Here is a 72,089-nt window from a genome sequence, read left to right as displayed (position 1 = left end):
GAAAGGGTGGAGTGGAAGAGGGAATTCCCTATAACAGAGGAGGGCTTTCAGGAAGGAGTCTGGTTGCAGTCAGGCCTTTGAAAGTTTATAGCAGGTCTACCAGGAGGTACATTAGTTAAGGTTAGGCATTTTAAGAGGAAGCTGCCTGGAAGTGGGTTTCCAGTGGTTCCAGTCAAGTATTATGGGAAGGGGGAATAGGAAAGGGACAATACTTAGTAAAGAGTGAGGCTACAAAAAATAAACAGTTACCACTAATAAATACCATATAAGAACACCATTTTCTGTCAGTGTAGACTTATATAACTTTTATGTATGCGAGAGATACTGGATAAAGTAACCAAGTAATAATTCCTTCCTAGTGAAATTTTTCTTTATTCCAATTGAGTGAAAATAAAACCACAGGTCAAATCAGGCTCATAGGCACAAAGTAGACTAAGCAAATGAAGGACTAGAATTGATTCCCAAGCACCAACATTAAGGACCACAAATAAAAGTTTAAAATGTCTCACTTGGTCATAATTGACAACATTGTCTTAAAGTTATGAATGAATAGAACTTTTACTTTGACCACTTTTGAAATCCTAAAACTAAGTAAATAGTAATGTTTTAACTTTATACAATGTTGGAAAGTATACTAAAATAATTAGGAAAATATAAAATTGTACACAGAATGTTCGTTCTCCAGTATCAATTCTAATCTAAAAGAATTAAAAACCAGAAAATTGTCATATAGTGAGTTTGCAGCATGGTTTCCTTTCTGTCATCAAAATGGTGACTTAAGCAATGTGTCTTTAGCACTGGATGCATCGATGTTAAAACATATCTAAGAATGTGAAACACTATTATACAGACCCTGAAAATACTCAGAAGGATCTATGAAATGATGTTGGAATAAAATTAATGACTAATTATAGTAGGAATTGGTCTTCACTAGGTAGGCCTATAAATACTTTCCAGAAGAAAAGGCTACATTGAAAAATAAACAGTGAAAAGGAAGCAGGCAAGCAGACCATGAAGTAAATATTATCCAATGAACAACATCTATTGAAGCTTGATTGCAATCTTCTTTTACCTAAGTTAGTTACTCACCTATGTTCTTATCTAATGCCAAATAACAAAGTCATGAAAATGCAGTAATCATTTTCAAGACATTAGACTTTACAGAAAGAATTCAATGAATGTACTGCTAGAAAGTAAAGATAGATGTTTGAGCAAAAGAGTGAAAAAAATATCCCCAATCTCTAGCCCTCCGCTGTGAGAAGGGTACAAGATGAACCACAAGGAGAATGGACAGAAGTAAAGTAGTGCATAACAGTAGTTCCCAAGATGCAAAGATGAATGTAAAAGAGAGAAAATCAACAAGATCATCACAGGACTTAGCATGGGAGAGTAGAGACAACAACAGTGAAAATGCAAGGAGAATTACAAAGAATGCCCTTGCATATTTGGCAGAAGAGTGCATGGCATTGAGTTCTAAACTATGTGGAAGTATTGTAGGAAGCTACCTGTACTCATATGGTGCCACAAGAAGTGAAGAACTTGTATTTACAAGACATTGAATAATCATAAAGGTCTTGCTTCAGTAGTGCAGAGTTAAACCTTGATAAATTCTGTTTTGAAACACCTAACAAACTATAAAACCAAGACAAGAAGATTCAAATTGTATATAAGTGACTTGACTGTTTGCAACAATAGAGTTCAAAAAAATCAAATCACATAATGTGAATGCAAAAGCATAACATTATTAAGGTAATCTTTAAACAACACACATTTTATGGCAATAGTCCTGATTATAAATGATTTGTTTTCCTTACAGATTTTGGATGTACAAAATCAACAAAAAACAAAAACAAAACAAAGCAAAAAACAATAGAGGATACGAGTGCCTCATCCCTATTCCTAGTTAGTCACGAGCCTGAGATTGGAAGATCATGTTTCACAGATGGCTAGAGTAGCAATCAATGAAACATTTATGTTCAATTATTCAATCAAAGCAGAGTGAAACCTTGGTCCAAATAGTACAGACTCAGTCAGTCATGAGTGAAAAAAACAAGAAAGAGTTTGAGGCTCCGAGTCAAGTTTAATTACTGTGTGTGCATGCATGCATGCTCACACATGCACACACACACACACACACACACACACACACACAAATGGAATGAGAGAGGAAGAGGGAGAGAGAAAAAAGGAATATTAAGAGTTTAAGGACTATCCTAAGCATATATTAATTAATAACATGAGGGAAATCATGGAACCTATGCTTCTTGGAGTTTAGCTTCCTTCACATAATATGATAGTTTTCCAAATCTTTCCATTATTTTGTGAAAGGTGCTTTGTCATTCTTTCTGATAGAAGCATAAAATTCCATTGTGTATTTACACCATATTTACTTGATCTATTCATCTATGGAGGGGCATTTTGATGGTTCTAAAAATGCTGCCAGAAACTTAGTTGTAGATTTAGTGTATTTTAGCTTGAGAATCATATCGACAAATGCCCAGGAGTGGGATTGTTGGTTCCAGAGCTATGTACATTTGACCTTCCAAAATTATGCTAATTGAAATGAACTCCAAGACATAGAAAAAAATTCTTTTTTTTTTTTCAGATATCAACCTTGATGTCGGTAAAGTAGAGTATCTAGATCTTATTTTGTTTCATTTGTCTTTTGCCGTTGGTTTATCCCTGGCAATCTCTGTCTTGATTCTGGTACCTTCAACTTTGTATATACATTTATCTGATTTGGAGAAGGAAAGGGAAAAATTATAGTGATGAAAGAAGTACAAAGAGTGACCCATTGCAACAATGATATTCAAAAGACACTATATAGGAAGTGAACTTTACAACTTTGGGGTGGGTTGGAGGTGTGGGGGATGGGAAGTGATAAGAGAACAACAATGGAGTGGGTAACAATATTCAATAAGGAATGTACCTTACTCACTTAACTGTAACCACTCTGTACAGTATTTTTGAAATAAAATAAAATTTTAAAATTGAACCTATCCTAGAAAAAATATAGTTTTCAAAATAATACATCTGTCACAGTACTTGTGAGGGATTCTGAAGTCAAGCTGTTAGACTTGGCAAAGGGTAGATTGGGAAGCTATCACAAACAACAATCAAAAGCCTGAAAACTGTGCTCTGGAAAGGTCAGACAGTCAAGGGAAGACAGGGGTATGAGTTATCTCAAGAGTATTTAAGTTCGAGCTGTTGGACACTAAAATATTAAGATTTGGAGACAAGATGGATGTCTGTGTTATGGTTCTAATGACTATTACTCCCTTCTGATCTCTAACAATAAGGGATTCAATTATCACTATGTTTACAAACAATACCTCATGTTAATAGTTGTAACCACAAGCTAGATTGATGCCTTAGTTTGTGGACATACCTATAGCCACTGACCACCCCCCTTGCAAGTGCCTGCCTTTTTTCTTGAAATTCTTCAGCCACTGGTGGTCTCATTTCTCATCACCTGTTTGGGTGGGATTTGAGACTCCTTCCTCTCCTCACCCAGCCACTCTGAGGCCCCAGGGGCCAAACTCCGCACCTCACAGGCACTCCCCAGAACCCAGCTGCATTTGGGGCTGCTGCTTCCTGAGCCATTGACCTACTGCCTCCTTCCTCCCTTCACCAGCCTCTGCCAGGGCCTCCCGTACTCTCCCTACTACCCCCATCCTCAACCCTAGCTCGGCCTCCCCCGAGGCCTCCCCTCCTCTCCACACAGTTCCCAGTCCCAACCCCAGCGGGGCCACTGCTCTGGGGAAGACAACTGTGGACCTGGCCCAGCAGAATCAAAGGTTCCACAATGTGCAGCCGGCTTAGAAATGGAGGCAGCATAGGCCTCTGATCAGTGTCTTTCACTTCACTTACACAAGTATTAGTTGTATTAATTTTATATTTAATTTTGGATTTTGTAACTTCTTATTAAGCCTTTGAAGAATAGCTGGTAGAAATATAGTCCCAAAATTCAAATTGTCTCTTGTTTAATTCTTTCAAGATTCAGAGATGTTTAAGTAGTTATAACCATCATGAACTCTCATTTCCATAGCAGAGTCTATTCAGAAAATACTTGCTTATGCATCTGTTATCAATTATTTACAAGACTTGAAAGTTTTAAAGTTTCAAATATTACAGGAAGATCTTTGATTCATGTTGAATATATGTGAGTAGGTTGAGCTGTTGCATACATTCTTGTGTGTGTGTGTGTGTGTGTGTGTGTGTAGAGGGGTATATGTGTATGTGTATCATTGAAATCAAGGATAAGAGTGTCTGGTCTGAACTTGTCTCCTTTTTCTGAGATATAATTATGGTGTTTTTTGGTTCATTGTATGATCTGATTGCTTGCCTTTGCCTGATGTGCACATTCAAGCTCAATTTTTCAATTAAAACTTCTTATTTATTATTGAGCATAAGGGCTCTGATATTAGTTTGTCTTTAGTCTGCCATCTAGTATCTTTGTTTCCTCTTCAAAAATTAACATGAAATATAACTTTTAACTCCTGACTGATTTTCCCTTTAATTTGCAATTTGAAATAAGTATTATAAGACCTTTGATGTCTGTGTTCATGAAGAAAAATCATTTTGAATTCTCTGTTTAATGTAATAACACCTGGACAGATTTGTTTGCACCAAGATCTTAAAATTTATTTTGTAGTTTTAGTTTAAAATACCTCCTCCATGTTTATAGCGTGGGGAGACAAACAATTCCTAGTAACAATAATAACTGTTTAATTCATTAAAATATCTGATAATTCATAATTTTGAATATGTCTAGTTTCAAATGAATGCATTTGCTCAATAGCTTTGCTTGATAGACACATGCATAAAAATACCAGTCGTAGGGGCTGAGGAGGTGGATCAGTGGTAGACAGCTTATCTTGAACGCACAAGACCCTAGGATTGATTCCACAGCACCACCTAAGCAAAAAAAGCTAGATGTGGAACTGTGGCTCAAGTGGTAGAGCACTAGTCTTGAGCTCAAATGCTGAAGGACAGTGACCAGGCCCAGAGTTCAACAACAACAACAAATTAAATAAATAAATGAAAGTCATACTCAAGTACATTAATTTCAAAGGTTGATTACCATTTTGGGTAGGGGCAGGGTGCCAAGATACAGCACCTGAAAAATACTAAAAACAGAAAGTAAAACATCAGCTCTGCCAACAACATGTAGAATTGCCACTCAAAGAGAAACATTTACTAGGAATGAAATACTTTTTATAACATTTCTTAAGAAATTATGGCTTTATGATAATTATCAAATAAATTGACCTTCAAAAACTTCATTGGCGGGCCTGAGTCTTAAGGGAACCTACAAAAACTGGAGGAGAAAATCATCAACCTGTTTTTTAAAATTGTTATTGTTAAGAGAATGTACATACAGATAAACATATTTTAAGTCAGGTAATGAGTTCATTTCTTGTTTGACAATCCCATCCATCCTGTCCCTGTCCACAGTGGTATAGCTCATTGTGAATACAGTATCTACAGAGTACACGTGCTGCCTTTGTTTCCTTGTTCTCCTTGAATATCTCTGACTCCCTCAATGCCCATAAATGGATAAACTAGAACAGAAAAATTCCTCTTGTTTCCAATTCCTGGAATACATTTCAATATAAACATCAGTAGTTTTCTCTGTACACACATCCCAAACTCATATACTTCCTGCACCCAGTCATAATTCTCACCCAATTCTAAGGTCCACAAAGTAATTCTTTTCACTTTCCACACAGGAAGAAGCCGAGATTCAGAAAGATTAAGTAACCTATTGGAAATACAAGGCTGAGCACAGTGGATCGCTTTTATACCTTACCTACTCCAGAGAGTAAGATCTGAATATCATAGTTTGAAACCAACCCAGGTTGGTTTATCTCATGTGTATCTCCAGTTAAACAGAAGAAAGCGAGAATTGTGTGTTTCATGTGGTAGAGCTACAATGCCACCAGACTTGAATGGGAAACGTAAAAGATAGTGTCAATATGATGATTTTCAAGAACCAATGCTGTTCCATACATAATCTCAGACACCACACACACACACACACACACACACACACACACACACACACACCACCACCACCACCACAATCACATCCCTTAAAGCAGATGTTAGTACTGAAATCCAAATAGTTATTTTTAATTATATAAGTTTTATTTTTTAGCTTTAGTGAGGTTTGACTTGATAGTTTCAACTGATGAGCCACAACTTAGAACTTTGTTATAAATATACCCCTGTCTGTATTAAGAAAAACATTCTCCTAGTTAAGTCTTCCTCCTTTTCCAGCAATGATAAGTTTTCTCTTCTTGGTCTAGTTTCTTCTTTTGGGACTCAATCTCTTAGACTTTTCTGTCTTGCATTGTTTGTAAGTTCATTGATCCAGTAGATCTCAGTCATCCTAATAACCTGGACAGAACCTGCCTTGGGAAAAGTGTACTAAGCTCACCATTCAGTGGAGATTGTTAGTACTCACCCATAATCACATTCTCTTCAGAATTGGGAACTTGTTAGGTCCAAGAATTTAGGGAAAGCACTCACTGTGTGCTATTTCATACTTTTTGATTTAATGACAACTTCCATCTATTGTCTACTTTAAGCATTGTGTGAAGAGAAGGATTGCCCTTAAGAGACAGAAGTATTGTACTAACTGTTGCTGTCAAAACATAGGAGGGAAAGAAGCTCTGAAGGAACCGTAGAGCCTAGAAACTGATTTCGTAAAACCCAAACTGCCTTTTATCTTACCGTCAAAATAGAAAGTCAGAGACTGCAGTTACTTGTAAGCTCCATTTATATTCTTGAGCATGGGGCTCCCTTCCTCTTTGTCCTTCTGACCATTTACATCAGGGGCAGGTGGGAAGATGTAACAAGAACATTTAGAGTTTGGGCCTGGGATTAAAAGCTCCTTTTTGTGATCATAAACATTCCACCACTTCCTGAATTGTACCTGAGGTGCAGAAGGAAGTAAGGTTAGTAATTCAGAAACTTATAATTACTTCTAACTTTGCTACTAAGTTTGCTATCTAAACTCATCCATATCCACCCCCAGAATACTATTTCCCAACTGTGTAGACACCCTTACACTCTGTTCTCCCGGAGCATTTGAGTATAGGGCATCTTCTGCTTCTTATGTGTACTGCTTTATAAATGGAGATTTTCTCCAAGGCTCAAAATTATTTCATTGATTGGGACATTGTGCAATATGCTAAAGAGAGAGTTACCTGGAAGGAAGGTCCTAGAAGGCAAAGCATCTGCTAGGACAATGGAAACCCATGGTTTCGCATGCTTAATGTTTTAACTTGTGCACTGAGCTAACAGGAGAAAATGACACACTAGGAAATCTGCCAATTATGCCAAATAAAGAGATATGGTGAAGGTCAGAGAAAGGAAATTGATTTCATCATAGTTATGACAAGACAAAACCTTAGCACACCATCAGAATACTAATCCATACTCACTTACTTTCTTATTCACCCATATCATTAGGTCTGAGTTGTACATAAGAGTCCTCAGGAACAGGAAGATCTCGGGGACAGCCTAACATTGTTCTGCCATTTTGGACATAAAATAACTAGTTTGATGAAAGCCCTTAGAAATATCCACAAATATGTGCATTTATCCTATTACACTTGATAAGTATACCCTCAGTATATTATCTTTGGTTTGGTCACTTGCTGACATCCAGCTGTCTGGTAGCTCCATTTTGACTTCACTTTATTCACCAGAAATGGAGAAGGAAAGAATGACTACAACACATTTGCATTTTTCTCAATGAGCAGTGAGTGAGTGGCAGGGGAGTATTCATGAAGCTCCCCATGTTCTCAGTTAGCTAGTACCACCTAGATTCCAGCTCAAATCTTGATAAACAGATACAGAACATACATGTAACTTATTGTGCCAGATTCACAGCTAGAGAGGTAGACGAGAAAGTGGAAGGGCTTGGTGCGAAAGCCACAGGTTGATATAAAGCAGAATTCAAAGGATGTGAAGATGAAGCGAGCTACCTGGAAGGGAAAGGAGAGGCAGCTAAAGCAAAAGAACACCTAGACAGAGAAGATAAAGCACATTTGAGGCCACCTGGACATCAAGGTAACCCATCTGAGGTACAACAGTCTGGTTGTGCAAAGCCACAGAGAGAAGTTGGAAGAACATCAGCAAGTGCTCTTGCCCATTTCTAGGGAGCTCTCAGAATGACAGGGTAAGAATTGGTAGCTACAAAGAGCACTGCTGCTGAGCACATCTCAGATCCCTTGCTACCATGATAATTGACATTGGAGAGGAGCAGCAAGAGTTGTATGAGGTGATTGCAACTCACTATGTGGAGGCTGTTCTGCAGCATTGTGGAGTTGGTCTCAGGATGCTTAGAGCAATGATCTTATAGCTGGTGTCAAAGAATGCAGTCTACTTGGAGTAGACATTTATAGATGGCACGTGTCTGAACACAACAAGCTGATAATGAGCTGCTAGAGGTAGTTTCCCTAAAGATCTAACAGCCAAAACTGGAGAAGCAAATCCAGAGCTCTGCACCACATCAGGCCACCATGACAATTGCTTCTACCATAGTACTAGCTACCCAGTTTGCACACCCATGACCTTTTACCCTGATTGTGCCCCACAATCCCTCACAACTTTTACTCTTTCACTTTGTCTATGTTTCCTTTTCCCTGCTAAACACTTCTGGATGCCTGTATTAGCTACCACAACCCTTGCAAAACTGTTGCTTCTAATCAATTTCCTGACTCTGTAATTCAAATTACAGTCACAGTTACCATTTACCTGGTATCCTAGTCTCTACTACTCTTTTTTGTTACCCATAATTCTTAACACCATGGTTCCAACCATCTGAACACTGACACCCCTGTCTCTGATACCCCATTCCCAAACAAAGCAAGGGAATAGTGAGCACAGACAGTCGAATTTGATACTCCTTTTGCAGGTGCATTGGGACAAGTTATTCCTCAGGTATTTAACACTAGGGACTAACTGGTGGTGGAAAGAAAACAGCTTACTCAAAGATGACTAAAATCCAAGGACATGACTTATAACTTATTGCTAGGAAAAGAAGGTCTTGCAGTGAAAGTTAAAGAGAAAGAAAATTTTAGAAAAAATATTGGGAATGATGCAAAAGTTGAGCTTAGTCTCTTCTACTAGTGGTCTGAATTATTTTATGACATAGATACGTAATTACTTTGCATTTAAAAATTATATGAAGATGCACATTTATGCGGTACTTATATTAATTGATGGAATAGTTGCATAGTATCATGTTAATTATTTTCAATAGTTTATGCTCTTTGATATGCTCATGAGTCTGCCTTTGGCAATATGAATTGAGCTCTCTAACAACAAATGGAATTTCATTGTCAAATACTACAATGAGATTACAGATGATATTACCAAAATGAAACCTGGAACAATAAAACTGAATAAAGCTACAAGTTTGCAGTGAGAGGGTCAGTGATAAGGACTATGATAAAAGAGAAATTCTTCACTGTGGAATCTTGGAAAAATAGAAGGTGTTTTCTTGAATTACTAGCTTTTAAAACATTCTTAGAAAGCAAAACATTGTTTTTTATTCTTGCTATTTGGGACCTCTTTAATGAATGGTTTAACAAAAAATTATCAAAACGACTTTGAAAATTCAATGATGTGAATTATCACATTAACATTATACTCAAAGTTTCCTTGAGATGCAGGAAGGCTGTATTCCTTTTCTATTAAATTAATGGAATAAGCTTCCTGTTGAATGATTGGACAGTCCATGACACTTGTTCCAAAACAAAAAATATACTGGAGAGAAAAAAATAAGAGGAGTAGTTCCGGGAAAATGGCGGAGAAAAGCTGGAGGCTAAACAAACTCTCGCATAGAAAGCAGTTTTATTGTTCCAGTGAACAGTTCTAGGCTGGAGAATTACACCAAGTGTGCCATCACAGTACAGAGAGTTAGCCAGAGAGGGAAAATCCAGGCAAGGAGACAGATCTGAGCACTTGCTGGTAGCTGCGGCTGTGGTGGTGAGCCGCCGCCTCCATACCTACAACACAGAGAATCCTGGACAAAGGTGCGAGACACAGCAAGCTAGTAGATTCTACTCAACACCAGTAAGAACTGACAAGGAGCAGATATCTTCATCCTACAGAATGCAGACCAGAGACTTCAAAGGAACCAAGACTCTGTTCCACGGAGGAGAAGTCACTCAGCCCAGGCAGTGAAAACTCTGCTCCCAAAGGAGTGTCTTTCTTCACTGGGTACACAGAGCCAGAGGCTGCCCCTTCCTAAAGCAGCCTAGATAATCAATTGAAATTCAGTAAACATAAACCTTGAGAATGGCTCTAGGCTGGGCTCTGTGAATGTCTCAGAAGCTAGCCCCTCAAGGAAAAGATACTGTTTGCTGAAAGGTCTCAACTCTACCCAGAACCTAGCCTCATCACAGCATCTCCAAACTAGAGGAAACAGCCATCTTCCTCTTTGTGACACTCAAAACAGATCTCTCTCCCACTGAACTAGCTTGGGAAGAGGATTACAAAATTCTGGGTAAAGTAGAGCATTTTTCTGCTTGCCCAAACAAACTGATTTAAGAAACCAATCAAGCCACAGGAAAACCAAACACCGCAAGCAGAACAGAGACTCCACCAAGGGATTGGTTATGGACAAAAGGCAGATACAGGATCTTGCCATTCACCCCTCCCCCCCCGAAAAAATCAAAGAACCCTATTTTATACCTATTTTTATACCTATTTTTATTATTAATTTAAAAAATTGTATTCTATTAATCTTTTTTTCCTCTTATAATTTTTATTTTAGGTGAATATGCATGTGTATGTTCTTTTAAATTTTTATTTTATTTCTACTGAACTTTTGGTCCTTTTTCTTTCTTTCTCATTCTTTTTATTTTTTCTTCTCTTTCATTCTTTTTTTGAGTGACTAAATTGCTGTTCTGCTCATCTTCAGATATACCTGTCATCGATTATTAGACCTTATCCCTCGTTGTGTACACACATAATCCAGAAATTTATTACTTAATTCAGAACCTCTTAGGCTTAAATTCTGTAATAACAGTATTATCTCTTTATATGTATATAATATTTTAAGTATTTTTATTTTTAGTTTTTCATATCTCCTTTCTACTCCTCCTCTCCTCTCATCCTATCCACGTTTTTCTCTCAATATTACTTTAATAAGCTTGCATAATTTTTGTGTTTCACTTTTTAAATTTAAATTTTTGTTTTTCCATATTTTCTTGTCTCTTTTTTACTCTTCTCTTTCTCCTATCCTTTTGTCCAATCCATTTCCCTCTTTAAGTTTAGGACTTAGTTAATTTTACTCTCTTTTTACCTTTCCACATCTCTTGGATCCTATTTTTCCCCACATTTCTCCCTAAACCTAGTAGTTTCTGGTTTGCCAAATTCTACTTTGCTGTTCTTAGCCCATTAATACATAGTTGTTTGACATTCAATAGATTGTATCTGTTGAAATGTATTGTATCTGCAGACTTTTGGCTGTACAACTACAGGACTTTGGTTGATGCTTGCCTTAAAATAGTGTTCTAGCACAAAGCTGGTATTACTTTCATACTAAATAGAGGCATTCATGGAATCCATTAAAAGCCAGCTGAAAGAAGCCAGGGAGATCAGAAAGGGAATACTGTATGGAACCCAGCAGAAGGAATTAGAGTCCAAGGAAACCATAACCAATCAACTAAGTGATTTGAGAATAAACACTGAACACCAAATTAAGGAAGTAAAGAAACTCACACAAGATCTAAAACAAAACTTCAACAAAGAATTTGAAGCCATCAAATCCAAGCAATTAGAAGCAAAAGAACTAAAAAAACAAAATAGAAATTCTTGACAGTAGGTTAAACCATGCAGAAGATCAAAATTCGGAGATTGGAGACACCTTAGATATTATAGAGAAAGAACATACAACTATCCAAGACAAACCCAAGAAATATGATAGACCTATTCAACATTTGGAAGACACCATCAGAAGGCCTAATCTGAAGATAACAGGTGTAGAGGAGCACCTAGAAACAGAAGTTAATGGTCTAGGAAAATTGTTTCATGGGATCCTAGCAGAAAACTTCCCAAACATGCAAAATGATAGGTCTATTCAAATACAAGAAGCTTTTAGAACCCCAAATAGACCAGACCAGAACAGGACATCCGTATCACCACCTTATAATCCCCACAGGATCAATTCAGACCAAGGAAAAGATCCTCAAAGTTGTCAAGGAGAAAAGATCAATCACCTATAAGGGAAACCAATTAGAATCACCTCAGATTTCTCAACTGAGACAATTAAAGCAAGAAGAGCCTGGATTGATGTAGGCTATGCCCTAAAGACAAACAACTATCAACCAAGCATACTGTACCCAGCTATACTCTCCTTCATAACTGAAGGTCAAATAAAAACCTTCCATACAAAAGAAAAAGTGAAACAATATATCTCTACCAAACCAGCCTTACAAAAGATACTTAAAGATGTCCTACACAGAGAAAACCAACAGGACCACAATAAAGGCCAAGAAACCACACCCAAACTGAGAATCCAAGAACCATAGGAAGAACCCATTTGGCCCAGCCCTCAAGAAGGTGGATTAAATGGCAAGAACTCCCAAATATCTCTCAGTCCAGTCTCCCAACATTAACAGATTTAACTCTCCAATTAAGCAACATAGACAGTCTAGTTGGATTAAAAAGAAAGATCCTTCCAGCTGCTCCCTTCAGGACTCACACCTGGACCATAAAAACAAATCCATTTGGAAAGTGAAAGGCTGGAACAAAATCTGCCAAGCAAACAGCCCCCGAAAAGAGGCAGGAGTTGCAATCCTAATATCAGATAAAATAGATTTCAAATTAAAATTAGTGAGAAGAGATAAAGAAAGTCACTACAAACTAATAAAGGGATCTCTCCTTCAGGAGGATATTAAAATTCTAAATCTCTATTCACAAAGCAATGGAGTACCCAAATTTATGCAAGAAACACTACTTTCTCTCAAATCTCACATAGATCCAAAGACATTAATTGTTGGGGACTTTAACACACCACTTCCCCCAATAGATAGATGAACTCGGCAAAAACTCAACAGAGAAACCGCAGATATAAACAACTGCATAGATCACCTAGATTTAATATTATACCTAGCAGTATCAGAATACACGTTTTTCTCAGCAGCATTTGGAACTTTTTCCAAAATAGACCACAGTTTTAGGTCAAAAAGCACACTTGTCCAAATTCAAAAACATTGAAGTTATACCTTGCATTCTTTCAGACCACAAGGGAATAAAATTAGAACTGAACACCAAAACCACCAAAGAAAGTCCTGTAACGCATGGAGGCTGAAGAACACACCATTGAATCATCAGTGGGTCATGGAAGAGATCCGAAACAAAATTGAAATTTTCATAATATTCAACAAAAATGAACACAGAAATTACCAGCTCCTCTGGGACACAGGGAAGACAGTATTCAGAGGCAAGTTTATAGCTCTGAATACCTACATCAACAAATTGGAGAGATCTGAAACCAACAATTTAATGAGACATCTGAGCCTCCTTGAAAAAGAGCCGCAGGATAAACCCCAATCCATTAGATGGAAAGAAATAATTAAAATTAAATCAAAATTAAATGAATTAGTATCCATAAAAACATAGAAAGAATCAACAAAACAGAAGTGTTTCTTCAAAAATTAACAAATTGACAGATCCTTAGCAAATCCTGTTAGAAAGAGAAAAGAGGTGCTGGGAAGGTGGCTCAATGGTAGAGGGCTTTCCTTGCATGCATGAGGCCATGGGATCGATTTCTCAGCACCACATAAGCAAATAGAAAAACGCCAGAAGTGGCACTGTGGCTCAAGTTGTAGAGAACTAGCCTTGAGCTAAAGAGCTGAGAGACAGCACCGAATCTAGTATTAGAATGCCCAGCTACAGTAATAAGATAAGATGCAGATATAAAAGGGATCCAATTATGTAAAGAAGAAGTAAAACTCTCCCTCTTTGCAGATGACATGTTCTTATAATTAAAGAATCCCACAGACTCTACTCCCAAATTACTCAAGCTGATTCAAAACTTTGGCAAAGTAGCAGGGTATAAAATCAACCATCAAAAATCAATGGCTTTCTGAATGCCAAAAATGAGAAAAGCATGGCTGAAATAAGGAAAGGAACACTATTAATAATAGCCCCCAAAAATTAAAATACCTAGGAATTAACCAAAGAAGTGAAGGACCTCGATGATGAAAATTTTAAAATCCTGAAAAGGGAAATCAAAAGAGAACTTAGAAAGTGGCAAAAACTCCCATACACCTGGATTGGAAAGATCAAAATCATGAAAATGGCAATAATTCCCAAGGCTATCTACAAATTCAATCCAATACCTACCAATATTCCATCCTCATTCTTCAAGAAGAGGCTATCCTAAAATTCATATGGAACAATAAAAGACCCTGAATAGCTAAAATGATCCTCAACAGAAAGAACAGTGCTGGAGGAATATTAATACCAAATTTCAAACTCTACTACAAAGCCACAATAATCAAAACAAGTTGGTACTGGCACAAGAATAGACCTCAGGACCAATGGAATAGAATTGAAAACCCAGAAATGAACCTACAGACCTATAGCCATCTAAATTTCGATAAGGGAGCTAAAAAAATAGAATGGAAGAAAGACAGCCTCTTCAGTAAATGGTGCTGGCAAAATTGGTTAACTACTTGCAGAAAATTAAGCTAGATCCTTATGTATCACCCTGCACCAGAACCAACTCCAAATGGATCAAAGACCTCGGAGTCAAACCAGACACCCTGAAAACATTACAGGATGGAATCGGAGAAACCCTACGCCTCCTCGGCACAGGCCGACATTTTCTTAATAGAGACCCAGAAACATAAGAAATCAAAGAAAGTTTGGACAAATGGGATTGCATGAAACTGCAGAACTTCTGTATGGCAAAGGACATACCTAGCAAGATCGATTTAAAGCCCACAGATTGGGAGAAGATCTGCACTAGGCATATAACAGACAAGGGTCTCCTATCTAAAATATACCTGGAACTCAAAATTAAATCCCCAACAACAAATCCTCAAAGCAACAACTGACCTGAAAATAAGTGGGCTAAAAACTTAAAGACAAACTTCTCTGAAGAGGAAAGAAGGATGGCCAATTCACATATGAAGAAATGTTCAACCTCTCTAGCCTTAAAAGAAGTGCAAATCATACCAGCATTGAGATACCACCTCATCCCAGTTACAATGGCTATAATCAAGAACTCTAAGAACAACAGATGATGGAGGGGATGTCGGCAGAAGGGAACTTTACTGCATTGTTGGTGGGCATGTAAAGTTGTTCAACCACTTTGGAAAGTAGTATGGAGGTTCCTCAGAAGACTCCACATAGAGCTCCCCTATAACCCAGCAATCCCACTTTTGGGCATTTACCCAAATGATCACAAACAGGACCACACTAAAGGTACCAGCACAACTCTGTTTATTGCAGCATTATTTACTATAGCTAAGATATGGAACCAACCCAGATGCCCCTCAGTAGATGAATGGATCAAGTAAATGTGGTATATATACACAATAGAATTCTATGCCTCCATCAGAAAAAAATGACATTGCCCCATTTGTTAGGAAATGGAAAGACCTGGAAAAACATTATATTAAGTGAAGTAAGCCAGTCCCAAAGAAACATAGGTCCCATGGTTTCCCTTATTTGCAATAACCACTCTGTGTCTGAGACAAGCAGAAAAGTTCAGACAAGTTGATGTTAGGCGAAATGAACCCCAAGATAAGGATTCAAACGAGTTTTTTCTTTATTGTGATTGTTCCTAACATATTTATAAGATGATTTTTTTGTTGCTTTGAATGTCCCTCCCCCACGGTATAAACCCTGCTTTCACTGTATTTGATGTTGGTATCATTTGTGGAGGGGATGGGAAAAAACAAATTGTTTAAATAGGGATACTGGTGGGCGCATTGCAACGATGAGACGTACAAGTCATTATGTAGAAAAAGAACTTTCAACTTTGGCCAGTGAGAGTGGGGGGTGGGCAGGGCGGTGTTTGGAGAGCCGGGGGGGGGGGGGGTTGGGTATGAGACCGGATGGGAAGGGGAAAAAAAGGAGGATGCAACAATGCTTGATGAGAAATGTACTCATTAGCTTGTCCATATAATTGTTACCCCTCTGTATGGTATTTTCACAATAAAATAAATAAAGGGATGTGCTACAGAATAGATTCTAAATGTAATATTTAATGGTATTGGATTACTTGAAGACAAAGGTTTACAGAAAAATTTAAATTTCATATAAACTGTAATAGTCCAATAAACACGTTAAAGAAATATAATTTAAAAATTCATGGTTCAAGGCAAACCCTGACAGAAAAGTCTGAAAGACGCTTATCTGAAAACAAAAAGTGACACTGTGGCTCAAGTGGTAGAGGGCTCCTATTGAGCTGAAGAACTCAGGGATATGTTTACACCCAGGTCCTGAGATTAAAACTCATGACTGACAAAAAGAAAATAAAATTTAAAGAATTAAAGCATTAGGGCTGGGAAAGAGATTCAGTAGTAGAGTGCTTCTCTTGCATGCATGAGGTCCTAGGTTTAATTCCTCAGCACCACATAAGCAGAAAAAAACTGGAAATGGCTCTTTGGCTCAAGTGGTAGAGCACTAGCCTTGAGCTGAAGATCTCATAAGGGACAGTGCCCTGACCCAGAGATCAGGCCCTCCTACCACCACCAACAACCACAACAAATTAAAGCATCAAACAACCAGAAGATGTTGTCCAGAATAATGAGTGCGGCATTATCCATTTACATGACTTAGTGACTTTAAACCTAGTTTACCAGGGGAGGTGGTGGGCAATTTGTGTGTTTGCCAAAACCTGCAAAATTATTTTGTAACCAAAGCAACAGTGATATACAGGCGATATGTTAGAAATGGACTTTACAACTTTGTGGGAGTAGGATGTCAGGGTTGGGGGAAGGAGGACAAAATGTGGAAGGGGTAATACTGTTAAAAAATGTACTCATGGGGTGGGAAGGTGGCTCAGTGGTAGATTGCTTGCCTTGCATGCCTGAGGCCCTGGGTTCGATTCCTTAGCACCACATAAGCAAAAAGAAAAAAGCCAGAAGTGGCCCTGTGGCTCAACTGGTAGAGCACTAGCCTTGAACTGAAGAGCTGAGGGACAGCGCCCAGGCCCAGAGTTCAGGCCCTATGACCAGACCCCCCCCCCAAAAAATGTACTCATTACTTATGTAACTGTAACCCACCCCTCAGTATATCACCTTCATAATATAAAATCCCCCCCCAAAAATAAGAGAACTCACCCAAATAGAGAAAATTAGAGACAAAAATGAGACATCACAACATAAATAAGAAAAAATTAAGAAGTTTATAAGAGACTACTTTGAAAACTGTATGCCAATCACCTGGAGAATCCTGGAGAAATTCATGCTTTCCTGTACTTGATCTGAACCAAGAAGTAACACATAAGAAGTAATGAAAATGAAATGTCAATAAACCACTTTCCATTGCAGAAAAATGTAGGACTCAATGAATTTACCATGAAATTAAGGCCTGCAAAGAACTTACAATACTTAGAACTAACTCTTCAATGGAATAGAAAGGGAAATGGAATTATCAAAACACATTCTATGAGGCTAGATTTAGACTCTTCCCCAAATCACATAGGGACTCACCAAAGAAAGAGAACTATGAAAACAATTCTTTGATAAGCATTGATACAGAACTTCTTAAAACATTCTCACCAACCAATTTCTGCCAGTAACAAAAAAATCATATTGTATGATCAAATAGGATACAGCCTAGGATACAATTGGATTCAATATTCTTGTCACTAAACATAATACAAACCATCAGCGGAAGCCGGGACAAGAAACATGTTATCGTCTATATGGAAGTAGAAATAGCTTCTAACAACCTCCAATACCCCTTTATGATTAAAAAGTTATGAGAATCTAGGAATGCATTGAACGTTCCTCAGTATACTACTGAATATGTATATGATAGTGATAATTAGCAATTACGTAACAGTGGAAGTATGAAGACATTAAAATCAGGAATGAGAAAAGGATGTCCACTTTCTCTACTACTCTTCAATATGGTAGTGGACTATCTAGCAAAAACAATAGGGAAGAGAAAAACATAAAGAGGATTCAAATAGGGAAGAAGTAAACCTATCCCTTTTTACAGATGAAATGACCCTATAGCTTCCTGCCTTAAGATAGTGAAAGTGATGTTAACCTTTGGCAATGTAGCACGGTATATAGCCCACAAGAATCAGTAGTTTTTCTGTGTTACCAACAATGGGAACTAGGCTGAAATCCAAAAAACAACCTCATATGTATTAGCCTCAAAATAAAAACAAATCTAAACAAAAGAACAACAACAAAACTGGGAATTAATTAATTTAACTTCTACTGTGAAAACTTTAAAAATATAAAAAGGGAAACTGAAGGAGATTCAAGTAAATGGAAAGTCTTTCAATGCTCCTGGTTGGAAGAATTAATATAGTGAAAACTGCAATACTGCCCCCAAACTATGAACAATGCAATACTTATCATAATCCCAACAATATTCTTCAATGCATTCGAGAAACCAATTCAAATTTAATATGGAATTACAAAATTACAGATGAAACAGAAGGTTTAGAAATGAACTCATGGGCCTATAGTCATCTTACACACACACACACACACACACACACACACACACACACACACACACACACACATACACACACAGACACCATGGAATTCTATTCACCCATTAGAAAGGATAACTTTTTACCAGTCTTAAGAAAAATGAAAGGTTTAGGAAAATTCTACTAAGAAAAAAGAGAAAGGAATGCAGACAGAATAATATAGGTTTCATGGATTCATTCAGTTATGGTATCTACAAGTAAACAAGACAGGTTTTACCTCTTCCCAGTTAGAACGGTCATTATGAAGAAAGCTAACAATAGCAAATGCTGGCATGGATGCAGCCAATTGGGAACTCTATTACACTGTTGGCTGGAAATTAAATTGTTCAAACACTGTGGAATGCAGTATGGAGTTTCCTGAAAAGAGTAAATATATATCTCCCTTAAGACCCAGTAATTCCCCACATGGGCAGTAATCCAAAAATTAACAAACAAGCTCACATGAAAGCTACAAGTATAACCATGTTCAGTGCCCAGGTCCAGAGTTCAAGGACTGGAAAACAAGTTACTACTGCTGGCATTTGTTTCCACAAATATGAACCCTTTGACATAAATACCAAATCATTCTATTTGCAGTAGCTAGCATAGGACTTAAAGGTAGTGGGTGACAAAATGGCTTCTTTGTTGAATATTAGGAAAAGATGTTGGCAGTCCAAGAAAAGGGAGATTTTGTTGTTGTTGTTGTTGCTGTTGTTTGAGGGGCTTGAAGTCTAGGCATGGGCACTGTCCCTGAACTCTTCAACTCAAGGTGGGTACTCTGTCTCTTGAGCCACAGTGTCACTTCTGGTTTTTGGTGGTTAAATGGAGATAAGAGTCTCAGGGATTTTCTTGCCCAGGCTGTCTTTGAACTGCAATCCTCAGATGTCAGCTTCATGAGTAGCTAGGATTACAGCTGTGAGCCATTGGCACCAGGCTAAAAATGGAGGATTTTTAGAAAAGAAAATCCACCTCTTCACTTGTGTCTAAATCTCAGATATCACTATTAGAACACTTCACCTTCAACTCATTTCATCAGATATTTGTAAATTTTCTCTTTTCCTTCATGCAGGAATACTGCAGTCAGTATCAACTCAGCTGTGGGACTGAACAATTGTATGGAAATTGCAAGAACTTTTACATCAAAACAAATGATTCCCACTTTTGGAATAATTGTTTTCTCTTTTTATAACAAATCTTTGCTTGATTACTTCTTAATGTGACTGATGACATTTTCATTCTCTTCAACCTTCTCCCACATGATGTCAAATATTTAAGAATTCAAAGATTTCCATTGATAATTCATTAAGCTGACCTCTAAGAAAATGTGCATTTCTAGAATTTGGTTTTCTGTCTTGTTCTTACATGCATAGGCTTTCTATGATTTATTTGTTCTACAAGGAATTCTACTTTCTAATCTTTGTGTGATCAATTTTAGTCTCTCTGTTCAGTCTTTCTGACACACTCTCTGGAGTCTCCTTTGAGTCTGCCTCATAAAAAATATATTATTTATCAGCTAAATGACTTTCAGTTTCTGTTTTTTGCTTGACTTCATTTAGGCTGTGATCAGACCTGACTGGCTGTGCTTACTGGAGTTTTTTATTTTTTTTTTTTTGGGGTCCGGTCATGGGGCCTGAACTCTGGGCCTGGGCGCTGTACCTCAGCTCTTCAGCTCAAGGCTAGCGCTCTACCACTTGAGCTACAGTGCCACTTCCGGCTTTTTTCTTTTTGCTTATGTGGTGCTGAGGAATCGAACCCAGGGTCTCTGGCATGCAAGGCATGCGCTCTACCACTGAGCTACCTTCCCAGCCGTTTGTTTGTTTTGTGTGGTATTTTTTTGTTTTAGAGGTCTAGGATTACTATTCAAGGTAGTTGCTTCTCTGGGTTGCAGTGATCCCCTGACCTAGAGTCAATGGGTTTTTCTCCTAAAGATACAAAAAACAGCTGACTAAATTCCTGTTAATTGTCTCAAAATGAGGCAAACTGGCATCCTTGTAAAGCCATCAATAATCCTCTGTAACCACTTATAGAAATGGTCTATCAAGATGGCTTTTCAAGGTTGACAGTGAACATTGTTCATTTCCAATTCAGCACCATGAAGCAGATCACATCCCATGGAGCAGACTTTTAGAAGGAAGGTCCCCTTCCTTCCTTATCTTATGATACATGAAACCATAATATTCTGCAGTTGTGGCCAGCCTGGAGCACATTTTCCCAAGAATATTCTGTAGTGTAAAAGAGGACCAACTATGAAAATAAAGATGAAAATAGTTGTCTACAACAGATTGATTTATCTTGCTTTTATCTGTTGTTATTTTCATTACTTCAAACACATGGATAAATTATATTAGGATTAGACAAGTGGCAAAGGATTAATGGAATAAACATTCAGTTTACTTTCATATATCCAATATAGTGCAATTAACTCCTTATGGAAAATTAAATCCGACTCTAGAAACAATGTCAGAAATATAAAAGCCTCAATATGAATAATCTGGCACATATACACCATCATCTACTCAGAAATTCAGTCTCTCTTTAAATATTTATTTGGTACAAAATAATAAAAATTTAATTAATGAATGTGACTTTATAATACCATCTGAAATACTCCTCATGTATAGGATTGTATATGTTTTAGATGTCACCTAGACAGGAATTAAACATGCATGTAAAATTCAAATTTCCACAATTTAAGCTAGATTAGAGGAGTCATACCCTCCTGTAATGTGTGGTCCCTTCCACCTAATACCAAGAGTCATGTGCAATAATTTATTTTTTCATGTTAAGATGAGTGCTGAGTGTAGGATACACTTTGAATTATTATATTAATTTATTAAAATTAGTTTCACTTTTTTCTTTTCTATACCCGCAGAAAGTAAAATTATATATTAAACATTCAATATGAAGTAATCAATAACAAATAAACTATTATTAAACTGTGATTTGAATTATAGTTCTAACAAATTGTGATGTAAACAATATTTAATAGAATTATGGGTAATGTTTTTTAAACTTACCATCTTGTTAATGTTTTCTAATTGTGTCATTTGTTATTCTTGATCCATGTCATCTCTTCACCTCAATTGTTTAGTTTTCTATTTTATCTCTATTGGTTTGTTGATTATGCATTTTGTTTTCCCTTTTTAGTGACTGACATGAGGCTGAAAATCTGTATGCTAGTTTATTACTTCCTACATTAAAATCAAATTGCTGCTCTCCACAGCTGTTCTACTTTTTTTGTATAGTTCAGAATTTCCCCTAGTGCCACCGACTGTATTGCTGCTCTCATATATTATATTTTATTTTTTATTTAAATTTTGTTGTCAAGGTAGTGTACAGAGGGGTTATAGTTACATAATTAAGGTAATGAATTAATTTGTTTTCTAACTTGTTACCCCTTCACCCATTTTTCTCCCTCTTCCCTCCCAACGCACCTTGCAAGATCGTTTCCAACCTATTGTTTTGTGAATATCACTGTTGCATAGATTTTCCCTCTGTCCTTTGTCTCACTATTTTGTTTTTGTCCTTCCCCTTCCCCGGTTCAGATCAACATATTTAAAATACCCCAGGTATCAAAATCAAATACAGTGACTACAGGGGATAAACCATAGGTGGGGAAAACACAAAAGGATAAAAATAAATCACGTAGTACATTAAGAACAACAACAACAAAGAACATGTCTTGGAGTTCATTTCACTTAGAATCACCTTGTACGGTCATATGTACATAGCTATTGAGCTATTCTACTCATCTACTAAGATTATCCTTGATGTACACAATAATGCTCCCTCAGACCCAGTAATCCCACTTCTGGACATTTAACCAGATGACCACAAACAAAGCCACACTAAAGCTACCAGCACAATTATGGTTATCACAGTAATATTTACCATAGCTAAGATATGGAATCAACCCTGATGCCCCTCAGTAGATGAATGGATCAAGAAAATGACACACACACACTCACATACACACATACACACACATACTATGCTTCCATCAGAAAAAAAGATACCACCTCATTTGTAAGGAAATGGAAGGTCTTGGAAAACATCATATTAAGTGAAATAAGCCAGACTTAAAGAAACATAGTTCCCATGGTTTTCCTTATTTGTAATGATTAGTTTACATCAAGGATAATCTCATGTATTTTAATTTGACAGGTTTTTCTATGTTGAGCGTGCAACATTTTTGCTATATTGTTTGTTATCATTTCTGTAAACTGGCAGGTATATTGAAAGAATTACATTCATCTTATCCATTACTGAAAGGAGAACAACTAAAAGAGCAACCCCTACTAGGAAGAACAACTCCTACTTACTTAGCTTCATTCCTATGTAAGGCCATTGTTGTCCCCTGTATCCTCATGTTGTACATTTCAACCATATACCTCATACTGTATATCTAGTATCTTCTACATTGTGAACAAAATGCCTGAGAAGTTCCACTTTGCTTTACTTTAAAACAAAAAATTCTGTCTTAATATTTGAGGTTTGTGTGTGTGTGTGTGTGTGTGTGTGTGTGTGTGTGTGTGTGTGTGTGTGTGTTTACAAAGATCAGAACACAACACTTTTCTTCATTTCGAATACATCTTTCAGGTCATTGTAAGTTGTGGCCAATGGGAGCAGTCTCTTGTTATTTTAAGGATGAAACAGAAAAAGATATTTGTGCATGTACCACAGTTGCTTTATTATTCTGTAGTTGAACACTGTACATTGACTTATATCTTTGCTGCTCTTGTGAATAATGTGAATAACAATGAACTACAGATATATTTACGAGTTACCCAGAGAGAAATAATCACATGATTGGTGGGTCAGATGATATCTCAACTTTGGATTTCTTTAGAAACTTGCATACTACTTTCTACAATGAGAATATTAATCTGTTTTTTGACCAATAGTGTAGAAAATTTCCTTTTCTCCACACTCGCACCAACATTATTACCTTTTATTCAAAGGTAATAAAGGGCAGGTTTTAACTATCTGCAGTACCCTAGACTGGCCTTAGACTTAAATCCAACCTCCTAAATGCTTGGAATTACAAGCCTTTACCACCATAACTGGTTCCATTGATTTTTTGATGAGTTATAATAGTTATGAAGTTGTATCATAGAAATTTTGAGTTATATTTCTCTAATAACTTCTGCTCAAAATCCATTAAGGCAGCATAGATGTTGTGTTAAACATAACTCTGTAAACCCACAGGCAATTTTCAGGGCTTTATGGAGAACATGTATATTCAGACCTTTTGTCCATTTTTAATCCAGTTTCTGGTTAATCTCATCTTTAATCTCGCTAAACCAGATCAATAATTAATTCGAGGTAGTAGAAAAGAAAAAAAATGCAGCAACTCCTAACATTTTTCAGTTTTCAATAACATGGTATTGCTTAAATCATTTTCTGTTAACAACTGACACTATATAACTCAATTTAGTTAGAACTGTTACAAGGCTGTAGTTTATTTATTTTACATTGATTGCTCTTTCCAAAGCCTGTTTGTCTAATTTCCCTTGGTTTGTTTCAGTCTCAAGTAGCTCAGATTTCAAACTGAAGAATAAATGGAAGGAAGCAAACAAAAAAAATTACAGTTCCTCTCATCCGATGATGCCTGTATAAGAATGAGGAAAGAGTTCATCCTTCTAAGGACCTATGATAGGACAACAAAAAAAGAATTTATTTTTCTATGTCTTCTTTATCTTTGCGATGTAACTTAAATGTTGTAAAACACATTATACTGCTCAGATACTTTTATGTTTTATCAGTTTTGCACATTTTTACACTATCAAGACATAAGATAACCAGTTTGATTTACAGCATGAGAAGTTATCCACCTAGCTTCCTTGGAAGCAGCATGATCAATAGATATTACTTCTGGTTGCTCACTACCTGTAATGGTTTCTGTACTACTTATCACATTCTATTTAGTATTTTAAAAAGACTGCTGGCTAAACTCAAAGCTCATTCCTAGAAGTTTATGTTAAGTATTTCACAAGTTTTATTCCCTTAATCGTTAATATAACATTTGCTATAATGCTAATGTTATTACCATTTTAGTGTTTGGAAAAATTGTAATTAAAGGCAGTAAGTGCATGGCCTAAAGACACACACAGTGAGGAAGGAAATGAGTCAAAGTTTCCGAAAGTCTTCCAGCAATACACAAAAGGTAGATAAAATCTCTCCATTCTATGACACTCTCAATTCAATATTCATATTGTCCAAGAAATAATAGCATACTAAATATTGCCCATGGTGATTGTTTTCTGTCACATTTGCCTTCAGCACAGATTGTGTTGGTGACATTGGGTTATCATGCACAGAACTGAGCTTATACATTGAGGTCCAAAGAGAGGCAAATATCTTCTGTCCCACAATTACAGTATCCTTTTAAAAAAGTACTAAAACTTTTCAATATAATCACCTACTGTCTTATAAGCATCCAAAAATAAAAAATCATAAATAATAACTCCAAAATGCTTTAAAATTGGAGATGCTAAAACATGCCCCTCTGAAATAAATTTTCTTCTACTTTTAACGTTATTCTGAAAGCCTTTGCTGGTTTGTCATACCTATAATCCTAACTACTTGGGATATCTACTCAGGAGCCTGAGATCTGTGGATAAAAGTTGGAAGCAAATCAGGGCAAAATAAATTCATGAGATTATTTTTCAAAAATTTTAATGAACCTGCAAAGGGCCAAGAATGGAGATGTAGCTCATTGAGTAGCTCACCAATCTAGAGAGAAAAGGCCTAGCAAGACCTTGAAGCCCTGATTTCAAACTCTGAGCACACTAACACACATGCAAATGCTTGAGCACATGCGTGCATTCACACACATATTTATTCAAAATACCTTCATATCGGAATTTTTCATGAATTTCTTTGCTAACGATATTATATGAGTAAAATAAAGGAAATAAACTCTTCCATCTCAGAACAATTTTACTTTCTTATTGTAAAAATACTGTACAGAGGGGTAACACTTACATGTGCAAGGTAATGAGTACATTTCTTAACAAGTATTGTTACCTCCTCCTTTATTGTTTCCCTACCATCCCTTCCCTCCCACCTCCACAAGTCCATTAACCTCCTCCCTTTCCCCGCCTCAATTGTAAAGTTCACTTTACAACATAGTGTCTTGTGCATCTCATTGTTACAATGGGTCAACCTGTATCCCTATTTAAGGATTTTTTTTCCTTCCCCTCAGAAAATTAGAGGAAAATATATACAAGAAATAGGCGCACCAACTTCAAATACAGTGAAAACAGGTGTTATAGCATGGGGGAGGAACATATAAAGAAACAAAAACAAAAACAACACACTGCACGTAATAAGTACATGAGAAACGATATCAAGAAAAAAAAAACCACTTGTGTCCCTAACTTGGGGTTCATTTCCCTTAACATAATCTTTTTTTTTTTTTTAGCTTTTTTGTTTGTTTGTTTTGGTCGGTCATGGGGCTTGAACTCTGGGCCTGGGTGCTGTCCCTCAGCTCTTCAGCTCCAGGCTAGCGCTCTACCACTTGAGCTACAGCGCCACTTCCGGTTTCCTGGTGGTTTATTTTAGATAGGAGTCTCATGGTCTCTCCTGCCGGGGCTGGCTTTGAACCGCGATCCTCAGATCTCAGCCTCTTGAGTAGCTAGGATTACAGGCGTGAGCCACCAGCGCCCGGCCCTTAACATAATCTTATCTGGTCATATACACATAACTTTTGACCTTTTCTGCTAATCCCAGACATATATTAGTTATTGAAAATTAGAGAAACCATGGGACCTATGTTACTTTAGACTTGGCTTACTTCACTTAATAATTTTTTTTCCAAGTCTTTCCATTTCCTAACAAATTGGGCGATGGAATTCTTCAGGAATTTGCCTGTCATCTTTGGGCAGGGGCCATGCTAATCTTCTCTGTATCATTCCAATGTTAGTGTCTATGATGCTGAATTGAGCACAGAACATTTTTATATATAAATTGTAGTTGATTTTTTAAACTAGACAAATCAACAAAAAGTAAGTTTAAAAGAATTGTTGTGAAATTTGAGAACCATGTACTTCTTACATAAGTACACATTTAAGAATAAAGTCAAGATTTACATGTCAAAAACAAAATAAATCCAGATATTTGTTGTTCAAGAGATGTGTAGGAGGAGGAAATCAATTATTCTATACAAGGGACATGTCATAATGAACACTGCAGCAAGTGTTAAGGTTTGTTAAAAGTTCTAATGTTTTAAATATATTTACTTTTGGATATTTGCTTATATATGCCAAAACTGGGACTGTATGACAGGTCATAATACTTTTCTATAAAGTATTTAAGATTTATGGTAGCAGATAAATACTATTAAGTATGTACATTTCAGAGTTTATAGAAACTTTACTAATGAGAAGTTGCAAAGTCTTTGTGTAAAGGAGCAGAATAAAGAGTTGACTATGTTAACTACACAGTTTCTGTTAAAACTGTAGGCCTTCCTTACTTTATATGTTAGTGAGGAACAAATGATGATATAAGCCATATACAAATTATGAGATGAACTATAAATGGTAATCTTAGTGGGTGACTTTAAACACTACTCATAGCCTATAAAATTCTTGTTGAACATCATAATCTTAGCCAGTGTTAAATGTAAAGAAATATGACAATAATAAAATCTAATTTGTAGTACACTTCAAATACTGAAAACACTGGTAATTGTTTTGTTTTTTATTTTATTATTCGTTAATATTTAATTATTGGTTTTCTTTATTTGTAGCATTGTTTTCCTTGTTGTAATATAATAGAACTTTTTGTAAGTTGTCATTAGGGGGTACTTTGAGAAGGTTACTGGGATGGCCACACCGGTTTTTATAGGTGCGTGTGAATTTATAAAGAGGAAAATTAAGAACAAAATATGTATTTAAAAAATGATTAAGTAGAGTCTGATTCAGGAGTGTTGATAAATGTCCACACCTAAAATATTAGCCCTAGGCTGAAGCAGAGTTATTACAGAGTTGAGGTCACAAAAGTGAGAGACTGTGTTTTGTTTTGTTTTTTTATTTTTATTTTGTTGGTCATGGGGCTGGAACTCTGGGGCCTGGGTGCTGTCCCTCAGCTCAAGGCTAGTGATACCACTTGAGCCACAGCACCACTTCCATCTTTTTCTGCTAATATGATGCTGAGAAATCAAACCCAAGGCCTCATGCATGCAAGGCAGGCACTCTACCATTGAGCCACCTTCCCAGTACCTGAAAGACTGGGTTTTAAAAAATCATCTAAAAAACATTTGCTTTCTGCTTTGGATTATATAATGAAATATATGAGTATTTTTGATGTTTTTGTGCATTGCCATACTTCTAAATTAATACTAACTTTACCCACTTTATCCTTGTCAAAGTCATGAAATATCTCTGGGAGTTTGCTTCTGTGAAGATTGTTTTTGCATTTATAATTTCTTCTGAGTTATTTTTATTTTTTATCAAAATCACTTTATATTTCATGTTGATGCGTATTTACTCAGAGACAGGGATATAGAGGATTTAGTTTACCAAGTGAACATTAAAATTAGAGCTCAACAATAAGACAAGATGTAAACATAAGGGGGATCCAAATAGGGAAAGAAGAAATAAAACTCTCCCTCTTTGCAGACGATATGATCTTGTATTTAAAGAATCCCATAGACTCCACTACCAAATTACTCAAGCTGATTCAAAACTTTGGCAAAGTAGCACGATATAAAATTAACCCCCCAAAATCCATGGCTTTTCTGTATGCCAACAATGAGAAAAGTGTGGCTGAATTTAGGAAAGTCCATTTGCAAAAGCCCCTCAAAAAATAAAATACCTAGGAATTAATTTAACCAAAGAAGTGAAGGACCTCTATGATGAAAACTTTAAAATCTTGAAAAAGGAAATCAAAACAGAACTTAGAAAATGGTAAAACCTCCCATGCTCCTGGATTGGAAAGATCAATATCGTGAAAATGGCAATACTTCCCAAGGCTATCTACAAATTCAATGCAATTCCTATCAAAATTCCAACCTCATTCTTCAAGGAAAAAGAAGAGGCAATCCAAAAATTCATGTGGAACAATAAAAGACCCCGAATAGCAAAAACGCTCCTCAATGGAAAGGACACTGCTGGTGGAATATCAATACCAAATTTCAAACTCTACTATAAAGCCATAGTAATCAAAACAGCTTGGTATGGGCATAAGAACAGACCTTAGGACCAATGGAATAGAAGTGAAAACCCAGAAATGAACCTACAAACCTATAGCCAACTAATCTTTGATAAGGAAGCTAAAATAATAGAATGGAAGAAAGACAGCCTCTTCAGTAAATGGTGCTGGCAAAATTCGTTAACTACTTGTAGAAGACTAAAACTAGATCCTTATATATCACACTGCACTAGAATCAACTCCAAATGGATCAAAGACCTCGGAGTCAAAGCAAACACTCTGAAAACCTTACGGGATGGAATAGGAGAAACCCTAGGCCTCCTTGGCTCAGGCTGAAATTTTCTTAATAGAGACCCGGAAACACAACAAATCAAAGAAAGGTTGGACAAATGGGATTGCATGAAGTTGCAGAGCTTCTGCATGGCAAAGGACATAACTAGCCAGATCAATAGAGAACCTACGGATTGGGAGAAGATCTTCACTAGCCATACAATGGACAAGGGTCTCATATCTAAAATATACTTGGAACTCAAAAAATTAAATCCCCCAACAACAAATCCTCAAAGAAACAACTGCCCAATTAATAAGTGGGCTAAAGACTTGAAGAGAAACTTCTCTGAAGAAGAAAGAATGATGGCCAATAGACACATGAAGAAATGCTCAACCTCCCTAGCCATAAAAGAAATGCAAATCAAAACAACATTGAAATACCACCTCACCCCAGTTAGAATGGCTATAATCAAGAACTCTAACAACAACAGATGCTTGAGGGGATGTGGACAGAAGGGAACCTTACTTCATTGTTGGTGGGAGTGTAAACTTGTTCAACCACTTTGGAAAGTAATATGGAGGTTCCTCAAAAGACTCCACTTAGCGGGGGGGGGGGGGGATTGGGTGGGGGGGCAGGGGGAGGCTGGGAAGGGATGTGAAGGGTAAACAAAGGAGGAGGCTGCAATGCTTGATAAGAAATGTACTCATTATCTTGCCCATATAATTGTAACCCCTCTGTACAGTATGTTCACAAAAAATAAAAATAAAAATTTAATAAAATAAAATAAAATAAAATTAGAGCTCAAAAATAAAAATCAGCTTCTTAAACTAAGGTTCAATGCCTTGCATCCTTGGATCAGCTAGAGGATCAATCCAGGCTTCAGACTTAAAGTGGGCAGCTGAGGGAGTTTAGTGGGTAGGACTTTTTGAATTCCCCTTTCAGGATATAAGATTTAAAACACACACATGCAAGCACATATTCATAACAAGTTTTTGTTTGGAGAAGTGCACATTATGGTGCTCCATAATGAAAATCATACATTACTTAATAGTGTTCTCAGACCTTTGTCCACATTCTCCCAATGGATTATCAGAAGCAGGTCCTTAGATCATTTTTCTTGGGTTCCTTAGGCCTAGAATTCTTATTCCCCATTTCAGCAGGTCTGTTGTGATTTCAGTTTTTGGTGCACGTAATCCTCCCTTTTGTAAGTTTCTTGTGCACCCTTCTCATATTTAACTCTCCCATTACTGGAGATTTCTCAACAATGGATTCCTCCAGCTGGCCCAGTTTTATTCTTGGGCCAGAGAATGAAAACACACATCGAGACTCAAGTTCTCTTTGTGCCTAAGACACACTCAGCCCAGAAAAATCCCCAACCAACCAGGTAGTATGCTCTAGTCCAATTTTTCCTCTCATGGGTGATGCATGACATTACTTTTTATTGAGGTGCTTCCTTGGAACCTTTCCTGAAATTGCTGATACACTTTCCATCCTTTACCACAACGGATGGTGTTTAACCCAACCTTGAGCTATCTCAACAACTCAGGATGTGTCTTCTCCTGAGGGTCTCCCTACATCCCCCTTGCATAACATGGATCCTGGACTAGTCCCCACATTGTTGGGAATACTCCCCTACTGTAACCCAATATCCCAAGAATGATCACCAATTTGAAAGGAACTTAGCATGGCAATGTTTAGTTCTGTTAAAAAGCATGTTATTGACAGAAAGCAACCAGTATGAGTAGGAAGTCTGCCCAGATTATACCCCTAATGAGTTACTACTTCTGGTATTGATCACAAGTTGTGTTCACAATCTTGCTCTATTGGCTCTTTTGAAGCTCAGCTGGTTATTTTGAAAGGGGTTAACAATATCAGAGCAATCCACTAAACCAGGACACCCAGGCCAGAAATTGTTAGAAAATTCTTACTCAGCTTGTGCTTTATGAGTTAAACTATTCCTCAAGTCCCTAGAACGATTTTAGTAACAGGATATACTTTAGTTATATAGCTTTTTGGAAGATGATTATGCTTAGTCAATACTTAACCTTAATTCCATCATTTTCAGAGAAAAAGATTATTCTAACTCCTACACAGTCCATTCCCAGACAGAATTTATTATAAGCAGCTCCCTTTTTGGAATGGAGGCTTATGAGCTTCCAGGTGAAAACACCTTATTTGCATATTGCCTTGGTTCCCTTAGGAAACTCGCCTCAGCAAGTAGTTATGAAACCAACAGCTATGTGTGGCTGCTTCATTATAAAGAACCTGTCTGTACTTGTGTTCCTACTGCTAATAGAAAGAGGAAAGTCTGCTCTCTGGAAGCACGTAGCTATGGATTTAAGCACGCTTACTGAACTCTGAGCACAGAGCACAGATTGAGCTGCAGGATTTTAAGAGCCATAGATGAATCAGTCAGATACCAGCTGCTTGGCTGACCACAGGGCAGACTTTTGATGCCACATTTCTGAGGTAAAGCAGTTCTAAGCTGCCAAGACACTATGGTAAGAAGAAGCCTGAGGGGGAATTCTTGGTGGGAAGGAGAAGGTGAAAGTTTGGATTTAGGTTTTAGAAAATGCAAGCCACTTTCTGAATTGCTTGAGGCTGCGAGCAGATCATCATATTTTCTAGCTCTCTAGATGCAGAGTATGAGAACACTTCCCACATATCACACTCAATCCCTCCTGCCTAGCAGTCTTCAATTCCCTCTTACAGCAGTTAAGCAATTTTTAAGAAAGCAAAATTCAGCGAACCTGATCAGCTTGTGAAGAAAATATATCCTCTGGCTTTAGAATAGATCAATTTCTATCTCAGAATAAGAGGAAGAAAAGAAACCACACTCTACAGAATGTAACACCTTAAACATGCTAGTTTGCTGCATGAACTTTTCATTAGATTCATACAAGAAAAAAAAAAATCTGAGAATTTCTGGAGACTTTGTTAGCCTAATATCAAGTTCTTGTTGTTTTATATTTGTTTGTTTGTTTTGTTTTTTCTTAATACTTCAGAGATTCTAGTTAGAAGAATTGAAAAAATACAGATATTAGCCTGGTTCAAATTAATCTGAAACCACAGCAACTAAGTTATCAAATTCTAAATCTAGTCTCAAAGCTGAAAGTCAAGGCTTCCCTCCCCACAACATCTTCAGAATAGCAGTATTGTCTAAGTCTCAGGTTTGTTTTCTTTAAAGAATTAGAAAGCAGAACAGTTTTTAAAGCAGTTTTTCTTCAAAGCGAAAAGAGAGCAGTGCAACAGTCTCTTCCTCAAAGCAAACACAAAGCAGTGAAACAGACTCCCCAATGAAAAGAGGGACATAGTGTCTCATAATTGGTTTCCTAGTCTCAGAGGATGAGTATGGAATTTTTTCTTATTGGATGCCCCATCTCAGAGCACAAGCACAGAAAACACTTTTGATTGGATGGGAAGTAGAGGGACACTCCCTAGACCATAGTCAGAAAAAGCCATGTGTTAGCACCTAAAGCTTCATGTGAAAAGGGTGTGTAATATTTGCTGCATCATTCATCCTCACCATGTTGGAGCCAGTTCCAACCATTACCTTTTATCCATAACTACCCAGATGTAGTGATTTAACTCCCTCTGAGTGGCACATAACTACTTGTTACTCACAAGGCACTGTACATTGTAATGTCCCACCAACACTATGTTGACAGAGAAATTAGATTTCTAAATTGCTGTTTTGAAGAAGCAAAGCCCTCAGACTTAAACTTGCACACTTAACTTAAAATTTATTGTCTTTTTTCAATTCTATTAGCATTACCTACTTAAATAAGTGCATTTTTCATTTTGATATATCCACATAGGCATACAATGTACCATGATTATGCTTAACCCCTTCATAATTCTCTCCAAAGTTTTATTAATCATTTTAAGAATACAACATAGTAGTAATAAGTACATTTACAATATTGTACAATCTCAGTGTCCACACTCTTTACATCCTCCAAGATTCAAATTCTTTATTCATTAAAACAATTTTCCACCTCTCCTCTGCTTCAAGGTATACATCAAGTATGATTTTGCTTCCTGTCTCTATCAATGACTGTTCTATGTAACTACTGATATAAGTAGAATCATGTAATACTTGATCTTTTTATGACTGGCTTATTTCACTTAGCAGTGTTCCAAAGTTTCATCCATAATATAGCATATGCCACAACATAATTCTTTTTTTTTGGGGGGGGGTTCCGGTAGTGGGGCCTGAACTCTGGGCCTGGGCGCTGTCCCTCAGCTCTTCATCTCAAGGCTAGCACTCTACCACTTGAGCCACAGCGCCACTTCCGGCTTTTTTCTTTTTGCTTATGTGGTGCTGAGGAATCGAACCTAGAGCCTCATGCATGCAAGGCATGCGCTCTACCACTGAGCCACCTTCCCAGCCCCATAATTCTTTTTAAAGTTGAAATAATATACCACTGTATGTTTAAACCACATTTGCTTTAGCTATTCATTTGTTGATGGCCACTGGATTGCCTCCATGTTTTGAGTATTGTACAAAATGACTATGAGTGTACAAGATCTCTTCCAGACCTTGCTTTTAGATGTTTAAAGTATATGCCCAGAAATGGGATCACTGGATCACATGAAAACTCTCTTTTCTTTCTTTTTTTTTAAATTTTTTTGTCATGGGTCTTGAACTCAGGGCCAAGTCACTGTCCCTGAACTTTCCCAAAACACAGATCCACTTCCACTTTTCTGCCCAGGCTGGCTATGAACCGTGATCCTTGGATTTCAGCCTCCTGTCCTGAGTGGTTAGGATTACAGGTATAAATAATCCTGTTTTTAATTGTTTGAAAAGATGCCATTCTGTTTCCCATAGAACGGTTCCAATTTTACCACACTTTTGGCAGTATTGTTACTTTATTTTTTGTAGTTATCCTACCTAATTCATATGAAGTGGTAATTTTCTTCATTATTTTGACTTACACTTTCATAGTGATTAGTGATGTTAAACACCTTCTTCGTGGGCTTGTTAACACTTTGTCTTCTCTGGAGAAACATCTTAGTTCTTTGCACATTGTAAAGTCAGGTTGTGTGTCGTTGCAATGTTTTTTATATATTCTTGATATGAACCACTTATCAAATATATACGTGCAATAACTTTATCCCATTCTGTGTTGCTTTTTTGGACACTGTTCATTGCAACCTTTGGTGCATTCTGATTTATGTTTTCCTATAATGAATGACCCTTCATTGATGTCAGTTTCCAGTATGTCTTCAGGTCCTGTAACTACGAACCATCATATTGATTTGGACTCCTGCTATGGTAACAGTGAAGTAAAGCTACATAATTATGCTCTGGTCACCTACCTACTGCCACTTTTGTATCTCTCTCCATTAGCTTTTCATAAAGGCCTTGGGACATATCCACAACTTATTTGGTCCTTAAAAACCTGTAGAATTACAGGCCTTAAATTTAGTTTTAATGGAAATATGTGACGTCCAATTTCTTTTTTTTCCTTTTTGTACATTTTTGATTGTAAGAATACTGTACAAAGGGGTTACAGTTACGTGACAAGGTAATGAGTACATTTCCTATCAAGCATTTTTGCCTCCTCCGGGCAAATAAGATGAAAATTGAGAGCTTCGTAATATAGAAGCACACCAAAACTCTAGGTATATATTTTTCTTCATATGAGTATTTAGAATGGTGTGATGCTAGAGATTTAACCTACTTGCAAGTTAATAATGAACTTGTCACACTTTAATGGATGCTAGACGATTTATGATGCTCTTGGGTCAGAGACAAAAAGGACTTAATTTTTACAGTAATAGTGAAAGCCAGTGAGATATGTGTGTATGTGTATATTTATATATTACAAGTGTAGCTCCCATCCCTCAGTGCCACTGAGTGAAGTAAAGATAGCCATGTGAAGCCTATACAAACAATGGGTTCTGAGTTTGAGCAATTTCCATCTTTCTAATGAGCAATAGGCATGCTTGAACTTTACTCGGGAGAATGACAATAGCTTAGAAAAAGCTTGCAAATATACTATGGAATATAGAGCAACTAGTGTTCACTTGAAGATATGCAAACACTTGAGTCTGCCATGGAATTGTTTTTTTCTTTTGTTTCTTGAATGTTCCTAGCTACTAAGACCAATATATATATTTCTCCTAATAAACGTTTAGCTCCCCTTAAAAAGGAGGCATGACAATTTGTTGAGAATACTTATTATTTTTCTAGCCCTAACCCCTCAGTCCTATCTAGAATACAATTCAACAAAATAAATAGATTGAATTCAAATTTAACACATCTAGAAGCTTTTTTCTTAGAGGCATTTCTTAATGTAGGTGTGGAAGAAATTAAGGAAAAAATAGGCCCACAAATATATATTAGGAAGATATTCTATGTATTTTAACAGTAATAAAATATTACATTTCTGTTTTTTAGTGTGTGAATATTTACAGAGTATGTACAGAGTGCCAACGTTTATGCCAGGGCCTATCATGGAATAGAATGTAGCAAATTTTCTCTATATTGTTTGTATATTTATAGAATTCACCTGTCTGACTTCTCTCCCATTTTGATAAAATAGAGCACCTGTTTGATTGAAATACAATCATTATTTTTCTACCTTCAGGATTCCACACACTTTGCTGTCTACTAAATATAGAAAAGATTCATGCATAACCCTCATCTTCAAGGAGCAATTTTCAGTATCCCAAGTAGCTTGTGTTTATCTCCCACCCCTTTCCTCCCAGCTGTCAATCTAGGTGAGTGATGGCTGAATTCTATAAGACAGGAAAACTCAGATAATTCACAGGCATTCAGTTAGTATCTAATGGAAAATTCTTCACTTGGATTATATTTTATCATCATCTTTGTGAGAACTTCAGCTTCCTTATTTGGAAACTGAGCTGTTCAGTTAAAAGTGAGTAGATGAATCTTATTATTTAAAATTTCATTTAACTAAAATTGGAAGAATTCATTTTTCAGACACTATTCACATTTAAGATTCATTAGCCACATATAGCCAGTGGCTAGTCTGTTAGACAATGCATATATAGAATATTTCCATTATCACAGATGTTTCTGTTAGAACTGTTTTAGAGTATGTTTTAGTTTGTTAAGGCATGGTCCATGTTCATAAACTATATATGCTCCGTAGGTGGTACTCAGACTGAAGATCCAACCAGAAAGGCTAGACACCCATGAAGTTAAGATATAGGTATAAAGTGTTCTACATAGGCACACTTATTTGTGAGGAGGAAGAGGATCAAACAGTCAACGTCAGCAGAATCAACCCTCTCAACTCCAGGAAAGAATAGGTAAAAATTTTAGCAGTTCTTTGCAGCATTGCTTCTGTGATTGAAATTGACTGTGGTATTCTCAATGGTGATTTTGTTGGAAAATATAAATGTGTAATTATCACATTAGCTCAGTGAAGAATTAGAGTTTGTGCTTTGTAAATGTAATTTGATATTTATATGTGACATTTCAATTTCTCCTGGTATCAATACACCACAAATATCTTTATATGGTTTCTGAGTTGTTTCTTTCGTTAATTTTGTTGTTCTTACAGCAGACATTTTAGAAATTAGTGGAAAAGTTAAGACTTTCTTGTGTTTTGCAATCCCATTATTTCTCCGTAAGCTTAATAAAAAATGAGAATCTAAGAACTATGTGAAGAAATTGTATCTCCAATCACCTGTTCACTTTCATTAATTACTAGACCAAAGGGAACTGGCTCCCCAGAATCTCACCCTCAGAATTCAAGAATGAGGTGGGAATAAAGCAAGGAAAGAGAGACATAGTAATTTGCACTGAAGTTACTGTGCTGTCACAATGAACACTTGTTCTCATGCAATCTTTTTGAATCCCACAGTTAGCTTTTTTGTGGTTTTTATTAGTATGACAAAGATGACTGACTTTCCCAGATTTACAGTTGGAAGTGTGTGGGACACATTCCTTTATCTATGGAATCTTCCTTAAAATTGTGCATCATTCACTTTGGGTCTCAGTGCCTTTTCCATCCTTGTCACAAGTATGTATTTCTACAAATGGAGACGTTGGTTCATCATTTGTCTTTAAATGATTAAATTATGTAGATTTGCTATAGAAGGAAGGTATTATGGGTAGGAACCTTTGGTCCATGTTGACATTTCTTTATGGAATTCTTTTACGGTCCTTACTCATGGACTCATGTGTAAGTAATTCTCCCCATATTCCACTATATTCCAGTAGAGTGGGGCAACGCATTAGAAATTTAAAACATGCCTATAACTCTTTTAAAGTATACTTTTAAATATAATGATATAAATAAAAGCTTTTGTTTTGTTTTTATTTTTTATTTTAATATTATTGTCAAGGTGATGTACAGAGGGGTTACAGTTACATAAGTAAGGTAGTGATAACATTTCTTATCTAACTTGTTACCCTCTCCCTCATTTTTCTTCCTCTTTCCTTCATTCTCTCAATCCCTCCAAAGTTGTACAGATCATTTCCAACATACTGTTACATTTGATTTCCTTTAATTAAATGTTTGTGATGTTCCCATCCTTGAACTCCACAATGTAAACACTGGAACACCACGGTTAGACCCCTCTGCCATGCATATATGCATATGCATATTTTCCTAAAATTTGGGGTCATATATTTGTTTGATTATTCATTTGTTTATTGCCCAAACTGGAGCTTGAATCCAGGGCCTACACACTGTTCTCTGCTTTTTTTTTTCCCACAGCACTAGCCACAGGCCCATTTCTGTCATTTTGGTGGTTAAATGGATATTCCTCTGGGGGCTGGCTTTGAACCATAATATTCAAATCTCACCCTTGTGAGTAGGTAAGATACAGGTGTGAGCCTACTTTATAAGTTGACTTTTCATCTCATTATATCATTCATATATTTCCTATCCTTAGAAATTTCATACTGTTCTAAGAACATCACTTACAATGATTGCATGGGAGTCCAGTGCTTATAAATTCCATAATTAATTAAACTGTCCCTAACACTGAAAATTTTGTTGTCTCCAAAATATTAAATGCATCATTAAAGTTCATTTGGATTTTTCATTCTAGTATTTATTTTTTATAATTAGATAAGTATCTGCTAGTTGTTAGAAAGAACCAAATACAAAATTTCTTGTTACATAATGATCTATATTAACTTGGCTCATCTAAAACAGTACGTTACTCCTCCCCATAAAGTTTATATTTTTCCCAGCATGCAGTTCCAGTTTTGTAACTTTTACACACCTTACCCATTATAATGCTTTTGTCGAAAATCCCTCTTGCTATCATCCAGTTTTTGTAAAAACATTTTCCATGTATTTCATTAATAGGAAGGCATATTTAACTAAAACCAACTCAACGTCATCATTTCCACCTGTATTAGCATTTTAGCCTGGATCAGAACTTGATTTTAACAATATTTTATTTTAATGGAAGAATCAGAGTATCAAACGGAAGGCTGAGGGTTCCCTTATGAACAAATTTTATCATTCATTGCTTATTTTTGTTTTTGAATTTGAAAGTTAAAGTTTAATAGCTCACATATCCTCTGTTGTCACTGCATTTGATTCCAGTTCTCTACATCATGTATATACATTTTTCTAATTTGGGAAGGGGAAGGGAAACAACAAAATGCTGAAACAAGGATACAGGTTGACCAATTGTAACAATGAGAAGTACAATAAACTATGTTGAAAACTAACTTCACAACTTCAGGGTAGGGGGAAGGAGGAGTTGGGGAAGTAAGGAGGGAAGGGAATGTAGGGGGAAAACAGAGGATGGGGTAACAATGCTCGACAGGAAATGTACTCATTACCATGCTGTAACTGAACACTGTAACCCCTCTATACAGTTTCTTTACAATAAAAATATTTTTAAAAAGATTACCAGCTAATATTTCCATGGTTAACTTGCTATGCACCTTAAATGCTTCATACAGCTGAAAATGGGAAACCAAAAAGAAAGCAACTTTCAATATATATATATTGCTGTAACACTGAGATGCCAAATCCAGTGCCAAGTGCACAAGAACCCAGAGTACAGTCATTAATCTCTAGAATTCTGAGTTGTTTTCTTTGGCTGGAAATCTCTTTAGTGTATTATGCACAATATGCAGAAATATCCTGAAAAAATATTCATGGATAAAAACAATTCTACACGATCAGGAAAATTTGCACCATGTCAAAAAGTGGAAAATAAGACGAGAAAAATTCTATTCCTGTTTATATAAAATGTAGGATTGGACATGGATCTACCAGTAGACTGAAGAAGAGAAACAGTTATTTAAGTGAGTCGTTATTATAAATGTAATAATATAATGATATACATGGTAAAATAGAACCTGATGATGAGCCATGAACTCTGCCTGGAGAGTTCAAGAAAATCTTTATTGCTCAGTATCTTGATACATAGGAAGGGAGAAAACAAATATTCTGTAAAATGAAGAAAATCTTATGAAGTGCAGTAATCTCTAAATATTATGATCAAGGAACGTAAAGTATCAGGAACAAGGTACCAGTTAATTGAAGAGTGAAATTGGAGCGATTGAAATGACCATATTGCTTGGTATTATGGAACTTCCTTAATATGCACAGGGCCCTGGGTTCAATCCCCAGCACTAAAAAGGAAGGAAGGAAAGAAACCAAGAAAGATTTGCAAGGTGGGGTCTATAGTTCTCTTTCTTTGATGAGTCCCTGCCTGATTTTGGGATGAGGGTTATGATGGCTTCATAGAATGAGTTCGGTTGTGAACTTTCTCGTTCAATTTCATTGAAGAGTTGGAGGAGTATTTGTGTGAGCTGTGCTTTGAATGCCTTGTAGAAATCTGCTGTAAAACCATCTGGTCCTGGGCTTTTCTTAGATGGGAGGACTCTAATTGCTGTTTCTACGTCAATACTTGATATGGGCCTGTTAAAATGCTTTAACTCATCTTGGTTTAGTTTCAGCATGTCAATATTTGCTAGGAAGGTCCATTTCTGCCATGTTCTCAAATTTATTAGTATAAAGTTTTGAGAAGTATTCCCTTATAATGTTCTGAATCTTGGTTGTTTCTCCGGTGATGTTTCTATTCTAATCTCTGTGTTTATTTTTTTGTGTTGTACTCTTCTTTTTCTGATAAGGTTTGCTAAGGGTCTGTCAATTTTGTTAATTTTTTAGAAGAACCAACTCATTTTTTGTTGATACCTTCTATGGTTTCTTGTGGATTCTAATTCATTTAATTCTGATTTAATTTTAATTATTTCTTTCCTTCTACTGGATTGGGGTTTATATTGGTGCTCTTATTTAAGGAGGGTCAGATGCCTTATTAAACTGTTGGTTTCAGATCTTTCCACTTTGTTGATGTAGGAACTCAGAGCTATAAAATTGCCCCTGAGTACTGCCTTTGCTGTGTCCCAGAGGAGCTGGTAATTTGTGTGTTCATTTTTGTCGAATATCATGAACATTTGAATTTCCTTTCTAATATCTTCCATGACCCACTCGTGATTCAGCAGTGTGTTGTTCAGCCTCCATGTGTTACAGGACTTTCTTTGGTGGCTTTTGGTGGTGAGTTCTAATTTTATTCCCTTGTAGTCTGAGAGGTATAAGTTCAATGCTTTTGAATTTGGACAAGTTTGCTTTGTGGGCTAAAATGTGGACTATTTTGGAAAATGTTCCATGTGTTGCTGAGAAAAACGTGTATTCTTATGCTGCTGGGTGAAATATTCAGTAGATGTCTGTTAAAACTGGTTGATCTATGCAGTTGTTTAGATCTGCGATTTCTCGAGTTGATCTATCTAGTGGGGAAATTGGTGTGTTAAAGTCCCCAACAATTAATGTCTTTGGATCTATGTGGGATATGAGGAAAAGTAGTGTTTCTTGGATAAATTTGGGTGCTCCTTTGTTTGGTAAATAGGTATTTACAATTGTAATCTTCTCATGGAGGAGAGGTCCCTTAATTATTAGTATGTAGTGACCTTCTTTATCACTTCTTACTAATTTTAATTTGAACTCTATTTTACCTGATATTAGGATTGCAACTCCCACCTGTTTATGGGGGCCGTTTGCTTTGGTTGCAGCCTTTCATGTTGAAAATGTTGTTTTTATGGGCAAGATGTGACTCCTGCAGGGCATAGATAGAAGGATCTTGCTTTTTAATCCAACTGGGCAGTCTATGTTGCTTAATTGGAGAGTTAAGTCCGTTAATGTTGACAGATAGGACTGAGAGGTATTTGGGAATTTCTGCCATTTTGTGCACCTTCTTGGGGGCTGCAGCAACTGGGTTCTTCCTATGGTTCTTGGATGCTCAGTTTGGGTGTGATTTCTTGGCCTTTATTGTGGTCTTGTTGGTTTTCTCTGTGTAGAAAATCATTAAGAATCTTTTGTAGGGCTGGTTTGGTGGATATATATTGTTTCAGTTGTTCTTTGGTATGGAAGGTTTTTAGTTTACCTTCGGTTATGAAGGAGAGTAAACTGGGTACAATATTCTTGGTTGATAGTTGTTTGTCTGTAGTGCATGGCATACATCATTCCAGGTTCTTCTTGCTTTCATTGTCTTTGATGAGAAATTTGAGGTGATTCTAATTGGTTTCCCCTTATAGGTGATTCATCTTTTCTCCTTGACAGCTTTAAGGATCTTTTCATTGGTCTGAATTGATCCATTGTGGATTATAATGTGACAGTGGGATGTCCTATTCTGGTCTGGTCTATTTGGAGTCCTAAAACTTATTGTATCTGAATAAGTCTATCTTTCTTCATGTTTGGGAAGTTCTCGGCTAGGATCCTGTTAAACAAATTTCCTAGACCATTAATTTGTTTTTAAGTGCTCCTCTACACCCATTATCCTCAGATTAGGCCTTCTGATGGTGTCTTCCAAATGTTGAATAGATCTATTATATTTCTTGGATTTGTCTTGGATGGTTATATGTTTTTTCTCTATAATATCCAGGCTGTCTTCAATCCCGGAGATTCAATCTTCTGCAAGTTCTAACCTACTATCAAGACTTTCTACTTTGTTTTTTTTTTCTTTTTTTTCTAGTTGGTCAGCTTTGATGGCTTCAAATTCTTTGTTGGAGCTTTGTTTTAGATCTTGTATGGACTTCTTTACTTCCTTAATTCGGTGTTCAGTGTTTATTCTCAAATCACTTAGTTGATTGGTTATGGTTTCCTTGGACTCCCATTCCTTCTTCTGGGTTAGATTCAGTATTCCCTTTGTGGATTCCTTGAGTTCTTTTAGTTCACCACTTATGGATTCCATGAATGCCTTAATTATCTTTGTGTATTCTCATCCTGGTCTCTCAATTCCTGTATTACTCTTTGATTAGCTTCCTCCCGTTCATGCGATTCCTGTAGCTCTCTTTGACTGATCTCAGCCTGCTCACACCATTCCTTTATTTCTTTTTGAGTGCTCTCAAGCTGCTCACGCAATTCTGTATCAATCTTTGAGTAGCTTCCTCATGCTCATGATATTCCTGTATTGGCCTTTTTTTGCCTCCTTTCTCTCCCTATCATGCTCATACTGAGTCCTTTGCAGGTTTTCAATCTTTTCATTTACCATGTTTACCAGTAGTGTTTGTAGAGCTAATTGGGAATTCTCCTCTGGATTATTATCTGTTCTGTCTACGGATTATCATGAGTGGGAGTTGAGATACCCAGACTTGCCATTTTTCTTGTGTTTTTCCTGATTGCTCTGCCCATTTGGGATGAAAGTAACACCAGTTTTGTGCTAGATCACTATCTTAAGGTAAGCATCAACCAACGTCTGTAGTTGCTCAGTCAAAGTCTGCAGATACACTCTAGTTCAACGAATATATCTATTCAACATCAAACAACTATGTATTAATGGGTTATGAACCACAAAGAAGATTTTGGCAAACTAGAAATTATTAGGTTTGGAGAGATGTGGGTAAAAATAGGGATAGAAGGATATGTAAAGGCAGAGGGTGAGTTAACTTAACTAATTCTTAATCTCAAAGTGGGAACTAGGTTGGATAGAATGATAGTAGAGAGAGAGAAAAGAAAAGAAGATAAAGATATAAAAAGACAAAAATAGAAGAACAAATATTAAAAATTAAAAAGTGAAACACTTAAAAACTTAAAAATTATTCAAATTTAAAAACCTAATATTCAGAGAAGAATGTGGATAGGATAAGATAAGGGTAGGGATGAAAAGGAGATGTGCGAAACTTTAAAAATGCTTAAAATATTATATAGATATAAAGAGGTAGTACTATTATTAAGTAATTTAAGTCTAAAAGGTTTTGAATTGAGTAATACATTTCTGGATTAAATGTGTACACAGTGGGGGATAAGATCTAATAATCAACTACGGGTATATCTGAGGATGAGCAGAAGAGCAATTAAGTCATGCAAAGAATAAAAGAGAAGAAAAGGTTCAAAGAATGAGAAGGAAAGAAAAAAAGATCAAAAGGTCAGTAGCGCTAAACAAAAAAGAAAAAAAGCACACACTTATACCCTTAAAATAAAAATTATAAGAGGAAGAAAAAAGTTAATAGAAAACAATTTTTTTTCAAAAAAAAGTTCAATATTAAAAATTTTTAAAAAGTGTTAGAAAAAATTTTTAATAAAAGGTACAAAAAAGTTCTTTGATATTTTTGGGGGGGATGGGAAGATCCTATATCTTCCTTGTGTCCTTAACCTGTCTCTAGTTGGAGTCTCTGGTCTGCTTGTGGTGTTTGAATTTGCTGTGGCTTGGTTGGTTTTTTTAAGTCGGTTAGTATGAGCACGCAGAAAAATGCTCTGCTTACCCAGGATTTTTTGATCCTCCTCCCAGAGGGAGATCTGCTTTGAGTATCACAAAAGAGGGAGATGGCTGTTTACTTTAGAGATGCTGTGTTGAGGCTAGGTTCTGGGTAGAGTTGAGGCTTTTCAGCACATAGTAGCTTTTCCCTGAGGGGCTAGCTTCTGAGTCACTCACAGAGCCCAGCCGGGAGCCTTTTTCAGGATTTATGTTTACTGTATTTCAATTGATTTTCAAAGCTGCTGTAGGGAGGGACAGCCTCTGTCTCTGTGTAATCAGCGAAGAAATCCACTCCTGGGGCTTGCGCCCTGTTCTGGATGACTTTTCCCTGGGTGGAGCTGAGCCTAGCAGGTCAGATTAGGTTCCTGTGACCTACTAAATTACTCTTGTTTTCTTCCAATGCCTGAGTTAGAGCTAGCTGCTCAGCCAGGCCTTTGTCAGTATCAAAGATGGAGATCTCTGGTAGTGGCGAGGGGAGGGGTGGCTTTCCTTCCTCTGAACCCTGAGAAGGAGTGAGGATGTCAGGCTTCTACTCACGCCGGAATCTTGGTTCCTGTGTCGTCTCTGGTCGGCGAGCAAACTTCAGGATGAAGATGTCTGTTCCTTGTCAGTTCTTGCTGGTGTTGAGTAGAATCCGCTCACCTGCCGCCTCTAGGGCCTTCATCCTGGACTCTCTTTGTTGCCGGTATGGTGGCTATAGCTGCCGCCGCTGCCGCCTCAGCAGCTGCCACCTCAGCTACAGCAGCTGGCAAGTGCTCAGATCTGTCTCCTTGCCTGGATTTTCCCTCTCTGGACTAACTCTCTGTCCTACTTGGTGTGATTATCTGGCTTAGGACTATTCACTGGAACAAAAACTGCTTTCTATGTGAGAGCTTGTTTAGCCTCCAGCTTCTCCTCCGCCATCATCCCGGAGCTCCCTCTGAAACCTTTATTCAACTATTTTTTTTATTTCAAAGATAGGCTGTCTATTTTTCGAAAAGTTTCCTAGTATAAAATAACTAATATTTCAATAGAAAGTACAGTTTATTAATTTCAAGGGAATTTTAGATATACGCATGATATTGTGGTAACGTTTATAGTATATTACTTGAAAAAATTCTGTTCGAACTCTTAAATATTCGTGTGTAATGACAGGGAGAGAGGAAGATAATTCATACTGGTTAGGAATTTGCAATGCCTCAAAAATCTATTGAATAATTTGTTATAAGCACATAGTCAAGCTACCTGATATGGCTTAGTTTTTTTTTTTTGTTTCTTTATTTATTCAAAATTTTAACATGTATGCATGCACAGTGGTAACATTAAAATTATTAATCATAATACAAATATTGCAAAATCATAGACAGGTATCATACGTCCAATAGTTAGCACTTATGATTCTAATAATAATTTTGTATGAAGATGATGATGACCACAGTGTAGCCTGATAATGACAAGGTTGTGATTAAAAAGGAAAAATTTTTAGACATCTTGTAAGCCAGATTTCCCACATTGAATACATAGTACTAAAAAGCATTGGATTAATACAATAAGAATAATAAGAGGAGAGTCTCAATATCAAGAAATACAATCACATAAACAGGTGAGACAGTAAATACCTTAATGTTATTCTTTCAGTCTCTCTAAATATACTCACATTTCTTGGTACTATTGTTTTCTTATAAATAAAATCGTTTATTTGCACATGTTGATTATCCCACATAGATAAAATATAATAAGCTGAGTGCTTTCTGTTACAAATGATCTTGTTTGTTCTAACCTGAGGAATTTAGGAGAAAGCCTTTAACTACCCACATAGCCATTGGCTTAGTTATATATCCCTAGAAGTTAACAACACATGCCTCAAGAAGCATACTTCACTCATTAGGCAGAAATCCATGATCAGTTTTAGTTTCCATCCAGTTAACTGGAGAAAATCTATGTATAAATTTATTAAGAACTCTTGGCAACAAATAAAGCAATAAGAAAAATTTTGATAGACTAAGATGTAGTTTTCAACTTAGTGTGATTAGTTCAAATACCATTCTCATAAAGACATTATTCAATAACCAATGTTTTCCAATGACATATTCTTCAATATAGCTGTAAACACATGACACAATTACATAATACCATTTAAATATCTGGAGTTACATTAAAAGGACACGGTCCTTAGAGCCAGGAGGAAAATTTAGTTTTATTTCTGCATGAAAAAATTTGTGACTTTATACCAACAAACTGAATTTGACACTTTCCTTATTTGTAAGCTAAGGGGGAAAATGTAAGGACTCTTCACTTTTCTTTCTTTTTTTTTTGCTCTATAAGCCAACAAATATATTCTTCAATATTTCTGGTAGATTACATCCATTTACAGATGAGAAATGTAAGGCCAGTAGTCAATGTAATGAGTAAATAATGATACTAGAATTTGTGTCTGAGCCCTTCACTCTGTGTGCTTACAAGCAGAAGTAATTTGGTGATGAAAAGGGCCAATAAGAAAAGACTATGGGGAAAAACATACTTTGTAAAAGGTTGCTTAAATCTAGGTGACCAGTGATGATTACATGAAACAGGCTGGTGTCAGGGGCTTAAAAATGAGTACATAGAAATCATATTAGTGACAGAAACTCAGAAAATCTTGATCATTCATCTTAACTAATGGGTGAGAGCAGAAGGGTAAGAAGAAATCTAAAGTGGTCTACCTCTCTGGCCAGGCAACTGTGTTAGTGATATTCTTGGTGATAGGGATTGCAGGTGGAAATGATGGATTTAGGGAGAAAAAAAAAACTCTGATAGTTGTAAAGTTTATATGAAAAAGAATAATAAAATTGGGGGCATTATTAAAGGGAAGAGTTAAGGGAAAGTTCTGACACAATTCTGAACAATGTGAGTACCAGTGTGGACAAGATTGGAAGAATGAGATAAATAAGGAAACAAGAAAGTAATAAACGCAGATTTACAGAAGTAAAGAAAGGAAAGAATTTGCAGGAAGAAAAGTTCAAAACTGTTACAGAGATATTGAAGGAAATATGCTATTTGGATTTGAAAACTAAAAAGGTATAGACAAGTTCAATAAGAACAGTGTTTTGGTGATATCTCCATGATGAAATAACCTTGTCATTCAAACTGCCACAAATTCTTATATGTAGGAAGTGCTCTGATAAACTTCAAGCTTTTATTGAATGGAAGAGTTCAGACATTACCATCACTAGGATTAAATTCCTAAAAAGATAAGGCATTTTGCTTTAATGCCTTTCTTTCATTTTCTCTTACACATTGGCAAGTAGGGAAGGATTCTTATGCAACAATAATACAATGTTGACTTGTAATAACACAACATCTAGGATCTAGTGTTAATTCAGATATTTACTAATTAGCTCCAAAATTTATGGATATTTATATTTCTCCTGGGTAAACTAATGAGCTCCAAGAAAATTGTACACCCTCTAATGTGGGCATAGGGTTATACTGTGGAACTTTCCCGTTCAGATAGGGAGTACTACCCTATTGTTTAACATGGAGAACGTACCCTCATACATAGACTGTGTGTGTGCAAACCAGAAGTGGTATTTGAACAAGGGAAAACATGGGACCTATGTTTCTTTGGGGCTGGATTACTTCACTTAATATAATTTTTTCTAAGTCTTTCCATTTCCTAACAAATGGAGCATTGTTATTCTTTCTGATGGAGGCAAAGAATTCCTTTGTGTATATATACCACATTTTCTTGACCCATTCATCTACTCAATGGCATCTGGATTGGTTCCATATCTTAGCTCTGGTAAATAATGCTGTAATAAACATAGTTGTGCTGGAAGATTTAGTATGGTCTTGTTTGTGATCATATGGGTAAATGTCCCAAAGTGGGATTGCTGGGTCATAGGAGAGCTCTAGGAGTTTTTTGAGGAACCTCCATACAACTTTGCAAAGTGGTTGAACAAGTTTACACTCCCAATAACAATGAAGTAAGGTTCCCTTCTGGCCACATCCACTCTAGCATCTGTTATTATTTTTTTTTTAAATTTAATTTAATTTTATTTGTGAACATACTGTACAGAGGAGTTACAGTTACATGGGCAGGATAATGCGTACATTTCTTACCAAGCATTGCAGCCTCCTCCTTTGTTTATCCTTCACATCCCTTCCCAGCCTCCCCCCTCCCCCCCTAATCCCAATCCTTCTCCCCCCCCCCCCCCCCGCACCAACGTTGTAAAGCTCATTTTGGACATGACAACTTGTACTTCTCATTGTTGCAACAGGTCCACCTGTATCCTGAAACAACTGGTTTTTCCCCATCTCCTCCACAAGTTATACTGACATCAAATATAGTGAAAGCAGGGGTTATATTGTGGAGGAGGGACATACAAAGCAACAAAGAGATAATCTTATAAATGTGTTAGAAACAAATGCAGGAAAGAAAAAAACATTAAAATACACATCTAAGGGTTCATTTTCGTGACATCACATTATCTGACCTTTTCCGCTTGACTCATACATATACTAGATATTTACAAATAAGGGAAACCATGGGACCTACATTTCTTTGGCCCTGGCTTACTTTTGTTCTTGCCTATGGCCATTCTAACTGGGGTGAGGTGGTATCTCCATGTTGTTTTGATTTGCATTTCTCTTATGGCTGGTGAGGTCGGGCATTTCTTCATGTGTCTATTGGCAATCCTTCTTTCCTCTTCACAGAATTTTCTCCGTAAGTCTTTAGCCCTCTTATTTTTATTTATTTATTTATTTCTATTTTGAAAATACTGTACAGAGGAGTTAAAATTACATGGGCAAGATAATGAGTACATTTCTTATCAAACATTTTAGCCTCCTCCTTTGTTTCCCCTTCCCATCCCTTCTCATCCTCCCCCCGCCCCCCAATCCTCCTCGCCCCCCCCCCATGAAAGTTGTAAAGTTCATTTTCGACATAACGACTTGTACATCTCATTGTTGCAATGTAGCCCACTTATTTATTGGGCAGTTGTTTCTTTGAGGATTTGTTGTTGGGGGATTTAATGTTTTGAGTTCCAGGTATAGTTTACATATGATAACCTTGTCCATTGTATGGCTAGTGAATATCTTCTCCCAATAAGTAGGCTTTCTATTGATCTTGCTATCTATATCCTTTGCCATGCAGAAGCTCTGCAACTTAATGCAATCCCATTTTTCCAAATTTTCTTTGATTTGTTGTGTTTCTGTATCTCTTTTAAGAAACTTTAGGTTTATGCCAAGGAGACCTAGTAATGATTTCAGACCTGTCATGTTTTCAGAGTGTCTGCTTTGACTCCGAGGTCCTTGATCCATTTGGATTTGATTCTGGTGCAGGATGACATTATGGATCTATTTTTGATTTTCTACAAGTGATTAACCAATTTTGCCAGCACCATTTACTGAAGAGGCTGCCTTTATTCCATTCTATTTTTTTAGTTCCCTTATCAACTATTAGATGACTATAGGTCTGTGGGTTTATTTCTGGGTTTTCAATTCTATTCCATTGGTCCTGAGGTCTGTTCTTGTGCCAGTACCAAGTTGTTTTGATTACAATGGTTTTGTAGTAGTGTTTGAAATTTGGTATTGATATTCCTCCAGCACTGTTCTTTCTGTTAAAGATCGTTTTTGCTATTTGGGGTCTTTTATTGTTCCATATGAATTTTTGGATTGCCTTTTCTATTTCCTTGAAGAATGATGTTGGAATATTGATAGGTATCACACTGAATTTTAGATATCCTTGGGAAGTTTTGCCATTTTCACGATGTTGATCCTTCCAATACAGGAACATGGGAGTTTTTTTTTTTTTTTGCCACTTTCTAAGTTCTGTTTTGATTTCCTTTTTCAAGTTTTTAAAGTTTTCATCATAGAGATCCTCCACTTCTTTGGGTATGTTAATTTCTAGGTATTTTATTTTTTGTGAGGCTATGACAAATAGAGTTGTTTTCTGGTTTTCAGCATGCTTTTCTCATTGTTGGCATACAGAAATGCCATTGATTTTTGAGGGTTAAATTTATACCCTGCTACTTTACCAATATTTTGAATCAGCTTAAGTAATTTGAGAGTGGAGTCCGTGGGCTTCTTTAAATACAAGATCATGTCATCTGCAAAGAGGGAGAGTTTTACTTCTTCTTTCCCTATTTGGATCCCTCTAATGTTTGCATCTGGTTTTATGGTTTAACTAGGCATTTAATTCTAAATTGAAGAGAAGTGGAGACAGTGGACATCTTTGTCTCATTCCTGAGTTAAGAGGAAATGGCTTTAGTTTTTCACCATTAAGTATAATGCTGGTTGTAAGTTTGTCATATAGAGCCTTTGTCGTATTGAGGAATGTTCCCTGGATTCCTAATCTTTGCAGAATCTGCAACATAAAGGGGTGTTGGATCTTGTCAAATCCTTTTTCTGAATCTATTGAGATAACCATGTGGTTCTTGTCCTTGCTCTTGTTGATGTGATGAATTATATTAATTGATTTGTGTATATTGAACCAACTTTGCATGAAATGAATCCTGTTTGATCGAGGTGTATGATTTTTTGGATGAATTGTTGAAGTCGATTGGCCAAAAGTCTGTTGAGAATTCCTGCATTAATGATCATCCAAGAAATGGGTCTATAGTTCTCTTTCTTTGAAGACTCCCTGCCTGGTTTTGGGATGAGGGTTATGATGGCTTCATAGAATGAGTTTGGTAGTGAACTTTCTCTTTCAATTTCATTGAAGATTTGGAGGAGTGTTGGTGTGAGCTCTTCTTTGAAGGCCTTGTAGAATTCCACTGTAAATCCATTGGGATCTGGGCTTTTGTTAGATGGGAAGACTCTTACTGCTGTTTCTATTTCAATGTTGGATATAGGCCTGTTAAGATGGTTTAACTCATCTTGGTTTAGTTTCTGCATGTCAATATTTGCTAGGAAAAGGTCCATTTCTGCCAAGTTCTCAAACTTATTAGCATAAAGTTTTGAGAAGTATTCCCTTATAATGTTCTGAATCTTGATTGTTTCTGTGGTGATGTGTCCATTCTCATCTCTGAGTTTATTTATTTAGGTGTATTCTCTTCTTTTTCTGGTAAGATTTGCTAAAGTTCTGTCAATTTTGTTAATTTTATCGATGAATCAACTCTTTCTTTTGTTGATTCTTTCTATGGTATTTTTGGATTCTAATTCTTTAATTCTGATTGAATATAAATCATTTCTTTCCATCTACTGGATTAGGGATTATCTTCCTGCTCTTATTCAAAGAGGCTCTCAGATGTCCCATTAAATTGTTGGTTTCAGATATATACAAGTTGTTTGTGTTGGAACTCAGGGCTATAAACTTGCCTCTAAGTACTGCCTTTGCTGTGTCCCAGAGTAGGTGGTAATTTGTGTGTTCACCTTTGATGAATATCATGAATATTTGAATTTCCTTTGTAATGTCTTTCATGACCCACTTGTCATTCCACAGTGTGTTTATCAGCCTCCATGTGTTACAGGACTTTCTTAGGTGGCTTTTGGTGGTGAGTTCTAATTTTATTCCCTTGTTGTGTGAGAGAATGCAAGGTATAACTTCTATGTTTCTGAATTTGGAAAAGTTTGTTTTGTGACCTAAAGTGTGGTCTACTTTGGGAAATGTGCCATGAGCTGCTGAGAAAAACGTGTATTCTGATGCTGCTGGGTGAAATATACGGTAGATGTCTGTTAAATATAGTTGATCTATGCAAGTGTTTAGATATGCAGTTTCTGTGTTGAGTTTTTCCCGAGTTGATCTATCTAGTGGGGAAAGTGGTGTGTTAAAGTCCCAAAAAATTAATGTCTTTGGATCTATGTCAGATTTGAGGGAAAGTAGTGTTTCTTGAAGAAATTTGGGTGCTTGGTTGTTTGGTGAATAGATATTTTGAATTGTAATATTCTCCTGAAGGAGAGATCGCTTAATTAGTATGTAGCAACCTTCCTTATCTCTTCTCACTAATTTTAATTAGAAGTCTATTTTATCTGTTATTAGGATTGCAACTTCCGCCTGTTTATTTGGACCGTTTGCTTGGTAGATTTTGTTTCAGCCTTTCACATTGAAAATGTGTTTGTTTTTATGGGCAATATGAGACTCATGAAGGCAGCAGATAGAAGGATCTTGCTTCTTAATCCAACTTGACAGTCTATGTCGCTTAATTGGTGAGACAATCTGTTAATGTTGAGAGTTAGAATTGAGAGCTGTTTGGGAGTTCCTGCTATTTTATGCCCCTTCTTGGGGGCTGCAGCAACTGGGTTCTTCCTATGGTTCTTGGATTCTCAGTTTGAGTGCGGTTTCTTTGCCTTTATTGTGGTCTTGTTGATTTTCTATGTGTAATACATCGTTAAGTGTCATTTATAGGGCTGGTTTGGTGTATATATATTGTTTCAGTTGTTCTTTGGTATGGAAGGTTTTTATTTGGCCTTCGGTTATGAAGGAGAGTATAGCTGGGTACAGTATAATTGGATGATAATTGTTTGTCTTTAGGGCATGGCAGCTCTTCTTGCTGTAATTTTCTCCACTGAGATATCTGAGGTTATTCGAATTGGTTTCCTTTTGTAAGTGGTTGATCTTTTCTCCTTGACTGCTTTAAGGATTTTTTCCTTGGAATTGATGCTGTGGCGATTATAATGTCACGGTGTGATATCCTGTCATGGTCTGGTCTATTTGGGGTTCTAAAAGCTTCTTGAATCTGAATAGGTCTATCTTTTTGCATGTTTGAGAAGTTCTCTGTTTGGAAAATGTTAACCAAATTTCCTAGACCATTAACTTCTGACTCTAGGTGCTCCTCTACGCCCATTATCCTCAGATTAGACCTTCTGAGGGTGTCTTCCAAATGTTGAATAGATCTAGCATATTTCTTGGATTTGTCATGGATAGTTGTATGTTCTTTCTGTATAATAACCTCGCTGTCTTCAATCCCTCATATTCGATCTTCTACATGGTCTTCCATACTCTCAAGACTTTCCACTTTGTTTTTAATTTCTTTTCCTTCTATTTGGTCAGCTTTGATGACTTCAAATTCTTTGTTGGAGCTTTGTTTTAGATCTTATATGAACTTCATTATTTCCTTAATTTGGTGTTGTTTTTATTCTCAAATCACTTAGTTGATCGGTTATGGTTTCCTAGGACTCCCATTCCTTCTGTTGGGCTCCATTCAACATTCCCTTTCCGGTCTCCCTGACTTCTTTCAGCTGTCTTTTATTGGATTCCATGAATCCATTTTTGTGCTAGAACACTATTTTAAGGCAAGCATCAACCAAAGTCCTGTAGTTGCACAGTGAAAAGTCTGGGCATTTTGTCAGTATCAATTTCTGGGCCTTTGTCAGTATCAAAGATGGAGCTCTCTGGTGGTGGGAGAGGGGCCACCTTCCTTCCTCTGCTTTCTGAGAAGGAGTGAGGATGTCAGGGTTCTATTCATATCAGAATCTTGGTGACTGGGCCCTCTATGGTCTGTGATATGCAGCATGAATATATCTGTTCCTTGTCAGTTCTTCCTGGTGTTGAGTAGAATACGCACACTGTGTCTGGCATCTTTTTGACTGGACTCTCTCTGTAGGCATGTTGGCTCTGGCCGCTGATTCTCTGATCTGTTTCCTTGCCTGGATATTCCATCTCTGGCCAAACTCTCTGTACTGTGATGGCACACTGGGTGTGATTCTCTAGCCTAGGACTGTTGACTGGAACACTAAAACTGTTGTCTACATGATAGCTCGTTTAGCCTAGACCTTCTGCCATCTTCATCCGAACTCTAGATTATGACTTTTTATACTCTAACTTGGGACAATGATCTGCTGTCAGTTACTTTCCTCTCTTCTCCTTCTTTTGCCCTTCCACTTACATAATTTTTATTTAAAGAAACATATTTGAGCTTGTATTTCTAAATTCTTTAAAATTATCTGAATTTCTTCATACTTCTGGCAGACTCCTATATCTTTCTCAAGGAAATATTTTGTCACTACCATTTTTATCCTATTTAATATTAGATATCTTCCTGCCTAATTCAGTGCAAGATATAAATTACATTCATCCAGATATTTCAACACTTGTACCACCATAAAATCCTTTCTTACGAAGAAATCATGATTTTAGTATTTCTGGGGAGGTGTCATCTGTCATTTTTGAATGACCCTAAGTAATACTTACATGCAAACATTTTCAAACCAATATGCCATTCAGTAGATGAACGAATCAACAAAATGTGATATATATATGTATATATACCACATTTTGTGGACATATATATATATATATATATATATATATATATATATATATATATATATATATATATATATATGGTTGAACTCTATGCTTCCAATTCAAAAGGAAATGGAAAGATTTTTAAAAATCCTGCTAAATAAAATAAGCCAGACTCAAAGAAACAGATTCCATAGTTTCCCTCATTTGTAATAATAGGATATGTATAGAATAACACTAGCAGATGAGCAGAATGGCTCAAAAGCTTTGCATATAGGACCATACAAGATCATGTTGAGCAAAATAAACACCTAGATATGGAAATAGAGGTTTTTCTTTGTGATTGTTTTTTTTTAAATGTACTATGTGATTTCTTTTGTGTTTTCCCCTATAGTTTATCCCCTGCTGTATTTGATTTCAGTACTGTGTGTATTGCACATGCATTTATCTTAATTTGAGAAGGCAAGATGAACAACAAATTGGGGAGACAAAGGACAAAGGGCAAACCAATGCAATAGCAGTACTCACAAGACAACATGTTGGAAATTTACATTACAACTTGTGAAGGGTTTGGGGGGAAAGGAAAAGTGTGAGAAAAATGAGGTACATGTTATGTATTCACTACCTTACAATTAATGCAATCCCTGTATATATCACCTTAAAAATAAAATTAAACAAAAATAAGTTACATAAAGTATAATTTCACTGTATTGCTATAGTAAATATTATCCTATGTGCATTTCCTTTTAAAAAATGAACACTATTTGCCATCTAATTTGAATCAATTACACCTTTCTTTATCAGAGGTTCATCAACTTGAATGTTATCCAAATATACAATATTTTCACAATATATCTGTCATAATTTTCAAAAAAAATTATAAGTTAATATTGTCCCATAGTAAAACAGAAAACAGTTTAATTCTATGGAAACTCCGAACTTTTAAAACTGAATAATTGTTAAAAGGACAGAATATATGTGTTCTTCAAAGTTCTTACAAATACTAACTACTCATTTTCAAATTCTGAACATTCCATATCAGAGATATTCAAAACAGTACCTGTTTGTATGTTATTTAATTCTGAATAACTGCAGTTTCTAATGGGGTGCTACATATTGAGAAATCAACAAAAAAAATAGCCACATTCTGGTGGAGGATATAACTACGAAGTATGTGTAATAATTAATTCCTCAAGAGTAAACATTTGTTCATCAGAGTAAGCGATTATTTCTGTGATCATCAATCCCAAGCTTTTATGCCATAACGTCTTCCTAGCCCAACAGTTTCCAATTTGTATGGTGCACCTTAAAATTCCCTTAATTCACATCATGAATAGCTTATCACTATTGTGAAAAAATACTACACTTGTGCTAATATGATGCCTTTCCTATTGAGGAAAGTACACTACACTAAACTTTGCTGCAACATTTTTCTGATTTCTAGAAATCAGAGCACTTGCAAATATTATTTATATTTTTATCTATCATAGATATTCAGGAGGCTAAGATCAGAAGATTATGGTTCAAAGCCCACCCAGTCAGGAAGATTCCTTAGATTCTTATCTCCAATAAACTTCTCAGGAAAAGCCAGACTCAAGTGGCACTGAGGTTGAAGTTGTAGGGCATGAGCCTTGAGCAAAAACTGGCTCAAAGAGAGTGGCCAGGCCCAGAGTTCAAACCTGAGGACAAACCAAAAAATAAAACCAACTCCAACCTCGCATTTTTCTCATTGTATACAGAGGCATGTAATTAAGGAAATTTCTTCCTGTATTACAAATAGATAGAAGAACCAAGACCTAACAATTACTGTCTTCATACCATGTTACACCAAAGCCTCAAAAAATTGCTTGTTCTAAATTAATAAATTAATATCATCCATTTGTTGGCAACTCTGTGCAGATTATTCACACTATCTCATTTTATACATGAACTGTTGGAATTATCAATTAACTAAGTTCTAATTATACCTCGCTTGAAATAATATTTTAAGGAAATAAAATGCCTGATTCATGTGTGAATTTGTGAATTAAAACCTCTACTTAAAAAGAATTTTGTAGTATCCTATAGAATATGAAATTAGAAACAAAACCAAAATATTTATTTTAAATATAAATTCTAATTTAGCAAGGTCTACAAAGTCCTACGTTAGATGAACTTTTTATTTTTCCAGGCTTAAAATTTTGTAATCCTTCATTATTTCTTTGAAATCCAACAGAATGATGCTTATTTTTTCAAATTTTTGATTGGGAATCATGAGCCATTTTGCATCTAGGAATGTTGTGTAATGCAGAGAGCATTTAAAACACAACTGAGGATTATATATGAGTTGCATTTCAATAGGAAACTTGCCTTCTCAAAACATAATGACAAAATTAGCCCAAACTTCCAACTGTGTATTCCTTTCTTGTTGTTTGGTTTGTTTCATTGAGACAAAATTATACTACCTTGTCCAGGGAAGGTATCACTATGTAATCCCACTCTCTAATCTCCTGTCTTAGCTTGAGTGCTAGAATTCCAGGCCTGTATCAAATTGCCCTTCCATAGTTTGGTGGTTTATTTAATCTAGATACAGACTAGTAATTCTGAACTTCTCCTATGATCTTATTCATTAGACTGACTGCTCAAGTTGTTTATGTACTATTTTCAAAGATGTTCTATCATTTCACACAGGATATGAACATTTTCAGATGCACCTGCAGGGGTCTCTGATTCATTCTTCCATGGATCCAATCCCTTTAATAATGATTACTTGACTTTCTTTTTATCTCTGGTCCCTAGGTATGTAATATTATCAAACTTTGAATAAATTTCACTTGAGGACTTTCTAATATTAAAAATTATCACTTGATCTAGTCTTACTCAGGATATATTTTCTATTGTTTTCTAACATTTCTCCATATTCTGAGAGTTGTTTTATTTGTGCAGGTGTGTTTGCACATATATGTGCCTCTGTGTGTATGTGTATGTTTGTATGTGTGTATGCAAAAGCCTCAGCAACCTCATTCAGCAATCTTGCTCATCACTAGTATTCCATCACTTGAGTTCACGCCTATAATTCTAGGTACTCAGGAGGCTGAGATCTGAGGATTGCAGTTCAAATCCTGTATGAGTAGGAAAGAAATGTTCTGAGGCACTTATCTCCAATTAACCACCAGAAAACTGGAAGTGGCGCTGTGGCTCAACAGGTAGAGCACTAGTCTTGAGCTGAAGAGTGGAGAGATATTTCCCAGGCTGAGTTCAAACCCTGCCTCAACCATTAAAAAAAAAAGAAAGAAAAAAGATGAAAGAAAGAAAAAGAAATGAGATCTTGGCCACCAGTTCATTGCTAGTATAATTCCTGCTTTCTCACCATGGACTTTTTTTCCAGTTAAGTCCATGCTCTTATATTTAACTTGCTTTGGAACCAGAATTATTCTTCAATTGTACATTTTACAAATTTGCGTGATTAGCAACCATGATTTAGAGATAGAAGTTGAAAGAGAGTGGCCTCGTCGTTCATGTTCCTCTTAGTATTAATTATTTCTCTATGTCACTCCCATAGATCTACATAATGGCCTTGGCTTTATTGGTTCAATGTTGTCTTATTTGCAGAGTCTTCTATACTATATTGAACCATTAGACATAAACACAGAACTTTTCTTTCTCTTATTATTCCTATTGTTTCTTCTACTGTTAACTTGTGTACACTTGGGAAATAATTCACAACACACACACAAATAAACTTTTCTGAGAATCTTCTCCAAGTTAAATTTACTTTAAGAGCACTTATGGAATTTGAGTTAATGTACTCATGGATAATGGTTTCTTTTATGTTTTTATAGTAAAAAATAATGTACAGAGGGCTTAGAGTTACATAAGTAAGGTAATGAGTACATTTCTTATTGTTACATCCTCTTTTGTTTTTCCTGTGTTATCCATTCCCTCCCCATCTGCCCAATTCCCCCTCCCCTCCACAAGTTGTAAAATTCGTTTTCTACATAGTGTCTTGTTCATATCATTGTTACAATAGGTCATCCTGAATCTTTGTTTCAGCATTTTGTTGTTTCCCTTCTCCTTCCCACACTAGAAAAATGTATATGCAAGATGCAGGGCACCAACATCATATCCAGTGAAAACAGGAGTTATATCATGCGGGAAGAACATGGAGGAGAAACGAAAAATCACATAGTACATTTTAGATACATTTAAAACAATTTCAATAAAGAATAAAACAAGTTGTGTCCCTATCTTGGGTTTCATTTTTCTTAACATTATCTTATATGGCCATATATACATGAATAATGTTTTTATAAGTCATTTAAATTTTATATTTTGTATTTACTAAGTTGTCTCTGAAAGGCGTGTTACCTCATGTCCAAAGATGTCTTTGTGCTAGTTCTATGAAGCCTGAAAACATTCATTTTACCTGAAGAGAGTGTCTTTCTTCAATTTTTTTAGCTCCCTTATCGAAGATTAGATGGCTATAGGTTTGTAGGTTCATTTCTGGGTTTTCAATTCTATTCCAGTAGTCCTGAGGTCGGTTCTTAGAGATTCCTCAAAAGACTCCACATAGAGCTCCCCTAAGACCCAGCAATCCCACTTTTGGGCATTTACCCAAATGTTCACAAACAGGCCACATTAGAGGTACCAGCACGACTATGTTTATTGCAGCCTTATTTACCATAGCTAAGGTACGGAACCAACCCAGATGCCCCTCAGTAGATGAATGGATCAAGAAAATGTGGTATATATACACAATGGAATCCTATGCCTCCATCAGAAAGAATGACATTGCCCCATTTGTTAGGAACTGGAAAGACTTGGAAAAATTACATTAATTGAAGTAAGCCACGCCCAAAGAAACATAGGTCCCATGGTTTTCCTTATTTACAATAGCTAGTATATGTCTGAGTCAAGCAAAAAAGATCAGATAAGTTGATGTTAGGGAAATGAACCCTAAGATATGTATTCGAATGTTTTTTGTTCTTTCATGTGACCTTTTTCTAACACATTTATAAGATGATTTCCTGTTGCTTTTTATGTCCCTTCCCCACGGGATAACAATAACCCCTGATTTCACTGTATTTGATGTCGGTATAATTTCTGGAGGGGAATGGAAAAAAAACAAATCATTTAAATAAGGATACAGGTGGACCCATTGCAACAATGAGATGTAGAAGTCGTTATTTCAAAAACGAACTTTACAACTTTGTTGTTGGGGGAAGGAGGATTGGATGGAGGGGGGAGGGGAGGATGGGAAGGGGAAACCAAGGAGTAGGCTACATTGCTTGATAAAAAAATGTACTCATTCCAGATCTTAGCTATAAATAATGCTGCAATAAACTTAGTTGTGCTCATAGCTTTAGTGTGGTCTAGTTTGTAAACATTTGGGTAAATGCCCAAAAGTGGGACTGCACATCCCCTCCAGCATCTGTTGTTATTAGAGTTCTTGATTATACCCATTCTAACTGGGGTGAGGTGATATCTCAATGTTGTTTTGATTTGCATTTCTTTTATGTCTAGGGATGGGAAGGGGAAACCAAGGAGTAGGCTACAATGCTTGATAAAAACTGTACTCATTATCTTGCACGTGTAATGGTAACCACTCTGTTCAGTATTTTCACTGTAAAAAATATATATATATTGTTAGAAAAAAAAGAATCCACGCTTGAAGAAACTGTCCCTGACTTTTTTCGAGTGTGTTCTTTATTCATATAAAAATTGTCTGAAAACTTCTTCTTGAAAGTATTTCAAAAGGAAACAATGTGCCATTTGAAGGCCAGCATAGAACAAAAGGAAATAAACATTGTTTTAAAAGTTTTCTTTTGCAAGGAAACAAAGACTTGGAGGTTTTAATTTGTCTTATGCATGGATATTTCACTATTGAGATGATTCTGTTGTTGCAGGAGTCACTTATTAATTCATTTAGTCTTGTCCTGAATTCTCCAGCGCAATTAGTATTCCAAAAAAGCAGGATTCAGTGAGTATGATCAGCAAAAGGAGTCTGTTCTCAAACCAGTGCTTTATGGATGGTCCCAAAGAAATATGTGCATTTTTTTCTTGTTTGTTTGTTTAGTTTGTCCTTGTTCTGGAGCTTGAACTCAGAGGCTGGACCATGTCCCTGAAGAAATGTCTTCCCTGGCCAACTTCCCCCAAAGCTAGGACTCTACTACTTGAGCCAAACTCCACTTCTGGCGTTTTTGGTGTTTGGTTACAGATAAGAATGTGACAGACTTTCCTGCCTAGGTTGGCTTTGAACTGAGATAGTAAGAAAGCCAAGTGACACCAACTGTATCAAGATTTCTGTTTTGAACCAAGAAATACTAGACAAAGTTTATTATAAACTAATATTTGACAATTTTTAAAAGAAAAGAATATGTCTAACAAAGAATCCATAACTTAAATAACTCCACAAATGTAGGTGCACTGAATCATTTTGGACGCATTTTTTCATCTGTTTGGGAAGATAACTATTGACTTCATAGATTCTTTTTGGGGAAACGTAGTCATATTTGCCTGTTGTAACTGGCTTTGTACACATGCATGCTGTACATACTTCTAAGGGCCCTAAATAAAGGAAGTCTTGAAATTCTCAACAATATTTAAATAAGATGCTCCAGCCTAGGGTTAAGATTTTAGGTGTGGACATTTATCAACACTCCTGATTCAGACTCTACTTGATATAATTTTTCATCAATATTTTGTTTTTAGTTTTGCTCTTTGTAAATTCACATGCACCTATGAAAAATTGTGTGGCCATCCCAATAATATTCTCAAAGTACCTCTTAATCATGACTCACAAAAAGTTGTATTATATTACAACAAGGAAAAATGCTATAAATAAAGAAAACAATAATTAAATATTAATGATTACTAAAATAAAATCAAAACAATTACCAGGGTTTTCAGTATTTGAAGTGTACATAGTAGAGTTTACTATTTTCTCATATTCCTGTACATTTAAAACTGGATAAAGCTATAAGTAGCCTTTAAATTTACTCACTAAGATTACTATTTATAGTTCATTTCATCATTTGTATGTGGATTATATCATTATTTGTTCATCACTAACATATAACGTAAAGGAGCCCTAAAGATTTAACAGAAACTGTGTACTTAAAATCTTCACTCTTCACTCTGCTTCTTTACACAGTCTTTACAACTTCTCATTAGTAAAGTTGCTATAAAATCTGAAATGTTCATATTTACTAGTACATGCTACCAGAAATATTATATACTTTATCAAAAATTTTTATGACCTGCCAAACAGTCTTAATTTTGCCATATATAAGCAAATCCCAAAATTAAACATATTTAAAACATTAAAACTTTTAACAAACCTTAACATTTGCTGCAATGATCATTATGACAAGTGCCTTTTGTAGAATAATTGAATTCCTCCTCCTACAAATCTCATGAACAACAAATACCTGGAATTATTTTGTTTTTGATATGTCAATCTTGACTTTATTCTTAAATGTGTGCTTATGTAAGAAACACATGGTTCTAAAATTTCACAATTCTTTTGAACTTATTTTTGTTGAATTGTCTAGTTTAAGAAAATCAATTACTCTTTATATATAAAAAATGTTTTGTGCTCAATTGGGCTGCACATACACTAAAATTGGAACATACAGAGAAGATTAACATGGTCCCTGCACAAGGATGATACACAAATTAGTGAATCATTCCATATTTTTACAACAACAGATGCTGGAAGGGATATGGCCAGAAGGGAAGCCTGCTGCATTCTTGGTGGGAGTGTAAACTTGTTCATCCACTTTGGAAAGCAGTTTGGAGGTTCCTCAAAAGCCTCCACATAGAGCTCCCTATTATACAGCAATCCCACTTTTGGGCATTCTCCCAAATGATCACAAACCAGTCCATACTAAAACTACCAACACAACAATGTTTATTGTAGCATTATTTTCCATAGCTAAGATATGGAACCAACCCTGATGCTGCTCAGTAGAAGAATGGATCAAGAAAATGTTCTCTCTCTCTCTCTCTCTCTCTCTCTCTCTCTCTCTCTCTCTCTCTCTCTCTGTGTGTGAATTTACACTTACACAACCACTTTGGAAAGCAGTCTGGTGAGTCCTCAGAAAGATAAATATTGCCCTTCCTTATGGCCCACTCATACCACTTCTAGGCATCTATCCTGAACAACAGGTACCAATATTCAAGGACAAATGCACTTCCATGTTTATTGCAGCACTGTTCACAATAGCCAGGATATGAAAACAACCCATATGTCCCACCAGAGATGAATGGATCAAAAAACTGTGGTAACTATACACAACGGAATATTTTCCAGCCATTAGAAAGGACAAAATAATGGCATTAGTAGGGAAATCAATCAAGCTACAGAAAAACATGTTGAGTGAGTTAAGCCAAAAGCAAAGAGACAAATGGCACATGGTCTCCGTGATAAGCGGATGTTAAATCCAAAATGTAAGGTGATATGCCAAAATTAACAACACTTAAGAAACCAAGAACTTCCACTCATCTGGTCGAATCACTACTAAATAACCCCATTCTGCCCGTCATATGTGCACACTGAAGGGAAACCAGGAGGATGACACAGAACTAGAAGGAATCAGGGAAAAACATACAACAGTGGGATCCATCAGCTGCACTGGACATTGACCAAAATGAACTAAGCAACTCAATGTCACTGGAGGGAGGGAGGGAACAAGTGGGAAAGAGGGAACAGCTGACGCTATGCAATACAAAAGAAATATACATATTTCAAAACAAAAAATTTACATATGGAAGAAATAACTCTATGGCAAAGTTCATAGAATTGATAAATGTTGTAGACCATAATAGACAATTTGCTCCATCGAAGTTAGAATGTGTTTGTGACTTAAACTAAGCATCACTATCCCACAATACTGTGAAATTTGGGAAATTTGTAACCACTTAATCACAATAAAAACATTTGAAAAAATGATGAAGGTGGAAAAATAAGTTGCTCTAAAAAACAAAAAAGGAAAATGTTCTGTGTGTATTTGTGTGTACACACACACGCACACACATATACTATATATATATATATATATATATATATATATATGTATATTAATTCTATGCCTCCATCAGAAAGAATGACATCGCTCAATTTGTTAGGAAATGGAAAGACTTGGAAAAAAATTATATTAACTGATGTAAGCCAAGTCCAAAGAAACATAGGTCCCATGGTATCCCTTATTTGCAATAACTAGTATATGTCTGGGATAAGCAGAAAAGTTGAAAGCCTATGTGTATATGACTAGATAAGTTGATGTTAAGCTAAATAACCCCCAAGATAGAGACACAAGTGTTTTTTTTTCTTTCTTGCTGTTGTTTCTCACATATTTATAATGTACGACGTGATTGTTTTTCTTTTTTATACGTTCCTCCCCAACAGTATAACCCTGTTTTCACTTTATTTGATGTTGGTGCACCTGCATCTTGAATGTACACTTCTCTATTTTGGGGAGGGAAAGGAAAAAAACAACATGCTTAAATAGGAATTCAGTTTGACCCATTGTATAACAATAGATGCACAAGACATTATTTTGAAAAACAAACTTTACAATTTAGGCTAGGGACATTTGGTGGGGCTTTGGGGTATGAGGAGTGTACTTGTGGAGGTGTAAGGGAAGGAATGGTGGGGGGGGGAAACAAAGGAGGAGGTAACAATGCTTGATAGGAAATGTATTTATTACTTTGCTCATATAACTATAACCCCTCTGTACAGTATTTTTACAACAAAAATGTATAAAAATGTTTTGAGATGGAAGAGTTTATGACGCCCATTTTACCCATATAATATCATTAACAAAGAAATTAATGCAAAACACTGATATGAAGATATTTTGAAAAAGTGAGTGTGTGTGCATTCCTGCGTGTTGGCATGCTCTGAGTTTGAAATCAGGGCCTCAACATCTCGCTACGTCTTCCTCTCTAGATTGGTGAGTTATTATATGAGCTACATCTCCATTCCTGGCCCTTTGCTATTTCGTTAAAATTTTGAAAAATAATCTCATGAATTTATTTTGTCCTGTTGGCTTCCCAATATTATCCACAGATCTCAGGCTCCTTAGTAGGTATCCTGAGTAGTTAGGATTACAGGTGTGACAAACCAGTACCAGGCTTTCAGAATAATTTTAAAAGAAGAAGAAAATTTACTTCACAGAGGCCTGTTTTATCATCTCCTAGTCTTAAAGCATTTTGGAGTGATTAAATGTGAAATTTTTCATTCTTGAATTATTAAAATACAGTAAGTGATGACATTTAAAAGATTTAGTACTTTTTAAAAATGATACTGGAACTATGGGACAGAAGAAATTTGCCTCTCTTTGGACCATATTTTATAAGCTCAGCTCTGTGCATGATAACACAATGTCACCAACACAGTTTGTGTTGAAGACAAAATGTAACAGAAAACAATTACCATGGGCAATAATTGCTATGCTATTATTTCTTGGACAGTATGAATATTGAATTGAGAGTATCAGTGAATGGAGAGAATTTATCTACCTTTTGTGTATTGCTGGAAGACTTTTGGAAAATTTGACTCATTTCCTTCCTCACTGTGTGTCTTGGGCCATGCACTTAGGTGCCTTTAATTACAATTTTTCCCAACACTAACATGGTAATAACATTAGCATTATAGCAAATGTTATCTTAAGAATTAAGTGTCCTTAGAATGATGAACTCTTTTCTCATGTAGAGGCATTATCAGATGAGAGGAACTGTATTTTTTTGTTTGCTTACATCCATTTATTCTTGAGTTTGAAATCTGAACTTCTTAAGACTGAAAGAAACCAAAATTAGACACGCAGGCTTTGGAAAGAGCAATCAATGTAAAATAAATAAAATACATATAGATATGTAAAAGGTCTAACTAAATTGTTATATAGTCTCAAGCATAAACAGAAAATGATTTAAGCAATATCATGTTATTGAAAATTGAAAAATGTTAGGAGTTGCTTAATTTTTTCCTTTTTACTACCTTGAATTAATTATTTTTGTATAGAGAGATTAAAGATGAGATTAACAAGAAAGTTGATTAAAAATGGACAAAAGTTCGAATAGACATGTTTTCCATAAACCCCTCTATATCACCAGTGGGTTTACACAGTTGTGTTTAATACAACTTCTGTGCTGGCTTAATGCATTGTGAGAAGAAGTCATTAGAGAAATGTAATTCAAAATTACTATGATACTACTTTATAACTATTACAACTCTTATCAAAAAAAAATCAAAGGAACCAGGTGTGGTGGTAAAAGTTTGTAATTCCAAGCATTTAGGAGGTTGGATTTTGGTCTTAAGCCAGTCTAGGGTACTGAAGATAGTAAAAACTTGCCCTTTATTCCCTTTTGAATAAAAGGTAATCGTGTTGGTGAGAGTGTGAAGAAAAAGAAATTTTCTACTCTTGGACAAAATCCAGGTTAGTATTCTCCTTGTAGAAAGTAGTATGCAGTTTTCTAAAGAAATCATACTTGAAATATCATCTGACCCACCAATCATGTGATTATTTCTCTCTGGGTAACTCGTAAATATATCTGTAGTTCATTGTTATTCACACTATTCACAACAACAGCCAAGATGTAAATCGAAGTTCAGTGTTCAATGACACTAATAAAGCAACTGTGTTACATGCACAAATATCTTTTTCTGTTTCATCCTTAAAATAACAAGAGACTGCTCCCATTAGCCACAACTTACAATGACCTGTAAGATGTATTCGAAATGAAGAAAAATGTTATGTTCTGATCTTTGTAAACACACACACACACACACACACAGACAAACTATCCTCAAACATTGACAGAATTTTTTTTTTAAAGTAAAGCATTTAGTTCGGGCATTTAGTTCACAATGCATAAGATACTAGATATACATTATGACCAGGTATAGAGTTGTAATGTACAACATGAGGATACAGGGGACATCATTGGTCTTACATAGGAATGAAGCTAAGTAAATAGGAGTTGTTCTTCCTAGTAGTGGTTACTCTTTTAGTTTTTCTTCCTTCAATAATGGATAAGATGAAAGTAATTCTTTAAGTATACCTGCCTATTTGCAGAAATAATAACAAAAAATATAGCAATAATGTTGCACGCTCAACATAGAACAAAATGTCAAATTAAAATACATGAGATTATCATTCATGTAAACTAATTATTACAAATAAAGGAAACCGTGGGACCTATGTGTCTTTAAGTCTGGCTTACTTCACTAATATGATTTTTTCCAAGATCTTCCATTTCCTTACAAATGAGGTGGTCACATTCTTTGTGATTGAAGCATAGTTTTCCATGTGTGTTTATCTGTGCATGTGTGTGTGTGTGTGTGTGTGTGTGTGTGTGTGTGTGTGTGTGTGTGTGTGTGTGTGTGAGTGTGTGTGTCATTTTTGGTAAATATTACTGTGATACACAGTAGTAGCTTTACTGTGGCCTTGTTTGTGATCACCTGGTTATTTGCCCAGAAGTGTGATTACTGGGTAATAGAGGAGCATTATTGTGTACATCAAGGATAATGTAGATGAGCAGAATAGTTCAATAGCTATGTACATATGATTGTATAAGGTGATTCTAAGTGAAATGAACTCCAAGACATGTTCTTTGTTGTTGTTGTTCTTAATGTACTGTGATTTCTTTTTATGCTTTTGTGTTTTCCCCACCTATGGTTTATCCCCTGTAGTCACTGCATTTGATTTTGATACCCTGGGTATTTTAAATATGTTGATCTGAACTAGGGAAGGGGAAGAAAAAAAAAAGAAAATGGTGAGACAAAGGACAAAGGGGGAACCTATGCAACAGTGGTAATCACAAGTCAATATGTTGTAAATAATCTTGGAGGGGGCGTTGGGAGTGAAGAGAGAGAAAAATAGGGGAAAGGTTAACAAGTTAGAAAAGAAATAAATTAATTACCTTACTTATGTAACTATATCCCATCTGTACATTACCTTGACAATAAAATTTAAATAAAAAATAAAATAAAATATATGAGAGCAGCAATACAGGAGATGGGAGTGGGGGAAATACTGTAGTATCGTAGAGTAGAACAGCTGTGGAGAGCAGCAATTTGACTTTAATGTAGGAAGTAATAAACTAGCATACAGATTTTCAGCCTCATGTCAGTCATTAAAAAGGGAAAACAAAATGCACAATCAGCAAACCAATTGAGATAAAATAGAAAACTAAACAATTAAGATGAAGAGATGACTTGTACCAAGAATAACAAATGACACAATTAGGAAACAAATAACAAGCTGCTGGGCTGGGAAGGTGGCTCAGTGCTAGAATGCTTGCCTTGTATGCCTGAGGTCCTGGGTTCGATTCCTCAGCACCACATAAGCAAAAAGAAAAAAGCTGGAAGTGGTGCTGGGTCTCAAGTTGTAAAGCGCTAGCCTTGAGCTGAAATGCTGAGGTATAGCGCCCAGGCCCAGAGTTCAGGCCCCACGATAACAAGCTGCTAAGTTTAAAAATGATCACCCTTAATTCTATTGACTTGTTTACATCACAATTTGTTAGAAGTATAATTCAAATCACAGTTTAATAGTATATCATTTTAATAATAGTTTACTTATTATTGATTTCTAAACATTGAATGTTTAATATATAATTTTAATTTCATCAGCTATAGAAAAGAAGAAAGTGAAAATAATTTTAATAATATATTTAATGAATTGTAAAATTGAGAAGCATTAGAATTTAAACAAATAACAAATCATTGCTTCATTTCTGTGAGTTAATGTAATAATTAAAAGTGTATTCTACACTTAGCAATCATCTTAACATCAAATAATAAATTATTACACATGACCCTTGGTATTATTTGTAAGGGTTCAGCACTGTGGCAAAATTCACACCACATAGTACACGAGGGTATGATCCCTCTCATATAGCTTAAATTGTGGAAATTTGATTTCTACATGCATGTTAAATTCTTGTCTAGGTGACATTTATAAAATTATTTACAATTATATACACGAGGACTATTTCAGATGATAATTAAAAGTGATATTCATTAATTAAATTTTTATTATTTCATACCAAATAAATATTTACAGAGAGACTGAATTTTTCTGTAGATGATATTTTATGTGTGCCAGATTATACGTATTAAAGCTTATTTTATATTCCTGACATTGTTTCTAGAGTTGAATTTATTTGTCCATTACGGGTTAAGTGTATTATATTGGATATATGAAAGTAAACTGAATGTTTATTCCATTAATCCTTAGTCTAATCCCAATATAAATTATCCATGTGTTTGAAGTAATGAAAATAACAACAGATAAAAGCAAGATAAATCAGTCTGTAGTAGACAAGTATTTACCCCATATTTACAGAATATTCTTGGGAATATGTGCTCCAGGCAGACCACAACTGAAGAATACTATGGTTTGAACTATCATAAGAGACAGAAGGAAGGGGAACCTTCCTTCCAAAAGTCTGATCCCAGGAATGTGATCTGCTTTATGGTGCCTACTTAGAAATGAATATTTTTCACAGTCAACTTTGAAAAGCCATCTTGATAGACGACTTCTGTAAGTGGTTACAAAGCATTATTGATGGCTTTGCAAGGATGCCTGATTGCCTCATTTTGAGACAATTAACAGGAATTTAGTCAGTTGTTCTTTGTATCCTAAGGAGTATAACTCATTGACTCTAGGCCAGGGGATCACAGGGGCCCAGAGAAACTACTACCTTGAATAGTAATCCTAAATATCTAAAACAAAACACACACGCGCGCACACACACACACACACACACACACACACACACACACACACACACACACACACTCCAGTAAGCACAGCCAGGCAGGGTTGCTATCACAGCCTACAAGAAGTCAGGCAAAAAACAGAAGCTGAGAATCATTTAGCTGATAACTAATATCTTTTTTATGAGTCATACTCAAATGAGACTCCAGAGAGAGGATCAGAAAGACTGATCAGACTAAAATTGGTCACACAAAGATTGGAAAGTAGAATTCCTTGTAGTACAAATAAATCATAGAAAGCTTGTGCATGTAAGAACATGACAGAAGACCAAATTCCAGAAATGCACATTTTCTTCGAAGTCAGCTTAATCAATATTCAGTGCAAATCTTTGAATTCTTAAATATTTGACCACATGTGGGAGAAGGTTGAAAATAAAGAAAATTTCTTCACTCTATTAGGAAGTCCAATATCACATTAGGGAATAATCAAGCACAGATTTGTAATAAAAAGAGAAAACAATTATTCCAAGTGAGGGTTTCATTTCTTCTGATGTAAAAGTTCTTAAATTAGGTGCTAACAATTACCATACAATTGATCCAGTCCCCCAGCTGAGTTGATATTGACTGCAGTATTCCCACATGAAGGAAAAGAGAAAATTTACAAATGTCTGATGAAATGAGGTGAAGGTGAAGTGTTCTAATAGTAATATCTGAGGTTTAGACACAGGTGAAGAGGTGGATTTTCATTTTTAAAACTCCCCCATTTTTACCTGGTGCCAGTAGCTCACAGCTGTAATCCTAGCTACTCAGGAAGCTGAGATCTGAGGACTACAGTTCAAAACCAGCCTGGGCAGGATAGACCCTGAGACTCTTATTTCCATTTAACCATCAGAAAACCAGAAGTGGCACTGTCACTCAAGTGGTAGAGCACTCACCTTGAGTTGAAGAGTTCAGGGACAGTGTCCAAGTCCAGACTTCAAGCCCCTCGAACAACAACAACAACAAAATCTCCCTTTCATGGACTACCTACATCTCTTCCTAACATTCAACAAAGGAACCATTTTATCACCCACTAACATTTAAGTCCTAATCTAGCTACTGCAAATAGATTGATTTGGTATCTTATATAAAACGGTTCATATTTACGGAAACAAATACCAGCAGTGGTAACATTTTTCCAGTCCTTGAACTCTGGGCCTGAGCCCTGCATACGGTTATGCTGGTAGTTTTCATGTGAGCTTGTTTGTTATTTATTGGATTACTGCCCATGAGGGGAATTACTGAGTCTTAAGGGAGATCTATATTTACTCTTTTCAGGAAACTCCGTACTGCCTTCCACAGTGGTTGAACATGTTTAATTTCCCACCAACAGTGTAATAGAGTTCCCAATTGGCTACATCCATGCCAGAATTTGCTATAGTTAATTTTCTTAGTAATGGCCTTTCTAATGGACGAGGTAGAATCTGTCTTGTTTACTTATAGATTTGTAAGCATCTTCTAGCTATCATAAATGAATGAATCCATGAAACCTATATTGCTCTGAGTCTGCATTCCTTTGTCTTTTCTCTTAATATAATTTTCCAAAACCTTTCATTTTCCTTACTACTGATGAAAAGTCATCTTTCTGATGGGTGAATATAATTCCATTGTGTGTGTGTGTGTGTGTGTGTGTGTGTGTGAGCGTTTGTGTTGGTAAGATGACTATAGGCCCATGTATTCATTTCTAAGCATTCTGTTTCATCTGTAATTTTGTAATTCCATATTATAGTTGCATTGCTTCTCTTCTACTTTGAAGAATATTGTTGGGATTTTGATGAGTATTGCATTGCCAATTGTTTATAGGAAGTATTGCAGTTTTCAAAATGTTAATTCTTCCAACCAGGAACATTGAAATACTTTCTATTTCTTTGAATCTCCTTCAATTTCCCTGTTTATATTTTTAAAGTTTTCACATATAGGGCCTTCACAATTTTAGTTAAATTAATTAATTCCTAGTTTTGTTGTTGTTGTATTGTTTTGTTTAGATTTGATTTGATTTTGAGGCTAGTACGTATGAGGTTGTTTTTTGGATTTCAACGTGGATCTCCCCATTGTTGGTAACAGAAAAACTACTGATTCTTGTGGTTTTTATACCCTGTTACATTGCTGAAGGTTAGCATCACCTTTACTAACTACAGGGAGGAATCCACAGGGTCCTTTAAATACAGGATCATTTCAATTGTAAAATGGGATAGTTTTACTCCTTCCCTATTTGGCTCTGCTTTATGTTTTTCTCTTGTCTATTGCTCTTGCAAGAAAGTCCACTACCATATTGAAGAGTAGTAGAGAGTGGACATCCTTTTCTCATTCCTCATGTTAATGTCTTCATGCTTCCACCCTTAGGTAAATGCTAATTATCTGTGTCTTATACATACTCAGTTTAATATTGAGGAATGTTCCATGCATTCCTAGGTTCCCAGACCTTTTAATCATAAAGGGGTATTGGAGCTTGTTAAAAGCTATTTCTACATCCCTATTGATGATCATGTGTTTCTTGTCCCTGCTTTTGCGGGTGGTTTGTATTATGTTTATTGACAAGAATATTGACTCAAATCGTATCCAAGATGATTCCTATTTGATCATAACATATGATTTTTTTGTTAGTTGCTGAAATTGGTTAGTGAGAATTTTATTAAGAAGTTCTGCATTAATGCTTATCAAAGAGTTTGGTTCATAGTTCTCTTTCTTTGGTGAGTCCCTATGTGATTTGGGGAAGAGTCTAATTCTAGCTTCATAGAATGCGTTTGATAATGTTTCTCTCATAAATACTAAATGGATGCATCTTGGTTTTTGATACAACTATCTAATCTATGTCTTCTATTTGGAAATTTATGTCCATTGATATTGAGAGTTAAGACAGAAATATCTGATAAGTCCTGCTATGTTATACACCTGTTGTTAGGAGCTGTCCCTCATCTACTCTTAATATATTTACCTTGTTCTCTGGAAGGGAATATTTTATATGACCAGTTCCTCTTCTTCTTGATCTTCTCTATGTAGGATATATTTGATCATATTCTATTCTGATAATTTGGTGGACATATTTTGTTTCAAGTTTTCTTTGTCATGAAATATGTTTATATATCCTTTAAATGTAAAGGAGAGTTTGGCGTGGGAATGTATTCATAGTTGGTAGTTGTTTACCTTTAATGTTTGTCATATATAATGCCAGGCTCTCCTTTTTACCATATCAGTTAAGAAATCTATATTTATTCTGACTGTAGATCCTTTATAAATAATCAATCTTTTCTCTATGGCATCTTTAAGAATCCTTTCCTTGATCTTTAATAATCCTCTAATGGATTATGATGTGGTGGTGGATTGTTCAGTTCTAGAATTCTGATTGGTTTCTAAAGGCTTCTCTTCTTTGAATGAG

General features: G+C 36.0%; 1 non-coding gene and 1 pseudogene across 1 annotated transcript; one reads left to right on the top strand and one right to left on the bottom strand.

Moving 5' to 3' along the window:
- Positions 1-26,538: 26,538 nt before the first annotated feature.
- Positions 26,539-26,651, bottom strand: LOC122123208 (annotated as a pseudogene).
- A 34,895-nt stretch (positions 26,652-61,546) lies between these two features.
- On the top strand, positions 61,547-61,652 carry LOC122123225. Its single transcript, XR_006150351.1, has one exon. It is a non-coding gene; the product is annotated as a U6 spliceosomal RNA (small nuclear RNA).
- The last annotated feature ends 10,437 nt before the right edge of the window (positions 61,653-72,089 follow it).

The sequence above is a fragment of the Dipodomys spectabilis genome, unplaced genomic scaffold, assembly GCF_019054845.1.
Source record: "Dipodomys spectabilis isolate Male_0828 unplaced genomic scaffold, ASM1905484v1 ptg000226l, whole genome shotgun sequence".
NCBI classification, from domain to species: Eukaryota; Metazoa; Chordata; class Mammalia; order Rodentia; family Heteromyidae; genus Dipodomys; species Dipodomys spectabilis.
Note: the sequence above shows the minus strand (reverse complement) of the source record. Positions and strands in the feature narration are given on the sequence as shown.